Source organism: Oxyura jamaicensis, chromosome 1, assembly GCF_011077185.1.
Source record: "Oxyura jamaicensis isolate SHBP4307 breed ruddy duck chromosome 1, BPBGC_Ojam_1.0, whole genome shotgun sequence".
Classification (NCBI taxonomy): Eukaryota; Metazoa; Chordata; class Aves; order Anseriformes; family Anatidae; genus Oxyura; species Oxyura jamaicensis.
In genome coordinates this window covers 37,964,943-38,037,031 of record NC_048893.1, presented here as the reverse complement: position 1 = coordinate 38,037,031, position 72,089 = coordinate 37,964,943, and the positions used below count along the sequence as shown (strand labels likewise).

At 39.1% G+C, this 72,089-nt stretch overlaps 1 protein-coding gene across 2 annotated transcripts; it reads left to right on the top strand.

Moving 5' to 3' along the window:
• The first annotated feature begins 31,103 nt into the window (after nt 1-31,103).
• Nucleotides 31,104-64,979, top strand: TSPAN8 (tetraspanin 8). Of its 2 annotated transcripts, none has more exons than XM_035315196.1 (9): nt 31,104-31,379; nt 49,349-49,418; nt 53,262-53,324; nt 55,973-56,101; nt 56,739-56,813; nt 56,899-57,006; nt 60,144-60,293; nt 62,181-62,264; nt 64,676-64,979. In XM_035315196.1, the coding sequence occupies exons 2-9, from the start codon at nt 49,359-49,361 to the stop codon at nt 64,727-64,729; spliced, it is 723 nt and encodes a 240-aa protein (XP_035171087.1). In that variant the 5' UTR covers nt 31,104-31,379; nt 49,349-49,358; the 3' UTR covers nt 64,730-64,979. The 2 variants fall into 2 exon arrangements, with proteins under 2 accessions (XP_035171087.1, XP_035171086.1); XM_035315195.1 differs by lacking the exon at nt 31,104-31,379 and adding an exon at nt 49,121-49,139.
• Nucleotides 64,980-72,089: the final 7,110 nt, after the last annotated feature.

The window sequence follows — 72,089 nt, the reverse complement described above, 5'->3', positions numbered from 1 at the left end:
TAAAACTGACAGGCCTGTAGTTTCCCGGGTCAGTCCTCCGACCCTTCTTGTAGATGGGCGTCACATTTGCTAGCCGCCAGTCAACTGGGACCTCCCCCGATAGCCAGGGCTGTTGATAAATGATGGTAAGCGGCTTGGCCAGCTCCTCTGCCAGTTCTCTCAGTACCCTCGGGTGGATCCCATCCGGCCCCATCGACTTGTGCACATCCAAGTGCCGTACCAGGTCACCAACCATTTCTTCATGGATAGTGAGGGCCACATCTCTCTCCCTATCCCCTTCCACCAATTCAGGGTACTGGGTATCCAGAGAACAATCGGTATTGCCATTAAAGACTGAGGCGAAGAAGGCATTGAGCACCTCCACCTTTTCCTCATCACTTGTAACTAAGTTTCCCCCCGCACCCAGTAAAGGATGGAGATTCTCCTTAGTCCTCCTTTTCGTGTTGATGTATTTATAAAAACATTTTTTTGTTATCTTTAACAGCAGTAGCCAGATTGAGCTCCAGATGAGCTTTGGCTTTTCTAATTTTGTCCCTGCACAGCCTCGCGATATCCTTATAGTCCTCCCTAGTGGCCTGCCCACTTTTCCAAAGATTATAAACCCTCTTTTTTCTTCTGAGATCAAGATCCATTTTGTATGAGTGGAATATATAGAAAGTTGCTGTGAACTGATATTAAGACCAAAATAGCAAGAAACAGATGCCATGTAGAAAAAGAAATCTTTCCCTCAAAATTAAATCCTGTATACTTAACATGGTTGTAAAAGCTGTTTTACTGTATGGCACTGCAGCTTGAAAACATACCAGGCTGCTGCTATCTGAACTCCACTTCCTTATAAAGTGTGGCTGTAGGCTACCTCCATACAGGCAGACGCAGTTAAACCACTGGCCAAAACCAATCACAAGTAGAAGTCTCTGGAGACAGACAAAATGGAAAATGAGAGGAAGCCAAAACATAATTAACAGCATAAAAAGGCAAGCATTGGCTTGGAATATCTTTCACCATGCTGCCCAGAGTAGCCTAGAAATCTACACACCTTTGCTATTTGTTGCTCCAAAGGGGAATGGAAATGAGCTGAACCAGATAGCAGGGGTAGAGCCATGGAGAGTTTGCAGGTCTCCTTGCTGGTGGAAGAAAAAAAGCAAATTTCTCTGCCCACATGTTTGCCCAGCTGCTCATGAGGATATAGAGAAGGTAAAGGGTTAAGGCTGGGGCTGTCCTACTGCTCCCTGCAAGTAATGCTGTACATAGCAAAATGCTTGATCTGTGCCTAAAACCAATGCTTTTCACAGGCAAGCAGCATCAACTCAAGCAAAAGACATCATGGGTTACACAAAAATGGGGGAAATAAAAGGGCATGTGTAGAAAAAAAAGACTGTCACATAGAAATGTAAGGCATATGTTCTCCACTGGACAAGGACACATAGCTAACCCGCCAGCTTACTGTCATCCAAGTGCCTCAGTTTTGTCTTTGTCTGTGGTTTAACACTTATACATTTCTGTCTAAATACATTGCTTCCTATCACTAAGAAAAACAGTGGCAAACTATATTATTAGACAAATAAAATATGGTATTTATTTGGACACCAAACTGGAGCTGTAAGACATGGCAAGGGTGAGATCCTTCACTTGTAGAAATGTAATGCATGACTGAGGGACTCACTGTCTCTTATTCCAAGCAACTGAGTCATGAAAAACAACACAACCTTCCTGTGCGATTGAAGTGAGACACAACAAAGACTTGACTTCAGAATAACAGGTTTACTGGCATTATACGCTGTGAGAGTTGCACATTAGTGAGACAGTTCAAAAGCTGGCTATACTTTTGCATCAGTGCCCAAAAAGTACTTTGGAAATTATTTGCCATGTTAAATTTAAAACTACTAAGCAGTTTATTACTGTCAAAGTCATTCAACACAGACATCCTTGAATGTAACATAAAGCTCCCGAGGGATGTATTTATGGCAAAATACACACAAAGTGTTCATTTCTGAGCATCCCTGTAAACCATCTGCTGTGGGAACACTTCATGGAACTTTCCACTGTGCATTAGTTTCCTACCCCCTTGATGATTTCTTTTATGTCGTTATGGCTCAGTGGCTGTTAGGTGAGGAAAGTGGATACAATGCTGTTGCTCTAATTAGACTCTGGTGATCAGTCAATGGAAATTGCCTTGCTTTTCTTTCTCTGCTTCACTCAGTTTCCTGTTTGAGCTTGTAAGTCTTTTCTGTCAGCCTGTGTTCCATCTTTCCATGCACTTTAAAAGTTGAGGAAGGGGTGGGTATTAGTATCACCAAAACTGCCTGGGTATACAAAGTTTCCTATTTTATTTTTTTTTCCTTCTCTTCCTTTTCTTTCAGAAATACCACACTTTGCTAAGAAAACACTGGATAGTTTCTTTGTATTTGGCTAAATTCTGCTCTTCTTACTGAGGATAATCTGCACTAATGGTGATAAAATCTCACCCACTCTAAGATCCCTTGGCCAGGAATAATTTCCTCTACAGTAATCCTTAGGAGTGAGTGAGTATTTTGAGTTAGTTGCCATTGTGTGATCAAGACTCTACCAGATTAAACTGCTTTGCTGCTCAAAAGAGCTTAAATCTGGCTTTTAAATTATACTTGTAATTTTGCATATGCTCTTCTTCTTGTGCCAACTCTTGATACTCTTGATTCTTTTTTCTCCATCTTTCTTACTGAAGCCAATTCCAATTGAACATTTCAGAATAAGCCCTGGTCTTTTCAAACTTTATGTTTATACACACATGAATCACGGTGTATCAAATAGAGCAGCTGGACGTGACACCACAAACTGTGCACATCGGACTGAGGGTCAGACCAGGAGACCTGCTAGGCAGCATTTCTTTCAACAAATTTTATGCAACATTTTTCAATAGAGGAACCTGTGCTTATTCAATGTCTTTAAAAACATAAATGTAAGGGAGAGCTCTAAAAGAAATATTAAGCTCTTTTTTTTTTTTTTTTTCCTTCAAGTGACTTTAATGCTAAGTCCTGAGAGGATTAAGTGCTTTGGCAAAAGCAACTTCTACTGGCACAACTTTGTAAGTACAATCTGTAAAACAAGAAAACATTTCAAAAAATGAAGCATGGAGCTGATGTGTAGTGTTTGTAAATTATATGTGTCAAAGAAAAACCTGTCTAGCTGTATTTAATAGAATAAACACAGAGATAACTCAAAGAAGGATGTATGCAATTATTATTAATATTTTTTTCTAAATAAGGTTCCAGATTGTAATTCACAGAAGTGTATGAAGAAAACTATTGTAATTATTCCTGGAACTAACAAAAAGTGCTATTTTTTACTGTAAGTATTTCATTTGAAATCTTGAACAAGTCAACTTCAGCTGTTTGTTTTCAGCCACTGACTTCAAATTGTATTAGCAGGCCCAGCAGCAAACAATTTTTTCTAGCTTAACTACTTGAATGGTGAAGAGTAAACGTTTTATAGAAAACTTCTGCAAATTCTCATACAATAAACCTGATGTTGACTTACACTTAAAAATATTGAAAATAAAAGTGATGCTTGATTACTTACCTGATTATCAATTAAATAGAAGTTCCAATTTTTCACTTGAGACTACAGAGGAAACAAATAAAAACAATCAAATGATGAAAACATTAATGAAATTACTGAAATATTCAGGAGAACAAGCAAAACTTATCCAGTAAGTGGCTATTATAACTTATGTCTTCCTCTCTGATGGTTCCCCAAATGACTGCAAAGAAATTAAGTCTTATATAGTACTAGCTATTAACATTTTAAAAGTTAACCAGGGAAGGAAGCCACAGTCTCTGGTGGTCATCCACCATAATTTCACTGCAAAGTGCTTTTTGAGTTGTTAATGTTTCTAATCAAAATTTGCCAAGTGATGCTGTCTCATGCTTTTGGGAAGAATTTCCTTGTAAAACTTGCAAAACCACTTCATCTGTTATCTTTTACATCTCTCTTCAAAACTTGCACTTGCTGATGTCTGCAAAAAAGCAGACAGATGGTGTTGTGCTGTAACCATAACTGCTTAGCAGACAGATTTGTTTCACTTCTTACCACCCTCTGTAATATTTTCTAACCTTTGGTCATCTCTACCACTTCTGTCATTCTTTTGCACTAAGCTTTCTGGACGAGAGACTATCTTTCTGCTCAGTGATCTACAGCCATGGTCCCTGGCTACGGCTCTGACTTTCTAAGGTAATGCAAGTGAATTAACAATAACCTTTAGGCTTTCTGTACATTCTGTTCCCTCAGTAAACACCACCCTTTTCACATCCGCTAAATTTCTTATTTGTCTTTGCCAGTGATGCTTCAGGTGGTATACTGAAATAATATTTTATTTTTACCAAAAGATAAGTAAGTGAGATTTGCAAAGCATATAACAAGACTCAACTTCAAACACGTCAACCATGTCGCTGTTAGGAACTGTTCCAATATGAAGCTTCAGAGTATATGTACTATGCTAAACAGTGGTAACAGACATTTGGTTAATATTCAGTATGAACTTCAGGACTTTGCTGCCCTGGGGCCTTTCTACACTTAAAATCCATTAAAATCTTAGCATGTAAAAGTGTGTTGTTAATTCAGGCCCTTTACCCACCAGACCTTCAGCAATAGTCTCTGTGTAGGTATATTTTTCATTGGACGTGATGGATGAAAATATCAGGGACTTTTGGGTAACAAAGGAAAATAAATTTGTTAGGAAAATAACTCAGGACCAAATCACTGTAACTCTCATATCTGCTTCCGGAGCATAGGAACAAAATACACACAGTTTGCTTACTCCTTCAGAAAATGTATCTGAGAGTGCTGCATGGACGAAGTCTCTGGACTTCAGGAAACTTGAAAAGAATTTGATTTTTTCAAATATTTTTCATTGTAGGTCACCTGAGAGAGGAGTGAGGCAAGAGACCATCACACTTCATCTGTTGTTGAAGATTTTTTCTAAACTACCATTGTGAAGTTTTGTGGGCTTCTGCTCTCACCTCATAGGTGTCACACAAGCAATTAAACAGCCTGGAGCACTCTATACACTTCATAAAATATTTTTTTTTCTTCTTTCTTAGGTTAGAACACAGTCCTGGTCCCTAAAGTAGAATGAGGAAAAGCAAATACCTGAAATTATCCATCACGTGTTTATAAAACATTGAGGTGTACTTCCAGTTTCTTTCAACACTTGGAGAAAAAAAAAAAAAAAAATTAATCTCATAATAATGAAATCCTGAAGTGTGCCTCACAAGACTGATTAGTCTTCCTGATCATAAACCTCAACACTACAATTATGTCCTCAGGGAGGCGGTGAATGTCCTCATGCGGGGCAAAATTCCAAATATCATTCAGATGTAGTCAGATCTGATTAGCCTAGGTGAACGGTATACTCATTTTATATTTAGATTACAACACTAACAAAAAATGTATGAAAGCAACAGATTGAGAAGAAGATGCTGCAGGCAAGTTTTTCAGAAGGTAGTTGGTGTGTGCAAAACACACCTGAACCCTCACATATGTTATGTGTCTTTAAAATCAAGCATATGAAAACTTGCCATTAAGAAAAAGAATGTCCCCAAAAGTATATAAAACATTGAATACTGACTTTATTTTAGAGAATGGATCAATGCTTTTTCAAGCCTGATGAAAGCCTTGCAAGCCTTTGCAAGTGTCAGTGATCATTATAATTGATGGGAAAGAAATACTGAAAAAAGTGTTTGTACAGATTTTAATGTATAGATTTGAATTCACCATGAAGTGCACTAACATAAAAACAGTTCCCAAGGAGCTACAGAACAGCACAGAAAGGGGAATAATCTGGGAGAACCAGAGATGAGGGCTTTTTGTGTATGTGAGAGGCTTCTTTTCCCTATTCCTATCATAATTTGAGGAGATGTAGGGTTTTAAAAGATTAGCAAAGGAGAAAGTCTTGGTAAGGTACAATACAGAAAAAAAATGAATGGAAGTTTAATTGGGAAGTCAGGATCTAAAGATATCTTACACTGCTGACATCAGTAAGAAAATTCTGTGTTGCTTAATTGTTTTGTAATTATATTTCATTATGAATCTGGTACCAAGTCACACAATCCCATTTCTCGATGACTTCAAGAAATTTTTTATTTTTTATTTTTTTCTGGAAGGAAAAGGATGAAGACCAATATCATTGATATTGCTCAAGTTTTGAATGTTGCCAGTCATATTCTGCTGTTTTTACTTGTAAAAAATAGGTTCCTTTTTACTGTGGTTGACTTTGGTCTATCCTGTTTCTGCAGTATTAAAAAAGGGTGCAAAATGACTAACAGAAAATTGCTGCATATACACTTTGCAGCCTTTTTGTAAGTGTTCATATTTTTCTTTCATCTTATTATTCATCATCAGCATGTATTATTGCATAAGAATACCTGGAGTTCATCCAAATATATGTTCACATAAGGTAGGTTCACATAAGGTAAGACAAAATCTTCTGTAGTCTTAGCATTGAAGAGACAGCATGAATGAAGTATGACTCTGGAATATAAAGATATGGAAACTCTCCTGGGGGAAGGTGTAAGGTTAGACGACATATTGGTCATCCATGAAACTCTTGTAGAGCAACATTTAGAAACAGGCCACGGAGAAAAATGTGGGATTTCTTTACAGTGGGGAAAAGGTGAGGCAGATATCCATTACCAGAGCACAGGTACTTGAGCCAGAATCTATACACTGAGTGTACAGTCACTAAAAAGATAACTCTAAGGCTCTGAATCCAGAGATAAGCCCCTTGCTGCAAATCTCATTCTGTCTATGTTTTGCTGGGAACTTAGGCCTTTCTTGAGAACAATTCAAGAAAGTTCTGAACATTTAGTTCCTTAAAACATGTGGTGTATATAGGAAAGCCCATTCTGTTAGTGGCAATTTCTGTGCTGTGCTAATTGTTGTGGCGAATAAAATGATATAATGGTGTTGTGAATCAGGCCCATAGTTAACACGTAGTTAGCCTATTAGTGGCTTTAAACAAATTTCACATTTTTTTGTTAATATTTTTCTTGATTTTTACTTCTATGGATGGCAATCCATAGAAGGCAGCTAAAGGTCATTTTCATTATATTTCACATTTAAGAGCCTGCTCTTGCAGGAATTATGGCAACAGAAATATTGGCAAGTTCACAACAAATGCAGGATTGGGCAATAAGGGAATTAAAAAGATTTGTAAAAATCCAGTGACTAAGTGCCTATTTCACTGCCTGTTGTATCCTGTTATATCTAGAGAATGGAAAAAGGAAATTCCATATTGACTAGATTGAGCTGTACTTGCCATCTCAGTAATGAATCCATCATGCAATTCCTTCAAATGAAACCTCAGTCAAACTGCACAACTGTTTCTTTTTATTTTTACACTGTAAAAATTCAGAGCAGCAAGTGTCCAGGAAAATATATTCATTGGAAAGAAGCTACCAAAGTTCGTTCGTTTCACTGTCATCTGCAGCTTATTTCACACATCCCCCAAAAGCAAGCAGTCAAAAATGGAAACTGTATGGGTGGTTTATTACTCAGCACTGGGCTCCAAGCATGTCTTGATGCAATTGTCTTCCTGATATAAAACAGACTGATAATTTGTTTCCCAATTCCATAATTATCTGAATTCATCAAATGACAGAAAATATTAAAACATTTCAGATTGTGCATAACCGCCCACAGCCCCTGTATTTAAATTCTGGGTCTTGGTCCCCTTTTCCTGGTAATTGATATAGTCATTTAAAGCTTTGCAGGTGTAAGACAGTATAGTATGTGAGCAAAGAGATTCTGATTTGCACAAGCCCTTTTATGCTAAATCTCAATTATTGAAGATGTGACCTATATACTCAATTTTGCAATGAAGTCATTTTCAATGACTGGCATTGTCTAAAGCAGTTTTTCAATAAATGTTCAATACAATGATTTAAGCAGCAATATTTTCTCTAGGAAATAAAAAAGAAAAAAAGAAAAAATAAAAAAAGGCAATTTCTTTGCCTTACTCTCTTTTTAGAGAGAGGTGCCTACTCCTTTCCCATTTCAGTACAGTTCATATGAAGAGTGTTATAAATGAGGGTGCAGTTATTCTAGTCACACCACAGACCGATGGACAGGTTAATATTACAGTGCTATATTCATATGTTGTGTTATAATCAGAACAAGTTCCTTCTGACAGAAGAAAAAAGTATTAATGCCTTCATTGTTAAGTCATATTTTCTAACAATTTCTCAAAATTCAAAAAGAAAAAGAAAGATTCTGGATACATTAAGAGAAAAAGGCAAATAAATGATGGCAAGCAAAAAGAAAACAACACTTTATACTCCTTTTTTGCTACTTTCCAAAATAAATTTTATTTTAAGTGACTGTGGTTCATTCTACTAGAATATAGCTTTAGACTGGAGTTTTGCACTAACAATAGAAGTCAGGAGTCAATGAATGATTCCTCCATGTTGGGGATGAGAAAAGACATAGAGGATTGATTCCTACATTTATATAGACCTTTCTGGAGTTCTCTTGGTTCTGCATAGCTGTTCATCAATCAGTATTAGCAGTAAAGAGTGTCCCAGTCTTCTCAAAATATTGTCTAAGTATCATTTTCTTAGTAGGTCATTAATTTTCAGAGACTTGCTAGCTATCCTACACAGTAGGTGGGAAAAAATGTTGTGCTGCTTGGATGTAATGCCAACCATAACTAGCAATTCACAGCTATGATTTCTTGCCAAGTGATTATAACTTTTACTTCACTAGGGGAAAAAATAATTCTAAGAATGAATATTTCAATAGCATTTACCCATTACCAAATGATTCTTAAGTTTTATTTGGGAAAAGGAGCTAGGAGCCTTTCTTATAGGATGCAGATTTCCACTGGCTTTCTTGGGATTTCCAACCACACTAAAAATAGTTATCTGTATACCTATGTGAAAAAGTTCCTTTTAGGCATCCTACCTCTTTTCCTAGTAGGTTGCATTCTCTATCCAATTGAGACACCTTACAGTTGCATCATGGTGTTTATGAGACTGTTGGCTCCTTTTGGAGCCTTTTGTTGTGTCCTTTTCACTTTCATTCTGTAGAGTGCTACAAACTTTGGGCATTCCTGAAGGTAGGTGTTGCAATATTAAGTTAACCTACTCCTGAAAATGCCAGTACTTCTTAGTACTTCTTAGCAACTGTAGTGTTAGTATAATGGTGCTTGTCTCACTTTAGCATTGTTATCTTTCTCTGATCAAGGGTAACCTAGAACAGGATCATGAGGAATAGACTCAAATCTTCCATGGGAAAAAATGCTAATCAGGTTGTAGGGTATCTACTTTCCGTATGTAACTGCAGCTTCAATTACTGCTTAACCATGCAATGCCTTTGCAGTTCTTGTTACAAGAAGCCATTGTATTTTATTTCATTTTGGGAAGATACTTACCATTTTATTTATACTTTATTTCATTTTGGGGAAATATTTATTCAATGTGCATCAAAATGAGAAGCATTCCAAATGTGAGCAGTGCATTATTGAAAGATGGGACAGCAGAAATGTGAACGAGTAGAATACAACCAATTTTAAGACAAAGTAATGTTATCATTTCAGAGTCATGGACTGTTAACTTGCAGATGTAGTACTTTTATGTGTACTCTGGGCTCTGAGTAAGGCATTTGTAGGTGCAGCAGGCAGCCAGCAGTACCGCATAGTGCTGAGAAGTGAACAACACAGCACACATGGGGACTGATTTTATTTAGTACTTTCTCTGTTGAAAATGGTACAAAAATCTGGAGGTTGATCATGAAGTTTTATGATACCATACACTTAGGAGTTATTGCAAATATCCAGAAGGATCAAAATATCTTTCAAGAAGTATTAGATTACTTTGAGAATTATGCTGCTAGATGGAAATGGGTGAATGTTACAACCTAGGGATTTGGTAGCTGGAGACAACAGAGACTTTGAAAAATGCATATGTGCCAGCTTATAGACAAGAAGATTCGGGAAGGTTGCTTGATCACAGGAACACCACATAACACAGAAGCTTAAGATGATACAAGTGATTTTAGTGATGGGTCAGGTGAGCTATTTTTGAGAGAGTGAGACCATCCTTGGCACCCACTGAACAATTGTATTCATCTGTACTTGGGGATGAAGTGAAACAGAGTAGAACTGTTTGATCGATGTAGTATCTGAGTCTACCTTGTGAGAGAAATTAAAATAAACTCTCAGGAAGAAAACTGAAAATAAATGTCTTAGTTCAGATCACCCTGCATTCAGATCAAACTGGTAATTAGAAGAAATATTTTAGCCACTAGAAGTGCAAGGTGCTGGAACTGCCCTGCTAGCATGATAGCACAGGCAAGAGAAGAATAGCTTTGAAGATGGAGATTAATAAGCTTAATGAACAAGAGCTGTCTGGCATGAAAGGGATTAAGTGACCAAGGCGTTCCTGTCAGGGCCTGGAGGGCACCGACAGGACTGTGTGCCCCTGAGCAGCCTGGCCGAGACCCCAGCCCCACCTGTGGGCCCAGGTGCTCAGGGCTGGCTTAGGCTGGTATCCCAGGCCTCGTGGCAGCCATGTCGCTGCCAGCAATGCACACTGGGTCCGGTGGAGATGCCTGAACAGACCCCATGACCTTCCTTCACTGTCTCCAACGATGGCCAGGAGGTTGGTGGGGCTGTTATTGGCACTGCTGTAGCCCTGGTTGGTGGCTGCATGCCTGACTGGCCTGTACAGGGGCTGTCTGTAGCTACTGGCACATCCCAAAGTGGGGAGTCCCGCTCCAGCTGCTTCCTGGCAATTCCTTTCCAGTCCTTAGGCACACATTCCTTTAAGAAGGAAAAAATATAATAATTATGTAATCCAAGAACTGAAATAACCTGTGATAGTATTGATACAAGTCCTGATATCCTAATGAATATCATAATTGCGAAGTATTTGGTTGACAGTAATGCACTGGTTGTCTGTAATCTCCTCAGTGACTTCATGGTCTTTCTAAAGGGCATCAATTAAAAAGAAAGAAGAAGAAAAAATAATTTAAAAAAAAAGGCTATCACTCTGATCAGTATGTAAAACACTAAATAAGCTGTTAGTAATATCAGGTTCAAGTTTAGAAGATGCCCATTTTTGATGGTAATCCCAAGAATGGAAGATCAATAATAGTTTCATTGGTTATAGAACTGAAAATGTCTTTGAAGCTTAGAGCAATTGTTCTTGCTGGATCTTCCCAGCAAGAGAACCTAGACCCTGCATTTTTTTGAAAATCTTTTGAATGCTCATTTCTCTTGCGTTTTCATGAAGGCAATGTTTTTTCCTTTCCCTTCCACTCAGGGAATTAACTCTTTACCAGTGCTGTAATGGAAGACTGTGAAACAAACAGCTACACCATCTGAAACCCTTCATCAGATCCTGTGGCTGGCAACAGGCATCTCTCCTGCTGAGCTACAGAACATATCATCTACGCCTTGTGCGTGATTAAAAGCAAGAGCTATGTCCATTAGTATGCTTGCAAATGCCAGGGATGCTTCCCTTGCAATGTGTATTAGTAATCCCCTGGATTGCATTTTTTTTTTTTTTTTAATCTGGTCACAAGACATTGTACAAGGACTGGCTGGATTTTGTTTTAAAATTTTTAATGGACAAAATATCAGATCATCTGGTAATTTAAATGAATGTAGCTTTTGGAATGGGTTATGCCACTTGAGTGCCTGGCTCTGTCCCTCCTAATAACTCCTAACCTGACTTCACTTTGGTTTTCAAAACGTTCCTTCAGCCATTAGTGAAGCAAATATCCAACAGACATTTTTAAGAGTTGTGACTTATTAGTGCCTATGACTGTAGTAGACATTTGGATTAATCAACAGCTATATTTTGTTTCTAAGATGTAGCCTTTTTTGACTGTATCATGTATGAGTTCACACAACTTCCATTTCTTAAATCCTATTATGGTTTCGTTATTTGCTAATGTTATTAACTTGGAAGTTAATAAAAGATATTCACCTCCTAACATACAGTTATGCCAGACAAGTGCCATACTTGGTGAATTTTTCTGGCTGAGCTTTAAACCTCTGAAAACTAAGATTTATAAATAGAAGTGTTGACAAAGCCCTTAAAAACAGAACTGTAATAGAAATATACTAGCACTTTTATGAGAAGATTGAATAAAATTGTAGCTTTTCTCCAGATAAAAGAAAATCATGGAAGAAAGAAATCAAGGTCCTTTTATTGCATTATACATCTAGGGCCATATTTTCAGATGTATGGAATGCTTTAGCTAGAACTAGTTTGGGTAAAATCCTTACATCTGCTGTGTGATATAAAATAAATTTAAAATAACTATTTAAATATATAACCAGTGACAACCAGTGAATATAAAATAAGCAGTGAATTCAAGATGACCTGCAGAGGTGTTCCTGCTGCAAGGCAATTCTCTGCTTGCAGAAAGTTCATGGAGGTATGGAAGCATCTTTTGTGCATTGGTCACATTTTCATCCTTGAAATAAATGAAAGCCATTTGCCATATGTGAACAGTGACTGGGTGGGGGTCAAGAGAGCAGGCCAACACTGAGGTATGTTTGCTTAGCCTCTTTATTCAGTGGGAAAATAAAAAGACCTAATTCCAAATATAGGTTTCCTGGGATTAAGGAGGTCAAATTGATGTGGATTTTTTTATTTTATTTTATTATTTTTTTTTTCAGCCTTTCTCTACATTATCTCCAAATATAGATCAGCTAGAATGGAAAATCTAACTTTTAGTGCAAATGTATTCAGTACACAAAATTGGTATGTGCTTATATATTGGTAGGTTAACCACTTTGCATGCTGTACTGGGACTTTTAGCTGTATGTATGTACTCAAACAGCTATTTATATGCCTGGATTTCTCACATAATTTAGGGGTATGCAAACGCATACTGTTAGGTTCAAAATGTAAATCCATTTATATAAACATGTGCAGCCAATACCGATTTTTTTATATGTTTCAGTGCTGAAACCATGAATGAACCAGCTTGGATAAACAAAGTCCTTCTGATATTGTATAAGGTCAACAGGATTCTAGACAGAAAGCACTAGATTAAAATAAAGAAAGGAAATGTTTATGTTGGATGATCTTGAAAGTATATAATAGTAGGAATGCCAGTTTTTTCATTCCATAGTCACTGTGGACATCCCTTAATACTTTTTAATACCCCATCTTGTCCTATTTTTAAACAAACTGACCCTCCCATAAGTATTTCTTTAAACTGTTAATATGTGTTCTCGAATAAACACTTGCATTTATATGTAGACAGGCACCTGTAATCTGTCTACTAAGATAATTTTCTACTTGAATATATGAATGTTGTAGTTTTTTAAGAAACAGTATGAAAATAAAACTTCAAGTAGGCAAACTTGATGTCTGATGAACAAAGATAGTGTTTTTATGTACCGAGAATTTTTCTAATATCACTGCTATGACATGACTTGGATAGAAGAAATTTAGAAAGTGGCCTTACAGTCCTCATTCTATTCATTAAAACTTCAAAAGAAACTAGGAGGCATTTGGGATGAATGGCCAAGTTTACTCTAATGTTATTTGCCCTCAGGTGCCATGCATCAGTTGCCATTTTGCTGGCACAGATTGTGGTTTGGATTATCATTACCTTGTATTGTGTATATACCGGAATTGTAATTTGCAGATTTTTTTTTTTTTTTTTCTAGTAAGATTATCTTAAGAAACATATTGAAGAAATTTGTTATCTAGTGTGCTCCTACTCTCTTCTGTCTAGCAATTTCTTAGTTTTCATATATTGAAAGCATCTGTGGCATGTGTTTAAAGTGTAAGTGGTGGAAGAAGAGTCTGAATGAGGAAGTAAGACAGGGCATAGAGGATCCTAGGGAGAAAGCTAAGTTCCAGAAAGTCTAGTATGAAACCCATTTTGTTGTTGAAAGAACTGCAATTTGCATCTGAGAATGCTCACAAAGTTCCAAATGTTTGGATGTGGTACTCTTTCCGTAAACACTGGAGTGACATCGTACATAGCTCAGCCACATTTACTTCAGACTCCCGGCCTCTAGTGGTGCAGCCAGCATAACAGTCCAGAACACTCTCCTCATCATTCCCAATTCCTCGTCTTAAGGTTTATTTTGGGGCAGCAGCAGGCAAAGCCTTTCCTCCACCTCTCTCCAATTCAGGGTCACTGACCTCTTTGGACATTGGCAGACCAGGTTTGTCTTATTCTTCATGAGATCCTGAGTTTAACCTACATGTTGAGAGAAATAGCTGGTGATACTTCACTTTCAATAAGAGATTGAAGCTTTAGGGGCTATCTCCACCTTGTTGATCTGTTTGCTTAAATAGATTGCCAAAGCTTCAGGGATGGCAAGGTTGAGCTAGCTAGTTCCACTTGGGTCTCCCAACCAAAAAAAGGGTGGAGAATTCCAGACAGAGTGTGATTCAGGAAGGCCAAAAACCCTTTAAGACTCCACAGAAATTACCTGGTTTTCATCTTTTTAAGCCAATCCAGAAGAAACAGCACATAGAATCAAAGAATCAAGGAATGGTTTGGGTTAGAAGGGACCTTAAAGTCTACCCAGTTCCATCCCCCTGCCCTGGGCAGGGACACCTCCCACCAGACCAGGTTGCCCAAAGCCCCATCCAGCCTGGCCTTGAGCACCTCTAGGGATGGGGCATCCACAGCTGCTCTGGGTAGCCTGTGCCAGGGCTTCACCACCCTCAGAGTAAAGAATTTCTTTCTAATACTTATTCTAAGTCTACCACCTTTTAATTAAAAAATATTTTTGTTTGAAAGAGGTTGACATCCTTTTTGCCTTTGACCCAGGTATGAGAGAAATTTTAACCACCACTGGAGGTGGAAATTCTATGTACCTGATCTTAATTATCTGTTTTTAAGCAGAACCCCCATGGTTTTAAGTGGAAAGTTTTGGTTAAAACAGAGGTCAGGGTACCACTTGGGATGTTTTCCTTGTTTGCATCGTAAAGTGTAGTGATATTCTGCGCATTGACAATGTATGTTCAGGTAATATAACGTGTAGTTGCTGTGTGAAAAGAAAATCCTGGGAAGTAATTGTGTGTACTGATAGCAAGACTTCTTTGCATTTTAGGAATAAAATGCATTTAAAATTCATTAAAACTCACACGTGATGAGCCCTGCTTTCCTGGAAATGGGAAGTGGCTGAACATCTTTAGAGAATTAATTCCATTGTTGCTTTGCTTGTGCATGCAGCTTTTGCTTTACCTAATAAACCATCTTTATCTCAATCCATGAGTTCTTGCATTTTTATTCTTCTGTTTCTCTCTCCCATTCCACATGGGCAGAGTGAGACAGTGGCTGTGCTGTGTAGTACTTAGCTGCCTGACAGTGCTAAACCACAACAGATACCTATCAGAGTAATCCTAGGAACCATTTTGTTGTACCATAGATACCCTGGGCGGGAGTGCAGAAAATTTTTCTCCACTGCATTGTGAAGGGAGTAGTTAGGGATTACCTATTGGAAGTTTTCCTTATTCACATTTTAAGTGCCACAGGAGCCCATCTGCCTTGCTTCTGAATCCCTGGAAATCATATTACAAAATGTGGTTTGAGGACTCATCACAAATGTGCATTTGCAGATCTTAACTGGCCTTGTTTCTGTTCTGCTGCTCTAACTGTTTTTATTCCACTGATAGCAGAGAAAAATAATAAAGTGGATGAATTTCCTCTAACTAAATATAAACATATACAATAAAAATAATCATTTTTGGAACAAAAGGGAACCTTTGTAATAAACGGAGAGGAAAAAAAAAAAACACTTCTGGAGTGTGATTCACATCATTCCAAGGTAGGTGTCTAAACTTGTTTGGGTGAATCATGTCCTAAAAAAGCCCAATTTTCCACATAATGAGAGACTCTGGTGACAACTTCAGACACAGGCTTCTGCACTGAAAAATGTATATCCAAAGGGATTGGCTAGGGAAGGGATTTTCATCTCAGGAAATCCTAAGAAAATCAAAACTACCACGTAAGGCAGATCATCTAGCTTAGTACCCATAATACCTAAGACAACAGGAATCTTATTGAATCTTAAAGAACAATGGAAGACCAAGTCAAGTATTAAGTTATCTTTCCTCACTATACTCTCTCAGTTTCTGGCAGTGAGCAGGTTATGGTCTCCATGAGCCAGAAGTTTCTCCTGGATCATTGCTCATTGATATGCATGTGTCTGGACCAGTAAGTCAATGCACACCACTAACCCTCCCCATCATGCTTTCCTCTGAGGCTTCAGGATCCTTGTACAGGATTAAGAATGCCTTAATCTGTCCTTATATGGAACCTGTTTAAATCCAACTGTTCTGATACTTTTTTCATTATTTTCTCTATTTGTTATTATATCCTCTGGGAACCAGAACTACATGGTGCATTCAGCACATATCGGTATGCTTTCTTCTTAAGTATCTTCATAATATTTCTTAACATTCTAGCAGTCTTTTTGGTCACTACTGAGTATTACGCTATTTTTGCAGGTAGTTACGCACCATCACAACAGAACTGTTTTCCTTAATGCTAAGAATTAATAAGTGAATGAACGAGAAGGTACTGTTTCCATTGTGAATTGCATTATGCTTGTCAATACTAAACTTCATATTATGTTTTCTCTTTTAGACCTATAATACCCTGAAATTCTTCTGCAGTTCTTTTCACTTTTCTTTATTGTGGCTACTCGATTTTTTATTTTTTATTTTTATTTATTTATTTTTTTTTTATGTGATCTGCAAGTATTGCTGCCTTCTTGTTCATCCAGATTCTCTGCAAATTTGTTGAACGGGACAGATCAGAGCACAGCCTAGCATAGGACAACATTGATATCCTCCTATAAAAAGTAACCTATTAACCTCAATTTTGTTTTGTATACTTTAGTCAGTTTTAATCCTATAACAGCTGAGTTTCTTTAAGATTCTTTGATAGAGGATCTCACAAAAATCTATTAAATTTTGTGAAGACTTTGCCAATTAGAGATTAAAAGTGATTTTCAACACACAGAGAGAAAATGAACTGTGAAAAATACACTGTATTAGCAGAGAGCTGGTGTACTAGGTAGTGAAGCAAAAGCATGGAAGATCATTTTATAATAAATAAAAAAGATAGTCCTGTGGAAAAGGAAAAGAAAGGAAAAAAAGATAAATGGTTTCATCATACAATAAATTAGTTGAAATAGATTGCAATTATAGCACTTGGAAAGAGCAAGACTTGAAGGAGGAATCTTCCCTCTCTCTCTATTTCAAGCTTGCTGCTTTATATTCTGCCTGCTTCTAATGTGAAGCCATAGTGCACCATGGAAAGCATAAATATGGATTCCCTCAGAGGTTTGATGACATTTTGTTGGAAAACACAGATATGTTATTTTGCAGATTTGTGATCTGCAAGAATTCCATGTGTGCCAGTATATTCGGGACCATGCCATAGATCACATTTCAAAATTGCCAGTTCACTCTATTTATTTACCTGGGTTAATAGAGACAAAAGAATATTGAACTGCAATTAAACTGAACTTGGAAAAGGATTTATGAAACCTTGTTGACTGTGTTATCCAACACAATGCCATTTGTGTGAGAACAAAGATTTTTCATTTAGAATATGTTGAAACCCTTAGTGAAATCACCTCACAAATATTTTTCTCCTTGAACGGATAACATCTGACAGACACGAAAGCAATGCCTAACCCACTATTAACCATTACCAGGTTACCATTACAGTTAATTATCAAGGTATTACCCATAGTTCTCTGAAGACAATCGTTTTCTGGCTGTCACCCAGCCCTGCTGCAGTATGATCTCGCTGACTCCAGAAAGCTGACAAGAGCTTTATTTTCCTGCAGGGGATACCCTGTGAAGGAAGCCTGGTGAAGGATAATCATGCATTGTTGCTTCAGCTTTAGGAGACCGGTATGATTACATTATCTGGCAGCTCTTCTGATATCTACTTCAATGTCAGGGAAACTTCTGCATCAATATTCAAAATGTAACTCTGTATACTAATTGCTTTTTCTCCCTGTCAGTTACCTAACTTTAACAAGGAACTAATCTGAAACCTGTGCACTTGCTGAGAACTCATCAATAGATCATAAAAACCAGGTCACAGTTTGAAAAGTGGCAAATGTTTTCAGGGTTATGGAGAGAACTTAAACTCTTTTCTGTAGGAAGAAAAGTTTAGCATCTTTGTTAATGACCTGGATGAAGGGGCAGAGCACACCCTCAGCAAGGCTGCTGAATGAAGACACAGAGCTGTGAGAAGTGGCTGATATGCCAGTCTTTTTGGTCTTCTCTACAAGGATGGCCTGTCAATGATGCCAAGCATGGTTATGTGAGAGATGTGTTTCCTCTTCAGACTGCAAATATGGCCCTCCTCCTGAAATGGAAGATACTAGTATTACTGTGGCAGCAGCCCATTAAACTGCTGGAAAAAAAAAAAAAAAGCTTTGCTTCAATCCACAGTGACATAGCTTGATCAATAAAAATTAGAGTTTGAGGCCTTCAAAGAGGCAGCTCCTTGGTTGTTCACTGGCACATGGCTGGATCATGAAGAAAGCATGTCAGCAGCGTGAGGCTTTTATCACATACAACTTGAGAACAGTCCAGAAAATATCAACACTGATCACTCCAGACAGTAAAAGAAAACAAACAAAAACAAAACAAAACAAACAAATGAAAAAGAATTGATAAGGTTCTAATAACATTTCTGACTTACAGCAATAAGCTGTTTCTGATGCACATCCTGATATTTAAGCCCCCACATGTTCAAGGTGCATTTTCAATGACCTTGGAAAAGAGTTTTTACCTCTCTTCTTCTTTCATACTTTTGACATGTACTTTTCCATAAATATTTTAATAATATTCCAGCTTGTGATGCCAGAAAAAGAGAAGATCAGAAAGAAAAACATGTCATTACTCAGCAGTCTCATTGCTCAAACAGGCAGCATTCTGCATAAAGTACATTCAGTACTTTGCTCTCTGCAACACCAATTTGAAGCTTGCATAGCCCAGAACCCATATTGCATTCCAGGATTTGTATTTGGAGGTGGTGTCACCTCACAAAAGTGTCAAAAAAGTGTCGCATTGCAGTTGAAAAACCATCCAAATTAAAAGAACTCTAGAAGAAAACATCAGTGATAAGAAAGTGAAATTCCCTATCAGTGTCAAGGGCCAAGACAGAGCTGTTTTGCAACATCTGGCAGGGCTCAACAAAAAAAGTGTCACAGCGGTTTAGCACTTCCTATTTGTGGAGGAAAATTTATTAAACAGAGACTATAAATATGTGGGCTCATTAACTTAATTTTCTTCCCATCATATCTGCCATTGTCTACAGGAAATAGAAGGACACAGGTTTCACAGCTTTGGTGGTGACAAAGGACCCCTGTGTGAATTTTGTTGTTAGGCTGCTGAAGGGCCTCTTGGCACTTCACATTGGCTCATGGTTTGGGAATAGTGAGGGCCCAAAATCAAGCATGTGATAGAAGACTGCACACATCAGACCAAGTAGGCTAGGACAGATGTGCGTAAGCTCAGCTGGGGTTCAAGACTGACACCTCCTCACCAAAGTACACTGAGCAGCTTTATTGGGAGATCAGGACTGACTCAAAATGTACTGACAAAGGCATTCCTCTCAAAGTGTTTTTTTTTTTTTTTTTTTTTTTTTTTTTTTTTCTGTCTGCCACTTTTAATATTAAACTAGAGCACAGACACTCTCCCCATCCTCTTTGATATAATAATCTGCCTGATTGAGCCTTCAGCCTGGAGGTGTAGGTAATCTGGTTTCAGGCCCTCTTCATCCTGAGGACATGTGGGTTCAGGTCTCCCACTAGAATGCTGTGGGTGAGCATGGGTAAGTGATCTGTGTCCATTTTGTCAAATGAAATACAAAAAAGAAAATGGAACCAAGATCCATTGGGCCAGAGAAAAAGAAGGAGATCTTGGCAATTTCCTGAACCCTTGATCTTTACTTCCTGAGAACCATTTCTGTGTACTATATCAAGAAGTCACTGCATTAAATGAAATGAACTGAAACAAAACAAAACAAAACCCACCCTTTTCAGGGGCCTAACTCTTTTTGGATCTACCCATAGGTCATTTTGTTGTTAATTTTATGTCTCTGTATTGGTTTGACGACCCTGTTGTGAATTCCCTATGTTTTACTGTAGCGAGCATGGTGGCCTGTTACTATAGTTTTTCTTCTGAGAACAATGATGTGATTGAAATCTGTGCATGCACATTCAAAATGTGTGGCACACATTTTAACCTCACTTCCTGAAACAAAGGTATTATTTTTGCTTTGGCTCTCCCCGTAAGTTCACAAGGCGAGGGAAAGGGAAGAATAATGGAATTCTGGAGATCTGGCTCATGAGAGCCAGCTGTGTGCTGCGAGTGAAGCCCCCCTTTGGAGATATAATTTGGGGCCCTTAATTTTTTGTTAGGCAAAACTCCTTATTTTGTTAGGCAAAAATTCCCTTATTTTTTTGTTAGGCAAAACTCCCATTGACGTCAATGGGAATTTTCCTTCCATAAAAAATGGGGACTCAGGTTTGGCCCTGATTTTTTATCAGTTTGGGCCACTTCAAATTGTGCTGGTTTTCTAAACACCCATTGGTGGGCAGAAAGATCCTGGATCTGTATTCTACTTATGAAACCCTCAGGTTGGGATAAAAAGGTAAAAAAATAAGGAAAACCAATTCATCGGCCATTTTTTTCCCCCAGTATTCCCCAATGTATCCTATAAGAACACTTGGACCTCCTCAGATTCATAAACGTAGCAGGTATTTTGAGTTTAATCTTTCAAAAATGCATTCTAAATCAGACATCTGGTAATAGCTTGTAAATAGAAATGTTAATAAAAATGCATCATATTCAGGAATATTCACGATTTGAATAGCGTACTCCACCCCAAGCTTAGGAAAAGTAAATGCTATCCGTTTTCACATAATTTTTTTAGCCAAAGTCTTTTAAGCATATAACTTTACAGCTTTCATAAAAAGGGCATAAAAATGAAAAATGTGTTTTGCAATGAATCTGCCACTGATATGAGTGTTCAATTAAATGGACCATGTAAGAGAAGAGGAAAGATTTGCTACTGGGATATTGCCAATGATATCCTTTGACACTTCTATGGTCTCATGTGTTCCTGATCAAGCAACACAGAGCACTGGAAAATCCCAAACCAATAAGCCTGAAACCAGAACAGTCTGCATACATTTGATATGCAGTCAGAAGAGGCTGATTTGAGATTATTGGCACTGAACCTATGGCCTTTATATTAACTTACCTTAAACCATTTTTGCCCTTTTGTTGACACAGAACTTCACCAACTCTATTTATACCCTGGAAAACTGCATATTTCTGCTTAGACAACAGAATCAAACTATGTTTTTACTAGTGGCAGCCATTTGGAATTCTTTCCTACCACACGGTATCCTATTTCACTTTAAATCTTCTTTTCTGGACATGTACTAGATTCATATTTCTGCAAAATCTAGTTACCAAATTTGGTAATTTATCATTGATGTTATACAGTGAAATATGTAGCTGGTTTCAGTCCAGTTCCTCAGTTTGTGTATTTTGTTCCCATCAAAGAAATTTCAGTGCTCCTGATGCAATTCAGTGCAATTCCCAGTGTAAGATCCAGGTTGCCATGCATGCTCTACTACAGATCATCTCTGCTGTCTTGTCCTTGCTTTCCAACTTTGACCCCCAGATGCCCATCTTTCTGTGCACGTGGTTTGAGGAGAGAATATGAAGTACGAGTATGAGTATGAAATACAGACTGGTAGTTGATCCACTTTGGCCATTGTTTAAACTCTTGGTAGCTCATGGATGCTGAGATTGTCAGGGTTAATAGAGTTGCCACCAACCTTTGTCATCCATATTCCTTGGAGGAAGAAGGAAGGGAGGTTCCAGGGGAAAAAAGAGAGGACATCTTCTGGTGGCAGAAAACCTGCCTGCAATCTGTTCAGGGAACAAATCTGGAGTTCACAGGAGTCTCTGATGTCTTGGCATGGTACCATCTCCTCAACACCAGATGCTGGGAGGGTCATTGATTTTGGGAGACAACTCCTCTGCTGTTCTCTCACTAGAATAGAAATTACACATTCTGACTGAAGAAAGAAGAGGAAACCCTATGAAAAAAGTACAAAAATATTTCCATCATTCATTTTATCACATGCTCTTACACATGGAAAAATGCATTTAAAGAATAGTAAGAGATCTTGACAATATAAGTGCCAAAAACAGATTCTCACAGAGGCTTGCTTTCATGTAAAACTAAAAAGTGGAAGTACATCATGAATATATTCTTAACTTAACTTCCATAAAGCTGAGGTCTTCCTTTTCCAGTGCTATGAATCTGGCACTGCTCATAATAATTAAAGAGAAATTAAAAAAAAAAAAAAGAGAGAGAGAGAGAGAGAAAGAATTATTTTGCTATGGCCAAGGAATGCACAAACTACTGGAAGAAGAATTTTATAACTGCTTAACACAACATAACAAAGAGGTTATGCCAGTCTTCAGGATAAAAATTTCTCATGAGGAATTCAGCTTATTATTTGCTGTCTCATGTAATTACATTGTCATCTGTGTAGATGCTGCTTAGTTCTAAGTATAAAACTATTATCAGATTTATTTTTCATCTGCAAGAAATCCTGTTTCCACAGTTCAAGATTCTTCTGCCATGACTGAATTTGTTTTCTTGTGCATGAGGAAAGATATGTAGCTCATTTTTCAAACCAATGATGTGTGAAGGACTTGTCACTACTCTTCCAAACATGTCCAACAGATATATCTTGGTCCTTGTCGATAAAGAGTGCAGTTGTCTAAGACCTGACACGTTTCATGGCAACTCAGTCAAGTTCCATCTTTGGCTGCATTCACCACAGCATCCCTAGCAGGCACATCTGACTCCCTGCCCCGTGTATAGACAGCTGAGACCTACAGTAGAGAGAATGGGACAGATCTCAACCTCCAGGATAACTCCCATGGCATACTTTGTGATTACTAAATGCTTTACTCCTCAGAACAGGACAGCCTCGTCCATGCTCCTGGTGGGAAAATTTCCTGCCCTATGCTATCCTCTATATCATGCCTTCTGGGAGAGTATTAGTTGTCTCGTACAAACCTAGGAGGCATCTAACAATTTTATGTAACAGATGATCCTGGGAAATTGTTCAAACTGATGTCTTCAGTAGTGTAAACATTGTCTAAAATATCTAACATCCACCCCATTAAGCCTAGAACACCAAGGAGGGAGCTTGAATTTGTTTGCATGGGAAGCACACATTTTAGTGTGCTATGAGTTTTCATTGGTCTTTCTGACTTAAATTGGAATTTCGCTGAATATTGCCCACTTCATAAAATGAAAATAATATTGTCATTCAGTGGTAATTTGTGGACAGAGAAAAAATGCTAAAGACAAGTAATCACACCATTACAAAATAAGCTAAGGTCTGTGAAAATGTTGAATAAACATATCTATATAACTTTTAAAGTAAATGATGGACATCTCTCTGGACTGCTGAAACAACATTATCCCTCCATTATTTTTTTCCATAACTTTATTCCCTTGTCTAACCAGGAATAATTCAGTGCAGCTGAAATTCAGGAGCTGAAATGAAATGCAACTGGTATTAATCCCAGTAAAGTTACTTGCCTCATGCCAACCAATGACTTCAGTGCAATGAGTCATTTTAATTGCATCATAAGTGTCCAAAACACCTTCTGTTTTACTGACCTCTTGGAAAAGTGAAGGCTTCTTGTTGGGATAAGTCCTTTTTATTTCTTTTCTTGCTATGGAGTTAGCATGTATTTCTGTGAGACATATAGAGGACTGTAAAGAATGGAATTATCAAACTTGACAAAATTAACAGTGGTGTTCAGAATAAAGCAAGATGACTGGCAAACATAAAAAGTTTTATGATTCCTTTTCAGTCAAAGTAGTCAAATATACAGAAATAGCATTAAAATTTGAAAGAAAAAATAGTTATGTTTTGTGTATTACTATATGAACATCTTCAGAAATAAAAACTTGGCATTCTCACATCTGTTGAAGCAAAGAGAGAGTTCAGATCTGTATTTGCAACTGTATTTTTTCCTTAATTATTGCAGAGCTTTCACCTCTTGTATCATGAGCTTCTTTACAGAGAAAACAAGCAAACAATCCAATAATATAATCTGTACAATTTCATGGCTCTAATTTCCTTTCTTGTGAAGTGGTCAAAAAAAGTATGTTTATTCTGTTTTGGTTACAGAGCTTTTTGGCAAAAACTTCATTTTTGAATAATTTCCTTGACATTTGACTTAGCAGTGTAAAGGAGAATGAAGAAAGAGGAATTTCTACTTGGAATCTTTCCATTTGGTGCTACCATGTACCTGTGACAATCAGCAGCTATTCAAAACCTCCCTCAGATGCAGGCAGTTTTTAGTATTTGCATATTAATACATATTTTATTTTATTTTATTTTATTTTATTTTATTTTATTTTATTTATTACTAGGAATGTGGTTTGCTTTTGTGCAAGTTTGAGGTACCAGTTTGCAGTGCTTTTAAGAAATGTTGTTTGTTAAACAATCTAAAACTGTTCCTAAACTGTACAAAAACTAGGCTTTAGAAAATCAAAAGGTCACCTGATCTGAAGAAGATCATCTTTACAAGATCAGGACAAAAGACTTACTGGACTTCCTTCTCAGCAGAAGATAATGTTTCAGGAATCATCAGACAGGAAAAAAACACGCTTGACAATTAAAATTCCTGCAATATATCTCTGCATCACATTAACTTCCACATTAGTCCAGCATAATTTGTGTGAGGTGTAGGCCCATGCACAGTTAAAAGAGTTTTCTACATCAGTGTTTTCTTTACTTGTCAGGAGAGTTGTTGAAAAAAAAAGTACCTGATAATAGTGGGAAGTGGGAAGAAATTCATAATGAGTTTGCATATAAACACTGTATGCTGAGACTGAAAGACTGTGGTCCTGTTTTTAAGCCCATTAAAATTAACTGGAGTAGTTCTGACCACGACAACGAGGGCAATTCGCATACAGATTTGGGCTCAGTGAACAAGTTTGCATAAAACAAGAGCAAACCTGAAACCTTGTGAAAACAAAACAAAACAAAAGCTTTAACTGAACCAAACCTTTTCCTGAGGGTTGGAAAAAATTTGATTAATTGTTTAATTTTCACATTCCTCGTCTTTTCCATTTTCAACTGGGAGAAAAAGTGGACAAGAGAGTAGTTTGTGGTATTTTTACTGGCCTGACTGAAGTTGAAGAGGTATTAGAGGTAAACTCATGAGAAAGTTTGGCCTTGCAAGATTTCTGATTAATTTCCAGAACCAAGAGATTCAGATACATTTTGATAGACTTTGAATAAACATCCAGCCTTTTTCATGCTTGTCTGAACCAAAGATCCAAATATTTTGATACTCCCCCATCCCTCTCCTTGATGAGCACACGTGTATACTGTGTGCACATTTGCATGTGTTGCTTGGAAATCTTGGGAAAACACATGGACATTTAGGTTCTTGTCAGAGGAGTTTCTGGGCTGAAGTGTGAATTCATTACTGGAAATATAAACTGATATAAAACATAAGTGCTAAGTACTTCAGAAAGTACATTATGAAAAATATTTGAGCTATACGCAGTCTTCAGGCTCATTAGGAAGTGAGAAAGGGATGGCATGGAAAAAATTAACTTGTCAACATAGCCATATATAATTTTCAAAGAGCACAATGTGAACACAAGATGTTGCACTGACCACTCAAATAAATCAGAAAGCCGTGAATTGTTTTAGAGATTTATTGATTTAATTACCGATCATAACACAAAGTGTTTGTTCTAAAGTAATCCTATAAAAAAAAGGAAAAACATGATGTATTTATGCAGCACTTGGACAGAAAAGCAGATCCTTTGAAACTGGTGAGTTATAGTCTGCATGTGAATCACGCGTTTACTATGCAAAGCTTTAAAAAAGTTTCTCTAGAGTACAGCAGTGTCAGCATGGCATGTTAAATGATACGGAGATTCCAGTGAAGATCTTTTTGACCTTGGAATAGCTGAAGATTTCTCTATGATTTTAATCATCACTGAAACCTGAAGCAGTAAAAGAGCACAGTGACGAGGAAGATGAATTAGAATGGGAAAACCACTGGTGTTTTTCAGCCCTGCACACAGACAGCACCAAAAAATAACCCTGCAAAACTTGTACTGAGATGGAGGGAGTCTGAAAAAAATTACCTGATGCTACTATCCAAATATTTGCCAGAATTTCAACATTTTAACCCCCCGATCAGAAAAACTCATAAGCACAAGCTGGTCTCCTGAGGCTACTCATATGCCGAGCCCTTATGCATGTGCTTAAGGGCTCCCCTGGGGCAGGTCTGTGGAACTGTGGAAGCCACTATACTGGTGAAACACTGTGAAACAGGAGAAAAAAAAAAAAAAAAAAAAAAAGGTATGATTTTGGATAAGGAGCAAAGAAGCACATAGCGCAACACAGTGGAAGAGAAGTCATTATGATTAAATTCACTGTCTTCTGATGGATCCCTATGTTTAAGACAGATTTGCCTCCTCAGGACATACTACTGAAAAACCCTGGTTGGGTTGTCCAAAGAACTCACAAAGCACATACAAACGAGGTCTTTTTACAATAACAGCACAACATGGTTTACACATATATTTATACAATACTTGCTATCCAGAAATTTCAGAGGTTTTATATTTCAGGGACTTGGTTCCTCCAGAATGGATTTAAACTTGGATGGAGTAAACTACTGTGTGCTTTCTGTGAGCAGTCAGGGTACAAGGCCCAGTGAAAGGTGACAGTGTAGATGCAAGTGTTTTATAAAAAAAGTATAACCTCCTATAAGGGATGGGGAAAGACCACAGCCTCAAGGATTCCTGTCTATTTGACTTTTGGTCCATGTTCTACACATAGGGCAATGACATTAAATATAAATGGTTGTGATTTCTTAGAGGCAAAATTTAATTTTTTTGGCTGTCTGCTGGAAAAATTAACCTCTAAACGAAACCCCTGGCATTTAATTCAGGTCTAATTTTTATTGGTCCTTAAAGAATAAAAGTTAGTAACATCTAAAATAGTGTAACATACATCTCCCTCAGAGCTGAAATAAACAGAAATTTTAATGATCTATAAAGTTTTATGAGTGACTGAACTTTAGTCAGCCGTGTTTCAGCAGGATTTCTAGAAACATCAAAAGAATAAAAAATCCAAATATAACACCATTCTACTTTGGTGGCTAAGAGTTAATTAAGTTTAAACCTCTTCCATACTCTGTCATTTAACTCCATATCACAACTCTTATTACACTAAGGTTCATTGCCAAGAATTCATAGTAGTGGAAGAAGCAGATGAAAAATGGTCAGAAAGACCACATTTTTGTTAAGCAAAACAGTTCAGGTACAAGAGTTTGGCCACTGTGAAAAAAGGGGAGGTGGCCAAAACTACTTGAGTATAACAGCCTCCCCATATTCTGCAATTATCCAACAATGAGTCTTGTCATTAATATCCATTAGGCTGTCTCAAAGTCCTGGGCTATTCAGTACCACAACCCCTCCCAGGGTGCATCAAGCCAACAGCCTAGAGAGGTTCCCAAGACCCAAGCAGGCAGAATAATAATGATAGCTGAGAGTAAACACCTTTGTTCAGTAAAATTAATCATTGCAATGCTAGAGTCTGTGACCAGGTCATTACCTTAAAGGCAGGTCCTGATTGTGACATCTGAGCAACCATAATGGAAAAGCCCCTATGCACAGAGCAGGAAGAAGTTCTTTTATGACTTATAACTAGGCCAAGGGAGCAAGACCTTATGAGTGACAAGCTGAGCTGGAACTGGCCACATAGCCATGAGCAGGAATAACATCATGGCTATGGGATGCTACCACTACCCAAGGGTGGCATTCACTGAATGGTGGAAGAAAAGAGGAGAGAAAGTGGATCGCATAGTGTGAGACAGAAAAAGAGACAAAACAACATGAGACTTGCCCTTTGCTGGATGGAGACAAAGTTATGTAGAATCATAGAATCACAGAATGGCTTGGGTTGAAAGAGACCTTAAAGCCCACCCAGTTCCAACCCCCTGCCATGGGCAGGGACACCTCCCACCAGACCAGGTTGCCCAAAGCCCCATCCAGCCTGGCCTTGAGCACCTCCAGGGATGGGGCATCCACAGCTGCTCTGGGCAGGCTGTGCCAGTGCCTCACCACCCTCTGAGTAAGAATTTCTTCATAACATCTAATCTGAATCTACCCTCTTTTAGTTTAAAGACATTACTCCTTGTAAATATGGAAACCCTTGCTCCACGTTTGGGCATAAGCAGTGCTGACAACCCACAGTCTCTTCTGCACCCATTACTAGGCTTGAGGCCACAAAGACATACCTGCAAATCTGTGGAGGAAGGGGTCATCTTGTGTCTATAAGGTACCTAAATTATTAATGATTTCCAAGACAGGTGAGGCATCTAAATGTAAGTTGGGCACACAATAGCTTTTGTAGACCTGACCCCCTATCCCTACAAAAATAAAGTTATTTACTATTCTCTTGTTATAATTCCACAGAATGATTCCTTGCAGTCACTCTGCCATTTCTATGAGCAATAAGGGTTTCTCTGTTCTGTGCAGATCAGAGGCAAGTAGCAAAGCATACAATTGCTTTCCATGTCAGTCACAGTGGATGAACACAGTGGGAGTCAGATGAAAGGGTGAGGCATGTGTAAAGTGAATTGGGCTTAGCAGGTATGCTAAAATCACAGGTTTGCATTTGCTTGGCCAGTGCAGGAGAGGAATTACAGAATTTATTTGTCTGTCCTCAGACAGAGAAGCCTGCAGGGAAACTGGGAGAATTTAAATTAAAGATTCTCCATAGTAGTTTTCCTTATGCATAGGGGACAGGCAGATGAAAGCACAGAGGTGGCTTTCTTTTCTTCTCAGGAAAAAATAGGCATGCTGATTGAGGAGGTTGCCTTTATCACAGGAAGGAGCTGACAGCCTGATAGGCCAATGTATTTGACAGGTTGGGTGAGGCTAAATGTGAAGGGTCTAAGAGGCAAAAAAAATATGCCTGTGCTTGAAAATGAGAAGCCACTGTAAGGACAGAAGGAGAGTGGTGATGCAGCCAAAGCAACTGGCCAGGAACGTGGTTCTAATCTCTGTGTTTTGAATGGAAGTGAAGGCAGCAGTAGGGCTGGAATATGGCTGGAGACCAGATTGTTACAGACAAAGCGCAAAAATGATGGGATCCTGCTACGAGCCTTAGCAGGCTGCTGAGAGGAAGGATGAATCTGTGAGCTATTATGTAGGAGGAAGCAAGTAGACTTGGATCATGCAGTGACTGAAAGAGGGAGTAAAGTCTAAAATGTTCCCTGATCATAGGCTGGGGAAAGTGTGAGGTTAAGGGCAGTGGAAAAATCAGGGAAGGTGGACAGAAAATTCTGTTTTAGCCATTACTGGCTGTCAGAGATGTGGAAGTGGTAGAATAAGAATTATATTGAGAAAGAGGTAGTGAGAGAAATTTGTGAGTCTTTTGCAGAGACTCATTTTTAGGAGAAAGGCACCTACAGATAGGAGAGAGCTATAAGATATTTCAAGAGCTCTTTCTGTCTCTCTGTCCCTCTTCTTTTAATGTCCATGCAGCTGAAAAATCATGGGCATCACCAGTAGCAAATCTTCCTTGCTTTACTTACTAAAAGAATCATTTAATCAATTTTGTTATGTTTATCACGCTTCTACAACTGGTTGTACAGTGAGTGCAGAACCAATCACCTCTGCTCCAGATGCTCCAGATGCTGATGGGGGATACTGCCAATAGCAGACATAATAAAGCTCATGAGTTTTATGAAATAGGAGAAGAGTTTCAGTGCAGTTGCAAGAGTCATATCAAAATGTGGCAATCTACTGGATGCACAATGAGAACAGTCTTCTGTGGGATTGATATAAAAGTACTCTGGATATATAACAAGACACTTGGTATTATTAGAGTAGTGGCTTCTTTAATTTTCACAGTGACATAATCCTGTGCTTTTCTGTCTGGTGAACAATGAGTTACCAAATTGACAGACCAGGAAAGATCTGATGGACACATCATTCATATCAAAACCACCAGCTTTGCATCCAGGTTCAGCTCTTCTGAACCTCCTGGCCACTCTTCTCTCATTCTTGTTGATGGTCATGATGCCCTCCCTGCCAGCCTCAAGAGGAGAGGGGCAGTAAGGACTTCTGTGCATTTTTTTCACTCTCTCCTTTAATCCCAGAATAGCAGGCTCATTCTCTGTGGCTACACATCAGGGTGAGTTGGCTTTCAGACTTGCTCCAGGACACATCTCCCAACAGGTTTTAAGTCTTTCAAACAGTATCAACAACATTCTCACAGATTTCTGCTGAGAAACAGAGACCAAAAGCCAAGGAAATTATTTGAAGAGGTATTAGTAACTTCTTTTTCCTACTAAATTTCAAGCCAGTATCTAAACTCCAGGGTGATGGCTGAGGTGATGAGAGTAATAAACAGAACATCTTACTGATCATTTTGGCTGAAGAGAGAAAGAAAAGTAGCAAGCATTTCTATACTTGAAATAATTATTAACAGTTTTTATTCGGAAGAGACCAAACTTGTTTAGCCTCTTTCATAATAAACATGTCTGGTGGGGTGGAGAGAAAGGAGGGAAAATCGCGCGTATTCTTTATACAGTCTGGTTGGATGGCTGGCAAGTGCACCTGTAGGGCATATGTGAATGTATAAACCCACACATGTTCACTTAAAAGGACACCGTCAGCTTGCTACAGAGCTTTTGTTTGCTCTTTAATCTGCATTATTTTAATACCCTTCTTAGAAGCTTAAAAAGCATTATTTATTTCCCTATTGATTTCCTTCTTCTCTTCCCCCTTGTCAAACCCTTTCTGTGCGTGTTTGTTTTGCTTTGTTTTGAGTGGAGATAAAATTAACACAGCTGGTCTCATTTAACGGCCCAAACATCTTCCACTTGCACCATGCATTACCAGGCCAGGGCTAGCAAGGGTGAGAGCGTCAGGGGACAGCGAGCAGTGGCACGCCGTGCAAGCACCCGTTAGTGAGGCTCTGCTTAGACTGGCCTTTGATGGGACACCAAGGCAACAGATGGTTGGGAGGACATCCTCCTGCATGTGAGTACAGGCACATCACAGCGGTTCTCACTGCTGTTGCGTTTTGTGAGGTTCGCAGTGATGCAGAACACCAGGAGGAGCCCTGGGGGCAGAGGCTGCCCATCCTTGCCTTCGCAGCAGGCACATCAGGAGAAGCAGCCTCCTGGAAGGCACCTGGTGAAAGCCCCCTGCTCTCTTCCATCCACAAAAGTAGGGGAAAGAAGGGTGCAGAGAGGAGCTTGACAGCAAATCTGTGATGGTGGAGAGCTGTTGTGAGTACTGAGCTTCTCAAGTAGATTGCACTGGGGAGAAAAAAAAAGCAGAGAGGTGGGGAGAAGAGGAGGTTCGTGGTCAGTCCACAATGCTATATTTCTGCTGGGGGGCTTCAGCTGCCTTTGGAGGGCTGGAAGTGTTCACTGCGCCCCACTGACTGCCTTTAGGATCTGTTCCAGAACAGATGAATTTTGACTCCTGTTTTTAAAGGTTTGTTCAAGTTAGGAGGCCAGAGGGAAAGCAATAGATGTTCAACCATCAAATCCTATTTCTGTCTTCAGCCTTGCAGGCTCTGTCAGAATCTAACAATTCTGAGGTTCCATGTAGAAAAAAGTATTTTGTGATATCATCAGAGTTTCGCTCAAAAGGAAGGGTAGTTGACTATCACTGACTGAATGGAAGTGAGCAGGGCTGGCACTGGCATGGTGCTGTTGTTACTTCTCCTTGATGCTGTGGTGGGACCAGCTTGCAAACGAACTCTAGCAAGCAGAAAGCAAAGGAAAGTCTCATTAAAGAAAGCGCAGGGCTAAAGCTTACAAAATAAGCTGTACACAAACCCCATATCTGGTGTTTCATCTGTTTCAAGAATTCAGAGGATTTCTCTCCTTTTGGAATGTGACCCTTCAAAGGGTGCCACAATGGAACAGAATCTGATCTCAGCAATAGCCACGGCTACAAAAGCAGTATGAAATAACAGGGTGAAAACAGAAATTCACACCCAGCCCATTACTGGATTAAATGTTTTCGGTTCTCGGACAGTGCTCAGCTATTCTCCAGTTCTTTGGCTATCTGAGACGCATCATACATCAGGGCCAAGCGATCACTGTAAATCGCCTAGATGAAAAGACATCCTCACGGGGAGGTCAGGCTCCCCCACCTGTGCTGGTGGGATGCCATTGCAGGGCTTCCTTCTGCCACCTTCTGCCTCCTGGCAGTACTGCGGGCCGGGGAGCGAGCCCGGCAGTTCTCTGCTCGGCTCCAGGACCTTGGCTTTTGTCCAGCGGCAGAAGACCTGATTCAAGTCACACACTGGGAAATGACTGAAAATAACTTGTTTACAATAGTAATTCATATTTATTTAAGTTATGGACTAAAATGCTTATATAGGCATGCCTGCCCAAACATCTGCTGTTGGAGCACACACATGAAGACAGAGAATAGTTGAAGGAAAAAAGAGACTATTTTCTCCCAGAGGGTTTTCCACTCTGACCTTGTCTTTCTAGCTGCATAACCCCTCCTGCTGAGGCTCTGCAGGAGCTTTGTTCACCCCAATGAGCAAAGCCACCCAGCATCCCTGCCAAGACCTCTGCAGTTTGCATCCTTCAGGACGAGCAAGAAGCACACAGAGAAGGAAGCAAGAAATGATCTGCTCCACAGTGAGACCGGATGGATGTGCACTCCCCTGGGCGCTCAAGTGTTTTGCTTCCTCCTAACAAAAAGGACTCAGCTACCATATAACATTGCCATGCATACCTCAAGGGATTGTTGGTTTTCTGACAGGCCTGGCTTCAGTCTTCACTTCAATTTGCTCTGAGCGGTTAGCAGTGATACTGAAAACTGCCTTGTGCCTGGGGTTTAGATAGGGCCTGTCTCCTTGGGTGTCTGTAGCACAATTACACACGGCAATGGTTACCATCCCTGATCAGTCTGAATGGGGTAAAAACTGTGAGGGTCCCTCATTTGTGTCCCTCTTTCAGACTCCCAGGGTGGAGCATAGCACATATTCAAGAAAGGGGCATTCTGTTAAATGGACACTTCCAAGGAGAACAGGGCTGTGTATCTGGCAGCTAGCCCTATGTGTTGTCTGAAGGGTCTCCTGCTCTGCTACTGCTGCTACTGCATTTAACCTCAGCCAAATGGCCTTCTAGATGCCTGCCCTCACCCCACTACATGCAAGACCCTGCAGTTGCTGGGTTGGGCTATGAATATTTGGGCAGACTTTGCAGATGTCAGTGTGGCATTATGTCCTTCCAGCTGTGTGCATCCATCATGCTGCCAGCTATCTCACAGCATCCAGGTCTGCCTTGGCATTTGGCCACACTTATTTCCATATTAGTTTGCAAGTAACATTTTCTGGTTTTGAGAAAACTCCAGCTACAAGCCATACATACACATATATTCTGTGAGGCATTTGCTGCTGGCATTTGGACAGCAAAAACAATGACAGCTACCAATTTTTGTTGCTGCTCTTTGGGCCTAAGCTACAGTACTACATGAGAAGGTGGAAGGAGTTCAGCTATTTTCCGCTTTTCATAAGAAGTTAGTTTATAGTTGCTCATATGTTTTCCTTCATCTCATTTTAGCCTTGGATGCATCTCTTTCTTGTCTCTATTTACAAATGTTGTCCCAGAAGTATAAGGTTAAAACAGTGGTCACCTCATCCACCTCTGTCTTGGACTTGTGGACATAGAAGTCCCTTTCCTGCCAATTTCTATGAACAACTGCATCTAAAAGCTCATATGATAGCTTTGCTGGCAAAATGCTGTTTCTCATTTCCCTTCTTTTGTTACATTTTTGTCCCTGCACAAAATAATTAATATTTTCTGTTCTGCTTTCTCTTACCTTCCACTCATCTTTATTTCATTTCTGACGTTGTAAATTTGTTTTGGAATAGAAAGGCCTTTCTCTTAGCTCTTTCCAGCAACCCTGTGTGTTACATTTTATGAATGATTGTGACTTTTACAGAGCCCTGCCTGTTCATGTGTGCAATTTTGCAGTGTTAAGGTTTTCAATAAAATTCCTCTTACCATGGAAGTTTAGTTAAGTAAAAAATTTACTTTTTTTTTTTTTTTTTTTTTTTTTCTAGTTCTGCTTGGGGTTACTTTTATGTGTTGTTAAACATGTCTAATTAAAATTGGCACAATCATTTTGCCATAAAAGTGGAGACAATACCAGCTAAGTAATCCTTGCCTAAGATCTCAAAACACAAAGAATGTTTCTTGTGGTTGTACTGTAACTTTTCTTAAGAGAAAACAACTTAGTCCACCAAATCTTTTTGGATGTTCTTAACCTGTAAGGTTTGTTTCCTTGCTCCTGAATAGAAATATTTACTACATCAATTGTTTTCTATTTTTGTGTGGTTAAGGGGAATCTGTGTGCAGTCCTGAGCAAGGAGCAGGGCTCAATGTGCCTGGCTGCAGAGGGCAATGAAATTTTCCAGGCAAAACACAGGGCACAGAGCTGGTCACTGGGGGCTCAGCAGGGCTCCAGAAGAGCACAGGTGCAGGAGACTTTCTGGGGCCAAAGTCTGAAGTAATGTAAATATTGCTGCCAGCACTAGAGAAATGTTAATTATATCTTTCAAGGAGTAAGAAATACAGAGGTTTGGGTAACCAACAGTTGAAAAGCCACCAAGAAGTGAGTTAAAAACTGGTGGAGCTATAAAGAATCATGATAAACCTGTTTGATTTATAATATCTAGGAAAATATTAACTTAATAAAACTTGCTAAAATGTTCTGTATCAGTTGTACCATAGTAAAGAAGCTGGGAACCTGCTGAGAAAAAGAGTGAGAATTTTGTACTGTTTTATTAGCCACCATGTTCCTTTTCCTTCCTGTTTGTTCCACAGCTGTGTGCATTACAGCACATGCTGTATTTTTGCTTAATCAGTAAGGTACCAGTCACCGCAAGTTACACATCATCACACACAGGCTCTTATCATCTCTCAAGGTGTGTTTGTAGATAATGTGTAATGTAAATGTGGGTGAAATCTCCATCATTACATGAGCTCTACATGCCAGTAATTGTTATCAATGAAAATTATTTATTAACAGAACAAGGGAAGGGAGAGGCTGGGTGCAGTTTCAAAGGAGGGTTTCCAGTGCTGAACCTTTGTTACATGACTCACAAACTGAGGGGTCTGAATGTGTATCTATGGGTGTGCTTTGTTGCCTCAACTATGAGGTTATTCAGAAGCATTTTAATTCACCTCTCTTTGGTCTCTGTTGCTAACATTTTCTTCAGCAGTACTGCCCATGTTTAGCCCCCGTCCTCTTAAGTAGCTCGCATTATTCTTCTTTCCCCCGGTGTGCCTGGTAGTTTCTTAGTCATCGATTCTCTGCCTTGTTTCTGTTTTCCTGTTCTTTTTCCTGCTCCAGATGCTGGAGCAGAGCATCTGGCTTGGAGCAGTGTCAGGGCTGCAAACACCAGCGTGGAGCACTGCAGTGCTCCTGCAGCCAGGGTTGCTCTTGCTTGGCCATGCCCTGAAAGGCTTTCTATAACCCCAGCTGGTGCCAGACTAGTTATGCCACTTTGGTGAAAGAAGAGGATTCCTCTGTGCACAGAGGACACCCTTTTTGCTATTTAGCTACTTTTAAGTTTTCTCATGAAACCTGCAATAGCACCCAAGCAAGCCTAATGTGGTTAAGTATTCAGCCCAATGATCTCACATCCTCCACAGCAGTTGAAGACTCATAAACACATTTTATGTCTGTATTGGTATGCTGTCATAATTTGGGAGACACATTGCCTGGGAACACAATTGTTGGATATGAAAGCCTAGTTAGATGCTGAGGGATCTCAGCCAGATGTAACATTCCAGTAATCAAAATTAAGTTATTGCAGGAACAAATAGAAAGTAGTGAAAGGTTAACTTTATGTAGCTGTTGTTATTTCTTTTTCTTAAAACCATAATTCATTTTTGTCTTCAAAAGCATGGACTAAGAGAAGACAACGATGTCTGTTGTGGCAGGAGAAGAAGAAATCCAAGGAATTGTAGAGTCAGTAGAGCTAGCTGGGGAAGAAATTTCATATAAATCATTAAATTATAAAGCATATCTGATTAGAGCTGTACATGTATAAAGCATGACCCCCCAAGAAAAGGGGATAACCAAATTGTAGAATCAATTGGTGGAGATGTCCACAGATGGATGTAGATGGTATGGTGGAGAACAGGCTTCACAGAAAACTTAGAATGTGCAGATACCTACTGCACAAGATGATTTAAAGGCTGTTCTTCTAGACAAATTAATCTAGGGCAGTATGTCTATAAGAAAAAATGTACAGGAACAGGGAGTCAACTCAAAGACACAAGTAATTAAGGGATGAGTTTTCTGTGCTGTGACATGAAAAAGAGGAATGGAGAGAATGTGGGAAAGAAGGAAATTGGGAATAATAACCAGCTTCAAAAAAGACAGGAGGAAGAATAGAGTGGCAACCACTGTCTGGGGAAGAAGAGAAAAAATACACATGGAGAAAAAAAGAGTAGTCAGGATAATATGGATCTTAAAGAGTGAAGTTCAAAACCAGCATCTGGAAGTGACTAGTCTATATATCTGGGACTTCTGTTTACAAAGGTCTGTTGTTTTGAATGGCTCTGTAGTAGTGAAATATTTGCTGTCTGACTGAAAAAAGGGTGTGAGTGGAGGACTCAGTGGGGTCAAATAATCTTGGCAGGCACAAAGGAGATCCACCCACCTCTCTGAAGAGTAAGATCCTAGCTGGAACAGATTGAAAGTCAGTTTGCTGGGCAAAGGCAAATACTTAACGGTGAAAACTCAGGGATCTTCTGTTTCTTTCACATATTCTACAACCAGTTTAAAGCAACATGCATAAAGGTAGTTGAATCCCACAGTTAATCCAGTGGTGAGTAACCTAATACAGAGTTAGTCTTATTTTCCTAATAGCCATCTGGATCCTGCTTTCTTATCTCTTCAAGGGTCTAGCTTCAAGATGAGTGGATAATATTTGCACACCCTACCTTCCTTCATACACTCCCTGTCCACTGACGGTGGGGATTTTTCCCTCTGTTCAAGGCTGAGATGTGGTTAGACAGGTCTTCTACTTCTCAGAAAAGTACTTTAGATAATATGTAGAAAATTACCATCATTGGCCTTGTCCTGAAAGAAGTGAAATATGTTTGATAAAACAACCACTTCTGTAGACTGTCGAAATACAATAGCTCTTCTCTATCATACCTCTGTAAAGCATGTAACAGGATGCCACATAGGGTGTTATCAGTTAAACCAGTGAAAATGGAGACGGATGAAAAGTGGTCTATGTTGGGCAATGAGCTGCTTACAATAAAGTTGTTATTGGGTAGTGGAATGTAGGAACAGAGCAGGAGCACCAAAGGAGCAGAGTTGGGACAATACATGTTTCACTTGCAGTAGGAAATATTGGGGACCACTGATAGGACTGAATTGGTGACACAAAGGTTTGAGAGATGATCAAGATATGAATGATCAAGATACAGAAAAAAAATGAATGCGATAGATTAGAGTGGGATACATTTCTGCAAAACAAAGTTTCCTATATTTATCTAGGACAAGGACAAGAAAAAAGCTTCTGTTATAAACCAGAAAGTAATCAGTTAAAATCAACAGAGGATGGGAACTTGGGCATATTATTTGCCAGGATAAGTATGTACTACCAGTGTGTTGTGATACAGCCAAGAAGGACAAATACGGACAGGAGGGCAATTACCTGTAGACAGAAGAGTGGCTATTTTTCAAACATCATCTGGAACTCCATGTCCTACATGGGGCTCCAATATTCAAGAAGACTGAACTCAAACAGGTGCACAGAAACGTTGTGAGGTTCAACAGGGTAATGGCAAGCATCTTGTCTGAAGAAACTAGAAGAATATGGTATCTTTTTAGCAAAGCAGTCTTTCATTTCATAAAGATGTTATGGAAAGAAAACAACTATTTAAGCTAAAAGAGAGGGTTCTCAGAAAAGACAGAAATAAATTGCATAAATGTAAACTGCCCATGTGCAAATTCAGACTGGAAATTTGAACAACTTTTCTAACCAGTATTGCAGAGGAAGTAAAAACCCAAACTGCTAAAATGGAAGTTGATAAAAAAGGATATAATGTGATGTGTGCAATAACAAGAGACTAGTTTCTGTAACTCAGGAGGACTTGCTGAACTTAAGGCCCAGTTTTTAAAATTAGATACATTTCTATAGTTCAGCATAATCAGCATACCTATGGCAGTGAATTACTGTCTATCTAAATGAGACTGGATTCATGTGTTCAGGTGAGGAAAAAGCATTAAGATCATCAATTCTGAATTCTAATGCAATGCAGCCCATAGAAACGCACTCACTCATTTTTGCTTCAGGCCCAAGCTTCTCTTTGATCTATACCACATCTTTTCAGAAAGGTATCCAGATTTAATTTAGAAGCTTGAAGTGAAGTAGAATCCACCACACTGAACTGCAACATCTATTGAAACTGCGGTGCAGATGGGATTTGAGAGAATAGCTTTTGACCTGCGTGATTTTTTTATTTTTTATTTTTATTTTTTTGCCATTGTTGACAGGCTTTATGAGGAAATACATCAGACAGATCATTGTGGAAGATATTAAACTTCCTACATCTATTCTGGTCTGATGAATTCCTTTTCAATAGCCTCAGGAGGGTTTAGTAGCCCATGGTACATTTTTTTCTGCTGTTGAGTCCAACTTTGAAATCAGTAAAGTGATTTCAATTTACAGCAGGAGAGAATTTGATCCTTTATGAGTATGATTAACGGACTTTCTGGGATGAGCAAATATTTTCTAAGTAATCCAACAGGTTGGAAAACAGCTATATATTTTACCTCTGGGTAAAACCAGCAGACTTTATCTTATGGCATACTGCTAGGGTAGTATTTCCTTTAATATTAGCTTCCTAAATCTGGTTCATACCCTAAGCTAATGCTTTAAGTTCTGTCTGTACTTAGAAAAGAGAGATAAAAACTTGCCAATGATAAGCCACCTCACCTGTTTTATATACTTGGGATGGATCTCCTTCCGGTTAGAAAAATAACTCAAATTACAGACCTATCTTTCAGGTGGCTGAAATTAAGTGAAAGGAATCCAATGTATCAACTGTGGAAAAGAATTATCCTCTTTATAGGGAATCCTAAGAGGCTCTCATGGAATAAATTTGGAGTAGTGGACTAATAAGACAAGATAAAACAAAACTGCAGTACTTATGCAAACATGGATCTGATTTCCGTGTGATGGGGAAAAAGGACAGGAGAGGAAACCACTAAGATCTGGGAATAAATTTAAGACTCCTTATAAAGAGCTACAAACCTTAAAAATCTAGTATGGACATGAACATAAGCATAACTAGATAGTCATTAGATTCATTCTTTTCTTACAACATTTCTGTTTGGTGCAATATTTCATTGACATTCCTTCCAGAGACCACAGACACCCTGAACCACAGTCCCGTGCAACCAGCTGTGTGCATCCAGGAGGATGCTACCATTATATGTGACATCTTTTGACAAGGAGCTTACTGCCTGCAGCACTGTGGTTATTTCTTATTTCCAGTACCCAAAGACTCTTTAAAGTGCAATGGTGCCAGACTTTGAACTAAATCTCTGACTAATTAAAATCCTTGTCCAAAGGACTCCTTTTATGCATAGGCAGCATATACCTTTTACAAAGATAGCTTGAATATGTTTAATCTGTAGTGTGGCACATGAGAATAAAGACGGTGTGTCCAAACTCCGCTCTTAAGCTTCAGCAATCAGCACAGCCATCTGGAGGTCAAGTATTTTTAGTGGTCTGACTTGGATTAGAGTATGAACCTCATGCACATGAATCATCACAAGGATTAATGAAGTGTATAAAGTGTGTGTGCTTGCTAATCTCATCTATGGATACGACAAAGGAAGAAATATGTCATTTTGAGATGGCAAATGGTTTAACAAAGAAAAGACACAAAGCCTAACCATATGCTGATGAGGATCCTACAGCTTACACCTTTTATTATCTTAACAGTTACGAACTACAGCAATTGTGCTCTAAGGAGAAATCGTGTGAAAATGATCATGTTTCACTTTTAGCTGTGAAGTTTTCGCTCTTCTTCCTTTTAGCTTCCCTACCTCTGTTTCTATTAATTATATAGAGTCAATTTAAATTAAAACTAGAGATTTATCACTTTCATTGATTTTAATTCACACTTCCTCTAAGTTCTTTTAGCTCTTGCCATGGGTATAAACATGGTTGCTCAAGACTTGGCTTTGGCCTGACCAAATACTTTCTCAGGGGCAAGTATTTGTCATAGCAATTCTGATAACAAAATAAGTTTCCTAACTTAAATTTGGCCTAAGTTGCTACATCAGTTTTTTGTTGTTGTTGTTGTTTGTTTGTTTGTTTTTTAACTAAAAGGTTAACAGGGACCTCTGCCATTCTAGCTATCCATGCAGGGCAGATATTCTGAGGCACAGCAGTTCCATACATATTATCTTCCTTGGCCCTGCAGAGCAGATTTTCAAAGTTTCAGAGTCAGCTCTAAGAACAACTGTGTGCAGAGCTTTGGATTCCTTCATGGACAGAGGCAATCGAAGATTTCTTCAGAAGCTCACCCCTTCTGGTCTTGCACTGTTTGACACAGAAAGAGCCAAGGGGATCAGTGAGCAAGTGAGGAAGCACATCAGGGTCTCAGAAAGGCTGGGGTGGTCTCTCAGAACTTCTGCAGATACAAAAGCCCCTGGTTTGTTCCAGTATGTATCTTTATTTCAATCTCAGTAAAGGACTATTTTGGACAATTCTTGTAGCATTAAATAAGAGAATAATCTTTTTGTAACAGCCAACGGTTATCTACTGCTGTGATATAGTAACTTCATGTGCTTGTCTGTTCGGAAGGAGGTAATCCCAGCTGAAAAAAGGGAACTATTTTTACAGTAGTGGTTAACATTTGGAGCTTAGTGCTGGATGGTACCAAGATTCCTCTGAAAGCAGCTCAGCACTCTCAGCTCTGATTACAGTCTTGGGAGGCCAGCATGGGCTTCTTGGCTTTTTCGAGGACTGGTCTCTTTACAGCATCTTTCTTCAATGGCTTCAGTAGGAAATTAGTTTTTGGTACAAATGTGAATTGCACATGTGCGAGTTACAAATCTGGATTGTTGCCAGTAGGTAAAGTCACTAACTCTGCTATTTGGTAGTTACTATAGAGTTTTCAGTAATACTCTTCAATTCTCTTCCTGTCCTCTCAGCTACAGAAAAAAAAAAAAAAAAAAAGGAAAGAAAAGAGCCTTTTATGTATATAGGGGATAAATGAATAGCACTTGTGGGACAAAGATGAGTGGGAATGAAAATAGGAGGGTTTTCTTTGCAAATGTTTATAGTCTGCAAATGATAGAATTTTCATATTCAAGCTTTGTAAAAAACAGCACTCAGGGGCAGAAATGAAAGGATTGTGTATGAGGGGATTAAACTAAAAAAGCAATGCAACAATCTGAAGCAGAAGAAACTCCAGTGTCCACAGAGCACTGCAGACCAGCAAAGTTTAATGTCAGTAGGATTGTGAAAGTCAGTGAGCAGATGAGGCTCGATGGAAATGTCTCTCTAGACTGTAAAAAGACTACACACATCTGGTAGAATAGTCCCAGAGGGTCTCTGAGTCTCAGTGGGATGTGAAGCCTGTAGCTCACTTGTTGTGTAGTGTTATTTTGATAGCATTACTCTGTCTACAGCAACCATAGAAAAATAAAGAAGCTCCCATTCAACTTTCAGAGCATGGATGTTTTACCCAAAAAGGGGACTTAAGGAATTAATAATGTTGAAAGCTAACGCTTGCTTACTTACGTTTGTTTGTTAATTTTTGTATGTGTTTACTTACTTTGCCAAACAGAGGTATGCCTCAGTGAAAGTGGGGATTGAGTGTCATATTATCCTGGAATAGAGGAAATACACTTGTCAAAATAAAATATCAAATCTGCATTTTTTGAGCAAAATTTCATGACAGATGTTATGTACTTCCTATGTACTAATTCTAAACATAACTGGTGACCACATGGTCTGCCTGCCCGTATTATGTAGAGTCTTCATGTAAGACATTTAGAAACTTCAAAATGATTTTAAGCATATTTACAGTTGTAACACTTGCAGGACAAAGATGAGTATATAGTATTGCTATAGCATTTATATAGTATCACTAAATTCGCATAACTGATGTCTATAACATAACAAGAGAAAAATATAGCTTTTAGTTTCTAACCTATCAGTATCTGGTTTTTGGATCACAAAACATCTGTATACTTGTCTGGCCCTCATATCATTTGGGACTATGACTCTTCCCATCCACGACAGCAGGGAAAATTCAGAGAGGCAGTGTCACATTTTTCTGGCAGGTTTATTCCTTTTCCCTTGTAAAGATCAGGGCAGGGAGAAAGGTTAGACATATAGTTTCTAATCTGTACTGACAGTGACTTGCCTTATAAACAACTTCTGATTTACATGAGCATAAACAAAATCAGAATCAAGTTCCTGGTGTTTAGACCTGAATATAAAATATGCATGTCCTTTTCCAGGAGAAACACTCATGGATACACTCCCCCACCCTGCTAGAAAAAGAAGGTGATACCCTAAATATGCATCTGAAGCCTTTTGATTCTTCTTTGGCAAAGGCTGTTCTCTCTATTTTTAAGGCATCTTTCTTCACAGTGATCAGTACTTAATCGCACAGGTAGTTTCAAGATATACTGAAAATGCCAGTGGTCAGAAATACCACTTCTTGTGTTAGTGACAACTCCCATGTGTTGGGACCTGCCTATATAATACAAACCTTCAAAAATCATATTCAGTATAGGTTCCTTAGCAAGGATTTCTTTAACAAAGTTAAGTTTGATAATACACTTGCAGGCTAGATAGTGAAACCCTTACTGACACCACTTAGCTTGTTAATCCATGATGAACTCATTTTGAAACCAACAAAATATTTAAAACCCAGTGACATTTAGCTGAAATAAATTCTGACCACGCCCTGGGAAATAGGAAATCCCTGACATGAGCCTTACATAAAAGAACAGCTTAGTTCATGAAGCATGTAAACGAGCAAAAAGGATGTAAAACAGCCAAGAAAGCTAGTGGTGAATGAAAAGGCCTGGGGAGGGGGGAGGTGGTAAGAGAAATGTGTGGGTTAGATAAGTGAGTTTTTTTGTACTTAAAGTCTACTCTTATTTTAATATGAGCCAAATATCAATGAAAGCTTAGAAATATGCATTTCAGAGAGTTTTCAGATGAAAGACTTAGGAGAAAACTGGCAGCATAAGGGAAAAGGAGGCTGCATCCTTTGGGAGGAGAGCGGATCAGAGGCAGACCTGTTGCACGAGGTTTGTTTTCTGGTGGAAGAGCTGTTGCTTTAGGGGAAGTGAGAGTGTTCAAGATACTAGACCCTGCTAAAGCAGGAACATATGAGTGATGCTGGCACCAGGCCACAGAGTGCCTGGATAGGAGTCCAACACTGGAGCTGGCTGGGGATTTTCTGATGAAACTGTTTTGTCAGAACAGAAACCTTTTTGTGGAGACATATCCCCATTTAAACTCCCTCTCCTCACCAGGGACAACATTTCCAATGCTAACATGAAAAGTCTGGTCACAGGGAGGGAGTGATGCAGCCTTGACCCCTTGGCCAACACACTCACATGGAGTCCTGGTTCAGAGAGCACCTTCTGGGGTGAGGAGTATTTTATCTCCATGCTACCTTTCACCGGGACACACGCAGAAGGGAGATCATCAGGTTAACCTAGCTACATATTTCCTAGATCAGAGCTGTGACCAGCATGGACCACATCAGGATTTTCTTGCTCCTGAGTGTACAGACATGGGTTGGACATCCAGGTTTGCTTTGATGGTCAGGCTACTGCTTCTTCTGAGCTGTGCTGCTCAGCAACTCATGTTGGGATGTATCATTTATATAAACTCTTTACAGTGTTATTGGCTGGAGTGCGGAGGAACATAGTCATCATGAAAATAGAGGTTATGCTGTTAGTGACTATGAGCACTAACCACTTAAAAGTGAAAGGCAGAGTTCTAACAGGTCAGAAACCAGTTCCTACTGTGCCACTAACAGAAGCCCAGCTCACTCATATACAGCCTTGGAAAACAAGGAGCTCCAGATCCTGCTCTGGGCTGCAACTTGTTTATCCTCAAAGTAGCTCAGCGTGCAGTAGGAGGAGGAGAAGAGTGGGGAGAAGAAAGGAACACTGGTACTGAAGGAGCCGAGTGGACTGCTTTCCAGGTGGGTTCTAGCTCACTCTAAGCTGGAACTGGGGTAGTTGTGGGTATGCGCTGCTGAGCTGCTGTGGGTCTGGCCTGTTTTCATGCCTATTATAGGATAACATAAATCATTCCCTAGCAGTTCCTAGTCATCTGCAGAAGCTGTGAAGACACCCTAGACAGCTGACTCAACCAGCTACATACACGCCTAACATGGGCTGAAAATATTCTCATATCTTTTTCTTTATCATGTGGTTAACTGTAGGATCAGTCTTGGTCTCAACCACAGTTATCTAACACATCACAGCCAAAAAAAAAAAAAAAAAAAAAAAAGTTGCAAAAAAAGTATCTCCTTACAGTTTTGTCCATCACAAGTCAGCTACTGAAAATCATGAGAATGGTGTAAGATTCATACGATTAAGCACAATTCTGTTGTCTTGTTTATTCTAATTTTTCTTCAGCATATGGACTTTCCAGGCATATTTCTGTTAGTCTTTCCACCCTTACCCTTCATATCAAGGCTGTTTTAAAATGAGGGCCAGGAATTGTAATTTTTTTGACTCTGTGAGCTGAGTATATACTCACTGTCCAAGTCATCACTACATATATTCCAACATAAAATAATTCTCCATATATATGACCTGTTAAGGTGCTGTAGCATTTTGCTAAGAGTCAGACATAAGACTATACTTAGTTTTATAACTGAGATATTACTGGCTGTTAAGGTATTGCAGTAAGATCTCTTATTTGCTATAGCTGAACTCAAGATGTGAGGCATAGAAGACTGACTGCCACCTCAGTCAGACACAGTGTTACAAATACCTCCAAGGAAAAAAACAGAAGCTCCAGTTTCCCATTGTTTGCCTTACCATTTTGACTGCAAAATTCTTCTTTAGGCAGTGTTCCCCAATTAGAAATGCTCTCAAGACTCATGACGTGAAGAGCTGTTTCACTTTGCGTGGGAGAGCAACGCATTGTGAAGGAACTTTGCATCTCAGGACAGCAGGCAAGGTTGCAAGAGATAAGTTATCCCTTCTGCTGAAGGACGAGTGCTTCAACAGCCTGAGATCAGACTCTGCACAGTCTCCATAGACTGTCCCTGCTGATTCAGGGGATACAGAGATCAACTGATCTATTTCAGGCTGCAATCTCCACATTGCAATCGGTTCTCACCCACCTTTCCTGATCTCTTCTGTCACCCTGATGAACAGGAATTCCAGCAGTAAACACACTTTTATCATTCACTGTCCACATCCCACTGTTCAAAGAGCTTGCTGCTGTCACTTATAAACTGTTTCTTCAAGTCTGGACCTTACGTGATAACTGGCTTCATGGTGAATCACCTGATACGGGCTTTGGTCACCCAGCCTGATCATGGAGGGGCACCTCACAAGGGAAGTGAAGGCTGCAAAAAAAAAGATGAAAAAGGCAGAATTTTTTAGGTTGGAGAGAAGGAGGAAAGACACATAGCAGAACGGGATGCTCACATCTGCATATGTTTTGCCTATCATTTTTGAGAAGAAAACAGGCTTTCATATGTAAACCCAGAGAGCTGTGAGGATGATATTGCAGGAAAAGAAACATGCAGAAGAGAGCTTGGAGAGGTGTGTGAGGCCTGGGTAAGCTGTTTGGGGAATGCTATGCCCATGAAGAATGGCTCACAGCGAGGAAGAGCTCAGAGGAGAATGATGAAAGCATTATAAAGCCAGCTGTAACTGCTAGTGAAATCTCAAAGGAGAGGTGACTTACTCTGGGTCCGTGACAGATATACTGTCATTTTTTTTTCCACCAGAATATCCCTGCCTGCTCCCTTGCATGACGCAGGGGGCAAAGTCTGTGCATTGTCACAGCTCCCTGGTGGTGGCTAGGAGCTTCATGCACTGCATCAGAGGCTCCCACCCTGTGCTGCACCCAGGCTGCGCGCCAACAGTGCCACGAGGAGGGGCAGAAGGGACAGGGGCTCCCAGCTGCTTTGCCCCCCAGCAACTTGTGCCACGGGCTGTGATGCCAGGATGGCATATCCAATTGTCTCAGCAGCTAGCGGAGAGGTAGCAGGAACAGCTTTGTATATGCAGTCAAATACTGGTAAAGATTTACAGGCAACATTTCTCCTGCCTTTGCTGTCATTCACCAATCTCTGCAAGTACCTGCATAAGCTTGCGGGACAGGCAACTCATCTTGTAGGCACAACTGCAAACATGAACCATGCCACAGTCCCCCTTCTTCTCCAAGACATATAGAAAAGCACTATGCTGCCAGGAAATAAGAAACAGTCACTTGTACAGAACATTTAACTTGAAAACTTGTCACTTGATGGGAACTGGTTGTATGCCTTTAATGTTAGATGACTTTTTTTACTTCAAATACCATTAAATATAGATATGAAACATGTAGGAATTGTGGTAATTTCAGATACTGGGTTTCTATTTGGCAGCCACCCTGGGAACACACTAGGATATATATTTAATTTTGATATTATTTCCTATTTCCCATCTTAGGAAAGGAGCAAACACTAGTCCTCAGAAGGTCTATTTTTGCTTTTTCCAAAGAGATCAGTAAAAACGTAACAAGTAGATGTATTCTTTATAGTTTAGGAGGCAATGTGATCTTACCAAATCTTGCTTGTGGTTAATGGTCAGTAAACATATTTAAAAAATAAAAAATATCCTAGCAGTTCTAGGAAATTACTTCAGCATCTACAGCCATAAGTATAAAAATGTAATGAAAACAGTTTTCAGGCCAATATTGTGTCTATTCTCACTTGTTTAAATTTCCTAGACTGAACCGGACCCTCTGCTGTGCTGGTTCTGCACCTCCTGATGGATGCTGGGGAGAAGCAATGTGAGGGTCCCTGTCCTAGGCAGCCTGGGTCCTCCAGTACTACTCTGGGTGCCCCTCCGTGGCGGTGCTGGTGCTGGTCCCTGCCCAGCCCTAAATCCAGGGGTGCTGTGAAGTGATGCAGGGAGGCAGACAGCAAGTGGGCCGCTTGCAGACGCCAAGTCTTTGCAGATCAGCTCTTTATGCAGGGCCAGTCGGTGGATGCTCTTGCTTCCCCTCTATAGCACTGCAATCCTTCCACCATTTATCTCCAAAATCTATTACTGAATGCCTGGGTTAAGCATTTCACAGAACACAATGCAACAACTCAAGACTTCTTTAATGAGCATCTACTGTGTGTGACAACTTAGAGCTGTGTAGTTTTGGGTACAAAATGTTGTTCCTGAACTCTGCCTACAAAAACCCTGGTTTACTACAACTGCATGGTCTGGCTGCAGACTTATCTGTTCAAGTCCTGTGTCATCTGTGATTCTCTTATTACCTTTCATGGCCCTTTACATACAATTTTATATGGCCCTTTAAACTCTTCTCGTGATTCATCTGTGGCTATGGCATCTCTCCATAAAGACACCCACGTTTCTCAACTTACTTATTTGTTGAGTGCTTTAGATCTAAACCATACCACACAGTTGTTTCTCCCAGTCCTTACAAAATCTGTATTTCATGAGTGCAATTATTTTTAGGAACATTCTCAAATTCAGAGTGGATGTGGATATTGTGAAATAAACTAGTCAGACAGCTGATCTCCTAGGGTTAGAAAAAAGCATATTACTCAAAAAGGAGCCCAGAAAGTTGAAGGCAGGTATAAAGTCAGTTCTTAAAAGTGGGAATGTTTGCATCTGTTTTAATAGAATTAGGGAAAGCAACTGGAGGAATTCCAACATCACACCTTCACTAAAAGTTGGGTTAGAGAGCAACCAAAGGAAAATAGCTTGTAGTGTGGATACTTTTTTTTTTTTTTTTTTTTTTTTTTTGTGTGTGTGTGTGTGTGTGTGTGGATCCTAGAAAATCCAGTCTCTAAGTCTCTAAGTCACATATTTTTGTCACCATCTACAGGTGTGTTATATACTAACATTTTCCTTTATTTTTTTGTCAAATACAGACAGCAACATTGAAGAATGAGAGCCAACAGTAAAAGGATAAAAACTGGGATTGGGCCAAGGGGTTTAATAAATCACATCTGTCCAGCAAGTCCTTAATCTCTCCTGTTTAAATCCTTTGTGCTCACCTGCAAAATAAAGCTTCTTTTTTATAATGAACCCAGGGGAACCTGTGTCTGACCCTCATCCCTCCAAGAACTAGTCTATCAGGCTTCTCCAGAAAACAGGCTGATAGAAAAGACAGAGCAGTGATACCTTTATATTCCCCTCACAATTTCTAGTTTGAGGAGCACAAAAGAAAACAAACAAGACATAAAACTAATGAAACAGGTTTATTGCCTTGCCTTCTGGGACAAATGGAGCTCCCGTTGCCAGGAGGCATCCTGAATCTCACGCCAGAGCTGTGGTTGCTGTGCTGGGGCTCAGAGCACCTTAGGAAATCTGCATGGCAGGGTGTTTTGTGCACCACGGTGCTCAGGTTCCTGGGGTGCTGGTTTGGTGAGGAAGAGATAACACAGACAGCAAGAGGGAGAAAATGGCTGCAGATTCCTTACCCTTCTGCTGTGGGGACAAAACAAACTTATTCCTTTTTTTCTGTCCAGATGTCTGCAGTGGGACTGCAAACATCACTGAGTGAATTTTAGCAATGATCTGAGGACAATGAAAGAGTAAATCCTGTACCTTAAAAACATTAAGAAACGCATTCATTTCCATGTCATAAAGGAAGCACATCTGTAAAACTTCCCTTCCCCTTGAAACTATTGCTCTTGCTGCACCATCTATTTACTCACAGGGTGTAGGACGAGACTAACAGCACCATTAAAAGGTACACCTCACAAAGACGCAAGGAGAGTCTGGAGACTCAGTGATAACACCTGGTATTGCTTCCCCAGTGCTCTAGTTAATATTTACCTGTGGTAAACTGTTTAAATAACTGTAGATGCCTGGGTCACAATTTTTGCTTTTAGTAGCAGAGTGCAGTGTATTTGATGCGGTCTGAGACATTTCCTGAAGAAAAAGGAACAATCACTCTATTGAGGTCAAACCCTTAAGAAAGGTTCTTCTGCAATTTTCATTTTTGCCTCAGCTTCTTGAAAATGGCGGGTGTAAGCAACTGCATGAAGTACTCCATGTTCGTCTTCAACTTCTTATTTTGGGTAAGTTGGTGTTTAAATTGTTATTAGTGACGCGTGAAATGTGTTCAACATTATCCAAATGCTGTAGTTGAAGAAATTGTAAATAAAATAGAGCATAAATGGAACCAGAGTATGGTTCTAAACCAGGGAGAGGAGAATGTTTAATTTTTGCCCTTCCTTTGTATTTTTTTCTTACAAAAAAAGCCTTCCCTCCATATTGAAAAGTAGAACAGATGGGTCTCCATTTCCCTGCCTGCAATGTGCTCCTTATGTCAAGGGAAATCACTCATTTCAATCAGAAGATAACAGACTCTAACTTATCCTAATGTGCATTGTTCTCGTGTTTTTTTGTTTGTTTGTTTGTTTGTTTTTTTTTTGTATCCTGTTTGCATCCAAACTGCATAATCCTGAAAGTGTAATTGCAACAGAAGATAGGAAAATACACTTGTATTTTTAGCCATCTAATTGATAAATCGTTTTCATATACTTCTTTGTGGTTCTTAGCTTTATGCTCAGTGTCATAATTAGTTTCTGATGGTTGACTGTACATTTTTGGAAAATGGTATGGGCTGGCATTGCTGCCGAGAGCTGTACTGAAATGATCAGCTTTCTCCAGCATACATAGGAAGGTCGTTCCTGCCCTATGCCCAGCACAGGAGAGCAGGCAGCTTTCTGAGAGTAACTTGAACCCTATTTGCCTATTTGTCACATCTCGGCTAGTTTGCAAGGTTCAGGTCTTGGAAGCTCTGAAAAGTTTCGAGTTAAAGATAATTTCTGTAATGGTTCAGCCTCACTGTCAGCTTTCCTACCATAATTTTGTCAAGTTCACCAGAGGTTCGCTGAAACTGGATGCAAAACTACTAACCCCAGTACGTCTGTTGCCTCAGATGACATTTTCTGAGTGAAAAGGTGATAGAATTCAAATAAGATCACAAACAGTAGCCGTAGAAATTTTGTGGCTAGCCAAAATGAGAAGAATTAACAAAATTCTTTGATCTCTTGTGGACCTCACAAAGAAACTCCTAACAGGCCAGTAGCAGTCAGGACAGGCCCCCACTTTTCTTCCTCCACATCAACCAAGGCAGATTGAAAATATATGGCAGCCTAAGCCTCCAGGGACTGCATGGGTTTCTGGGGAGAAGACCCAGGATGTGATCCTGGAGGAGTCCTGAGAGTTCAGGAAAAAAGCAACATGGAACAAACTTCCCAAGACCGTGTTAATGCTAAAGGCAGGAAAATCTGCACCCTGTTCTGGGGAAGAAAATGCTGAGAGCATTTGCTGTGCATATGGCAGCCTTGATGATACAGAGGAGGACACAAATGCAGTTATACTGACTTATTTTAAAGAAAGGGGCTTAGTACTACCAAGATGGGGAAGAAGAGGTGTGGTGCAAGCAGCAGTACACACAGGTGGAGTACAGTGAATCTGAATTATTTGAGTAACACTCCTGTTTCTAATCCCTGGAAATCATTAAATTACTGAGGTAAAGAACAGGGAGAAGTAATGTCTTCACAGCTGCTGCTTCCACTCCCTGGTGCACAAGGCAGTTTGGCAGGTGGAAAGTTAAACTGATAGTAGGGAATAAAGGTGACTTTCATCTCAACTAGACAACAGCAACGGCTGTATGTTTATCTGGAGTCCTTTTGTTTTAACCCCTATGCAGTCTGGATTGCCCCCATCAGGGCCTCAGGAACAGGTTTTTAGTCTTCTTATGCCTTTTTCTTAGCAGCTTTTACAGCATATCCTTGAGTATCTAAATCCTGGAACAGGCTAAGCCAGATCTGCAAAGTGGCTTTTACTTCGCTCTTCTTGGCCCCATGTGTTGTGTGCCCCCAGGAATTCACAGCCCTGGCACTGGGCTCTGGAGCACCCACAGAGCTTTGCATCTTCCAGTCCGGTGAAAGAAAGCTAGATTTTATTTTAAGGAAAACTAACAGTTAGGATGGAGTACTGCAACAAGCATGCGGTGTTCTATTTTGACTCTTAGGGAACAGAACTTTTGATTTGTAATTTCCATTATTTTCTTTGTGTTTTCCTGTACACTTTGTATACGATGAAAATAAACAGAAACGAAACATTAAAATTTTACTGAAATGGAGTGTTTTTATGAATCTAAACCAATTTTATTTTCTATAGTTAAAATATATACACCATAGTGGAAACTTCAATATAAAATGATATGCTTTGGTTTTTTGAATGGAGGAAATAAATATTGTAGCATCCCTATCTGATTGGTAAGTTCCTGTACATTCAGATTTACTTATTTCTACTACTGTGCTGTATTTTTTTGGGAGGTCCTATATAATGAATAAGGCAGTGGGCCAAATTCTTTTTGGATTTGCAGCAATAGCTGCTTCAGTGGAACTTTTCACATTAGCAAGCCCACGTTGTCTGGTGCATAGCCACATGGTTCACACAGTGGTGCTGAACAAGACCCAAATACAGAGTCATATGATACCATCAGTTTCTAGGCAGATTCAGTGGTATTCAAATGATTTCAGTGGGGAGTTCTAGTTAAATTTGATAACATGATATAGCTGTCATCGATTGTACAACTTTCTTTTTCATGTGTAAAACGTACTTATAGGAGCTTTACTTAGAACAGAAAAATGTGTGGTACTCATGTCTGAGGGCTGGCTGTGTTCCATATTAAATAATCTGCTAAAGTCGTTACGGTCTTTGATGATGAATATTATATGAAACCTTTTTGCAGGAAAGTATTTTTGAGGAAAAAAAACTTAAACATGTAAAAATAGCTCTTTTAATTTTAAAAGGTCCCAGTTTTCATGGGAAGCTCATAACCACATTTTAGAGCCATTTCTGACTTGACCATTAAAGGCATACAGGAAGATCATTCCGAATCTGACCAGACTTTGATCCTCAGTGATTTCTCTTTCCTACCAGTCCTCTCAAGTGGCTCACATAATTACATATGATTAGCCTCTAAAGTTACCTGTCTCCCATACCTGGTAATAAAGAGAAATTCTGTGTGAGAATCATCACAAACAAGGTAAGGAACACAGTAGCTGGAGCATAGTGGAACAGTACCTCAAAGACCAACAAAACTGGAGAACAACTGGTGATTAAGGAATATGTCTAGATCTGGGATTCATCCACCCTGACTTCAACATCTTAAAGCAAATCATTCTGGATTTCTTTTTAAGTTGGTAGTGTCAATGGGTCATTTAACTCATCTGAGGATATGTGTCCCTGACAGGTCAGAGGAGCTAGACTTGGATGATTATCTTTCATGTGCACAAGATGGATAAAGTTGTCTTCTATAAAAATATAATGGAAATAATAACTACCACAATGTGCACTTTCCAGGAGGAATATTCTAATAGCTTGGGATGGCCAAATATTATTGCAACAAAGAAAGCAGGAAGAGTTTATTTAGAACTTTTCCTAATAGTTTTACCATAGAGAATATTTCTAAAGATATATGTCCTGAAAAATTCTAGAAATAACAGTTGTACCAACATCCCTTATCAAATCTTTCATTTCTATTACAGAGGAAACAATGTTCTTTACAGTCATGTTATGTACATACTATAGCAATTTATAGTCGTCTCTCATCTGACAGAATTTCTGTGTACTTACAACCATATGTATAAATCATCAAGGAAATGATGATTCCTCTGGGGTAGAAACATCAGGGCTTTGGTGCATAACTGAAGGTTTAACTATCCTTATGAAGTTTCCTGGATATGAATCAATATTCTGTGCTCTAGCAATTCATCTTGCTTTCATTTTGCCAAAGAAATTATTTCTGAATTTTGGCCAGCATCTGGTGCTATTTGGATGCTGAACCTTAATCTAAAATTGTTGATCTTTCTAAATATTCTTTATTTGTTTTCCCACAGGTGTGTGGTTCAGTTATTTTGGGAGTCTCTATATGGATACGTGTTAGCAAAGATGCTCAGAAGGTAAATGCATGCAATAATATCAGTCCCATATAAAATGCAGAAGCTACTATATAGACTTTAATTTCCCAACTTAATTTCTGCAAATGTGTTCTGCTTTCATTGGGGTGGTTTGTGTGGGTAAAAATGAAAGTATTTTATGACATTTAAGATTAAACATGATGGTGCGGGTAGTCAGATAAAGTGATCGATGTAAGCACAGATGTGTAATGACAAGAAGTGTCTTCCAGTGTTACAAATATAAGTTCTTGCAGATGCACAGTGATTTCTTTTTAAAATGTGGGTCTCTTTTTCCTCTAATGAAAACTAATGATGGTTTTGTTATTGATTTCAGTGCTAGAGAGAATAATGAGGAGCTATGAGCCTCTTAGGTTTTTCAATGTCCTTCCCCATTAGAATAGCATAGTCGTATATATTTCTAGAATTACTTCTATGTATTTTTAGGAAATATTTTTACTTTTCTCACTATCTTCATAACATAATACTTATTTTCTCAATAATTGTAACTTTGAAAGGGAGCAAGATTTTTTCTGTTCTATTTTCAGTGGCTTCCTAAAAATGTCTTGCCCTTTTTCAGTCATGGAATTATTTTTAGAGAACAACAGATCTTTACTCAGGATTTAAACATAATGTAAATAGCCTTCATGGAGGGGAGAAGAAAAATCCCTGAGTTCCCCTCCTGGATTTTATCTGGGTTATTAAATTACTTCAGATTTTATGACTTCCCTTTTCTGCAAAGCTACAGAAAATACAATCTTGATGAGCTCTTGATCTTGCATAAATGCACCCGTGGATGGTCCTGTTGGTGCAAAGGCTCTTTGGCCTTGTGGGCCTTGCCAGCCTTTTGACAGTTGTGCTCTCAGTGGCACTAATATCTTATTTACAGCATGTTTTCCATTCCAATAAAGAAGTGAAGCTGATTCTACCATTCTTCTAGAAGGTGCTGTGCAATCTTTATATGTTGATGTTTTGTTTTGCTAACAGGAAGAGCGATATGACTCTGAGGTTTAGGCAGTACATTTCTTTTGCAGAATTTGAACCACATAAATGTAAATGAATTTGAAAATTTAATTTGTATACTTTAGTCTCCAAAATAGATTTCTGGCTGTAGAAGTGAAAAAATGATCAAGCGTTAAATAGAAGTATTTTTTCCAGCTCTCAGATTGAGCCTTTAGGTTAGATTAAGCTGCAAAACTTCTGATCACTCCTCTGCTTCTCTACCATAATCCATCAGTAAAGGAAAATACTTTTTAATTCAGTATATCTAGAACTAAAAGGATGTTGGAAAAAAAGAAGATAGCTTTATATATTGCTTCTATTTGGCTGATGATGCTGTTGCCCTTAGCCAGTCCCAGATGTCTCATGTTTGACAGTGGATGGATGTAAAAGAACTCAGTTCACAGTGACATTGTGATGTGGAGTAAATTAGCTCATTATGGAGAGTTTTTCCATGTCCTGCTGTGGAAGAGGAAGAATTACATGTTTCACTCCTCAATCAACATTTTACAGAAGCTAAAGTTACCATGCTTGCTAGGTGACCATCTCTAGTATCATGGCTCAGATAGTGCAATGGAGCTTGGAAAACCATAACCATCATTATTATTTTTTTTTTTTGGAAAGCTTGCCTATTCAGAAAAACACACTTAAGTGTGTCCCAAGCTGGCTTCCTGAAGTGACTCTTGTTACTCCACAAAAACTGTGAATTAAGAATTGGGACCAAAATTGAAAGTATTTTCTTACTTTTTTTTGCCTCTATGCAGGCAAAGATCCCATTCAAATCCAATGTACATTTTGCCTGAGTAGTAATTGAAGAGACCATAAGTATTTGGGTGTAGATGAACAAAGCTTTCTAAGAATAAATACCAGGAGTTTCAGTCCTACTTTGAAGGGGAAAGAACAACATATTCCTAAAATTATACTTGTCTATATACCTTTGTAATTTCCATCAGAAGATAAACGTGACAACTTCCAGACGTTTTTGCTAATCTTGGCACCAGCCACATTGGAAAATATTCTTTGAACATTTCTCTCTATTTTGGCCCTTGGCTTTAGTCCTTCTGTGGGAACTGAATAATTTGATATTTAATAATAATGAGGTATATGAACTGTTTAGTTGGATGTCCCACACATCAAAACACAGTCCTCATCTCTGATGGCATTATTAGAAATCATGCCCAAAAATAAAGAAAAAGAAAGCTGCTTTGGAAAATATATCTTTCTTCACTATATCCAGCATCACTCAGAAACGTGTTCTCTTAGGAACAGCCACAGAATACTTTCATGGACTTCTAATGACAGACAGAGGTTTTGTTTCTTTAACATTTGGTTTACGTAAGAGAGATTTTGAGATTATTTTGTTACTTCCAGCAAAAAGCAAATATTTGTCAACTGAAAATGTTTATTTACTATGTAAAGTTGGCTTTCATCCTGTGCAGAGACGAAGACTGTGAAGAGACAGGTTCCACCAGCCCCTCCAACAAAATGTTTAAGAAGGGATGTTAGCAGTTTGTTGATTCAAGGAACAGAATTTCTCCATGGTTGCACAACAGTGTATTTATCAGTTATTAAATCATTTTCTTGTTTGGGGAGATACTGATGTTTTTCAGGGGTGTTTCTTGCAGCTGAAATATTTTTTTCCCCTCCCTTTTCAGGAGTTGGGCATAGACAACAGCCTGTTTGCAGGGGTTGATCTGCTGATAGCTGTGGGCTCCATCATTATGGTCCTTGGGTTTCTGGGGTGCTGTGGTGCCATCAAGGAAAGCCGGTGCATGCTGCTCTTGGTAGGAAAAACAAAACAAAACAAAACAAAACACATTTGTCTACCTTTAACAGACCACAGATACAACTGATGTATAAAGTCACTGGTGGTATCAGATGATGATACCATTTTTATTTAATCAAATGCTTATTTATGAGCATGTGTTGTCATTGCTTACCCCACACTTGAGTCCTTTCTGAATTGAAGTGGAAAAGAAACGATGGGTGGTCTCATCAAAGAGAAGACAGGGCCAAGAGAGCTCTGACCATGTCACTAACTTTTCACCTACACAACTAAAACTGATGTTCACTCCACCAGTCACCCCCCTCTATCTATCCCATTTCATCTCATAAATTCCCAGTTGCTCCCTCTGCTAGTCCTCCCAGAATGTCCTCCTTGTCCTCCTACCCAACATCTCTCACCTACACACTGCCCATCATATCACTGCTCCAGAGTGTGCCTTGTTTTGATGACTAGATGATACTAAGGCAGACACTCTGTCCTAAGCCTCCCTTTTCTCATTCCCAAAGAAGGAAAAATTGGAACTGACTGGAACTTCAGTTCATTCTATGAAGCTTATGAAAGAAATCACTTTAAAGAAATGATAGCAACTTGGTAAAAAAATGTTATAATTTTCTCTCCCTTTTGCTTCTTCCTAGTTTTTTATTGGACTGCTGCTGATCTTGATCCTTCAGGTCACAGGAGGTATTTTAGGAGCGGTATACAGATCTCAGGTACAGTATTATTCTGTATTGTCATTCAAGTCTTTCCAAAGATTTGTTTCTCCACTGAAAACTAATAAAATATTTGCACTTGCAGATTGAAACATCCCTTAACACGACTTTAATGGAGAGTGTTGATTTATTGCAAAGCAATACAGAACAAGCAAAACGATTTCAAGAGACCTTCCAGAAGTTTCAGATAGAGGTAATTAAGATATAACAAAGGGTGGGGGTTATTGCTATCTATTCTATCTCTAGCATTTGTCTATGCTTCATTTTATGGCTACTCTGTCATAGATTTGAATTTCACTCCCTGGGGATGGGAAAGGGTCTGACTTAAACACAAATTAAAATGCTGCACAGCGGTTTCTGCCCCCTTGATGCAGCATGGGCTTTCCATGATGATTTCTTTGTGCAAAAGAGAAGATTCTCTTCCTGAGAGAAATGGAGCAAAGACACACAGCATGCAAGTAAATCTACTGATGTGGATTTAATTGTGTCTGAAAAAGTACCTTTCTCTATACATACAGAGGAATACATTTTCAATGACCCTATATAGGATTTTCTGAAAGTTTCTTTCTAGAAGAAATAGATTAGTAGCTGTCTAGATCTGTAAGTCTTAAACTCCATAAGTTTGCATCAGTGATTACAAGTTCCTCAGCGTGCTTGCAGAAATTATAAATTTCTTATAAGAATCAACACAACCAAAACAAAGGTCCCCTTATTCTGTGATATGATTACAAGAGATTATCAATTCCTTCTTTGAGGCCATATGCTCATTACACTGGCAAGTAATACTGTAGAGCTCACAGGGTGTGCAGACCATGCCTATAGGATTTAAAAGCTGTGTAATTGGTATTTGGCTTTAAAAACTCTGCATGTCTTTGTATTTGCTCTTTATGGTTTTTATATTTTCTTATTTTGTCATTCTAGCAGACTGTGGTTCACTAGAGACATTCGTGCATATGTCTGAGGAAGTATACTTCAAAGACTTGTAATTCTCTGTGGGGTGTGGTAGGATTTATGGATTCAAGTAGCTCTTAGGACCCAAGAAGTCAGGTTTGCATCTCGGTCATAAATCTACTGCCATGAGACTGTTGTTTGATGCTAGGGTTATCAGTCTTCCACAGCTTTGGTTATGCTAGTGCAAGTTATGCATTCTATAAAGTATAGATTTTTTTCTAGCCATGGTTACCTAAAAGGTACAATTTGCCTCATCTATTTGGAGCAAGGTGTTGTTGCCTGGGTAGGTTGGAGTGCTGGTTTTATTCCCCTATTCCAGATTCTATCTGGCCCCTCTTCAGCCACATTAACTTATTTAAGAATTATTTAAAGATTTAAAGGTTTCTGTCTCAAGTTGCGAATAAAATATAAAACCATGCTCTTTTTCTTCTTGAAAGCAGTGAAAAAGTTTTCAGTCTCCAAAGCCCAGATCATCTTCATTTACAGGAAGTGGCCTCTGCTTGAGTTTGGATTGGTGATGGCCAGTTCTTCTATTGCCTGAAAAGCCCCAGCAGCATTTCTTGACCTCCAGAAGATCTTCCTTCCCCACTTGAGCTACCATGTTTCTATTTCCTCTCAGTAGGATATGGAAGATAGAGTTACTTGGCACCTACAGAAATTAGCCTTCTTTTAAAACAAATGAAATAGGGAATGCTTAGGTGTTGACACAATGCCAGCCTTTTTTACAAGACTTTTATTGACGATATTTCTAAACTAAGGGTGATATAAAAATCTGCAAACTCTGATAATCCCCACTATCCCTTTCTTTCCTCATCTGAGGTCATCCCTTCACAGGTCCTCACTGAATTATTATGTCAGAGCTGGATGGCTCCTGCTCCATAGGAGGGCTCTAGTCCCTCTCCAGGGCAAAGCTGTCTTTGCATCTGGCTGGACACCTGGGGCCTAGAAGCCTGCCCTATTACTGTGGGGATGGTTTCCCTTTACAGATGTCCCCCAAAATTGAGACTGACTGTTACATAAGTGCTTTGATGAGAAGGCTTCCTTCTCCTTCGTTGCAACTTTCCCTTTTGAAGGGAAGGTGCTCCTTCAGTGTGTCCCAGCTGAGAACTGTCCAGTGCCCTTTCAGCAAGAAGATTGGATAAGGAAGACTTCAGGAGTGTATTTCATTTAGAATACTGTGTTACTATGAAATCATTTTACTGTGTAAGAGCAGGGAAAGAAATGCAATAAAAAAGAATTTTGTTTTCCCTGTACTTATATATTTTCTGACTTCTCCTACCTGCAAGGTGCCAGAAGGTAGACACATAGTACCACCCTGATTCTGGACATCACACAGAGAACAAATTTCACCATTTATGGTGTGTGTACCTGCCATGCTCCCAGTAGCACCTGTGCCTATAGACTGACACAGAGTGTCTGCTGCTGTTTTTAGGGTAGGCTTAAAGAATTCTTATATCTTTAAAGGCTGCCGGTGTGAAAGGAAAGGAACTGAGAAGCAATATTTAGGTAGTTTATATTACTTCTACTTTTACTTCTCCATTCCGCCTCCGGCTATGTCCTATGCTTCTAAGCCAAATTAATTCTTCTGATATAATAAGCAGCTCCTTGGAGGGATGATTGAAAAGTGAGCAAAATTAAACAAACAAACAAAAAAAAAACACAATTACTCTATTAATTTTTAAATAGACTAGGATTTATTATGTCCCACAGCCTTTGTTTTTTTACAAAATAACATGAGCATTTCCAGCTGCTTTTTAAAAAAGGGAAGATGCAAACCCAAGTCTGCACCCCTGAGCTTTAGTGGCTTGAATAAAGTGGAACCTGAAGTGAAACTGCACCTGGCTTAGGTTTCACAAACCCCAAATGAACCCCTGGCCTTCTCAGTCCATTTCTAATTTAAAGGGCTAATCATCATTCAAGGTGGTTGTTTTTCTAGATTTCACAGTTTTATGTTCCTGAATTTTATTTTTTCAGCCTGGCTTTTCAATATGTGATTAACTGTAGATGTTACTTACCACATGCAGGTATAAGACACAGAAAGAAGACTTGATTTTGAAAACCCACAAAACCCAACATTGCTCCATGCTGTATTCTGGCACTGACAATTACTAGCTTTACAGTATATTAATAGTTTTTAAGTGCTACATATTGAAAATTGTCTCTCTTTTTAAATTATTTTTATTTTTTACCTTGTGCACTCACAGTGTTATAACTTGTATTGAAATATAAAAGGCATTTGAGACAGGTATCAATCTGGGAAAATTTCCACATGGGAAAGGATGAAAGGAAATTGTTGTTCCTCTTGGCTTACCCTTGCTCACTCCCCTAACAGCAATTCACTGTTTTTTCTTCATCTTCCTGTTTCCTCTTTTCTTGCAGAACAAGTGCTGTGGTTTGGTGAATGGACTTGCAGATTGGGGAAACAAGATTAATACAGATATTGGTGGCAGTAAAATCTGTGAGTGTGAACCAAAGGGCGAAGAAGCAAACCTCTGCGTCTATTCTAATAAGATACTTGTTTATAAAAGGGTAAGAAAAATATAATGTCCCACTCTTCTTTCCAAAAACAAGTTTTAACACAGAGCTGTCTTTAGTTGCTGGCATAGTCAGCAGTTCAGTCTCTTTCCAAAATGACAAAGTTTTGCCTTCTCTTCATTAGCCAGCATTGCCACCACACCAACAGTGGCGAAAATACAGTGCATACATGAAATATGCATCTGCTTCCTCTTCCTGGGATGTCTCTGTTGTAGCTGTGCACTCCATTATCTCCCAGTGTGCATGGTAACTACAGGTGAAAACTGCCGTTACGGCTTTGGGGTCAGAGTATGCCTCTGGGTCAGAGCAGCACGCCAGCTACTCTTTGGCTCTCCCATGGAAGATGAAGCTCCTGCCAGAGTTCATTTTGGTGGTAGACATGTTGACTCAGAGGCTTCCACAGGGCTAAGAGATAATGAAAAGCAAGCGCATTAAATACAAGACCCTTGAGTTTTTCTAGTCCTTTACTAGAAGAAAAACACGGTCATTTTACAGGATCTACTGGTAAGGCACGTCATATGTGGTAGGCTTCCTGGAAGCATACTTAAAGTGTAATTTGCAACAACTCAGGCCTTTTGAAAAGCTTGTGGTAATTAATATAGTAGTAAGGCAAAAGTGCCTAGTGAATGGTTACAAAAAAGCGTACTCAAAAAATGATGGATTGGCAGCAGAAATCTCGTTTATTTCACAATTTATCTGTTTTCTTATGTGGAAATTTAACTCCATACATACCAAGAAAAATATGAAAAAAGTAGTGGAAAACTCAGACAAAATACCTGCATTTTTAGAATGCTAGTGGTATGATGTTTGCCAATCTGCATCTAGTACAAAGCAAATATCCCAAACTGATTGTATACTTTCCTAAATGCACAGCTTCTTAGCCAGGTCCTTTCTGAATGCAAATTTCCTCCCTGTGTAGTCCCACAGAAGCAAATACTGTTTTAAAGCAAGGGAACAGTCTGGGTAAGTAGAGGATGCCAGAACCCAATCTGGAAGTAAGATGTATGCAGAGGCTTTTTTGGCCACATTTTTGTCTCTTTGGCTGCAGGCAAACCCTCAAAGGATATATGAGAAACCATCAGTGAAATTACTGCAGGTGCAAGTTATCGCTCACATGAATGCACAGATTTCATGGTGGTGTTAGATGCTAGTAAAGACATTCAACTCTTGTGATCCAGGAAAAATGGTTTGAAATTTAGTGCAGTTCTGAGTCAGCTTAAATGAGAGGTTTTCAGAAGGACTGGAAGGAAAAGACCCATGTGTTTATTGTGGGGGAGGAAATATGGTGAAGGCATATAACTACACATTATATTTGGGGGGAATTAAGTTGTAGTGTTGGAACAGTATTGTGGTTTTGATGGATTTAAGCTGTACTTGGCTTTCCCTACAGTTTGCAAAAGGAATATTGTTGATGCCTGGAGAAGATGTAGGCGTTATAAGAACAGATGTATGCACTTATTAAAAAGGAGAGTAGCTCTGCATAGAACTTCAGATGTGATCACTCACTTCCTCCCAGTCCCAGGCCAAGACCACCAATCATTTGTCAAAATTAATACTTAAGTTTGGTTTTATATCCAAATATTGTTAGTTGAGACTGATTCTAATAATAGGCTTTGAGGTCTCAAACCCAAAGATCAGATTAGTGGGAAAATGAATTAAATTCATCTTTATATTTGCGAAGGCAAAGGCTAGATATCTGTCTTAGGGCCCAAGATACGTATAAATGTGTTCTTTGTGTCTGTTAGCAACAAACCAGAGAAAATTCAAATAGCCTTTCTTTTACATGGAGAGTAAGAGAGAAAATATTTTAGAGGATGTGTTTCTTAAAAACTTAGGATAATTTTGCTTACCTATAATTATTCATTTTGTCTTGTTTTTCAGGGTTGTAAAGAAGTGATCATCAAATACCTTCAAGACCATATGCTCATAATTATGGGGATTGCATTTGGACTGGCAGTTATTGAGGTACCAGTATACACCATTAAAATATTTAGTGGCTAACAAGCCATACGTTCTACTTACATATACACTGGGAGTGGAATTAAAACACCTGGCTTGCTCTATTAACAGACAAGGGAGAACCACCTCTAACCTTAGCTAAAATCTCACTGTTATTTCCTATCAACAGCATACAGCTGCCAAGCTGAGGAATTCAGGTGGGTCCAGACCACCCTGTTGCCTGTATAAGCATATCACATGGCACTTTTTCTGCAAAGATTTAACAGGTCTGGGGCCAGGCTGGGACTTGACAGTGAGCCCAGTGGATGGAGGGCTGTGCAGACTCCCAGACCCAGACAAACAAGAGGCAGAGTAGAAGTCCTTCTCCTCTTCTTAGCTGGAGGAAAAAGTCAAATCATAAAACTTTGTAGTCCCTAAAATGCATATTCTTATCGTGGGGAAATTATGATTCAAAATTGCTAATCAGAGTGAATAATTTAACCATCAAGATGGTGTCTGAATGTGCCTGAGTACACACCTGTGCTCCTCCATATACTCCAGTGTGTGAAAAAAGCAGAGCATGTGAGCCCTTTATTTTAATTGCTTCATCATACGCTGAAGATTATCATGCAAAATTTTCTCCAAAGAGAGGAGAAAAAACAGTGAGGTGATCCAGTCAGCTACTTGATGAATGATAGGCTTTGATTAGGAGAAAATGACAAAGAAGCTGGGGATTTCATCATGTTGCTTTCTTTGGTCATTTTCATTCTTTTTACTATTCCTATGTGGTTTTCCTCCTTCCCTGCCCCCCCCCCCCCCCCCCCCCAGATGAATGTTTGAGGGAAAAGCAGAATGACGAAGACTGCTGTGCAGAGTTCAGTCTGTTATTCCTAATGAAAACTTCTTAACATCCTTGGCAGAGGACTGTTCCTCGTGGTATAAGAGCGGGCTAGAGCCCCAGCTCAGAAGTACACTTCCAGGAAAATAATTGTAAGCAGGGAACAGTTAGGCAGCTGCAGCACTGTGAGATGACAGGCCACTTCTTACTCAGCATGGGCTTCACATTACATAAGGTGCTATACATGGGAGGTCAGGTCTCTTGCCTATATGTAGAGTTAATGGGGAAAACCAATGAAATATATCAATAATTAAAGAAAGTCCCTTACGAATATAATAAAGTGTACAATTTCATATCTATCCAGAAAGTAAGTTGTAAGTCACTTTGCTCTAGTTATTGTAGTTGTGTTTGTTGTAGCCTTTAGTTCATTGGCCATCATTGTTACCTTTTCTCCAGCTGGCATTTTCTGTGGCAGTTGCCTCTCTCAATCATAAAAATATTTGAAAACAAAATGAGTAAACAATATGAGGATAACAGCCTCAGCTGGTACAAATTGTCAGCTGGCAATTTACACTTGCTAAAGATTTAGCCTTTCCAAAGATATTAACATATTGTGACATCTCAAGTAACTGCAAATGAAAAGCCACATGCTTAACTCTCTCTCTCTTCTGGAAAACCCCAGATAAAAAGGCCAGGACAAGGAAAAGTACTCTTTCGTAGCCTTCCTCCTCTGCCTGCTCCATCATGCCACTTGTGGGCTGTAAATATTTTCAGCTCAATTTGTTAGTGGAAATGATGCTGAGAAAAGAAGGCCCAGTTTCACTTGGGCACAGGTGAAAATATGGGCATGGTACATCAGGGAAGCCAAATCAGCTTCTTCCAGCTGTGAGGCCATCCCCTTGCCTTACCTGTACCCACATGTTCTGTACACTCCACAACATCTATTCCTTAAACTAATGAAGCTTCCTTAAATAAATGAATTCATGGCTTCATAAATGTCCTTTGAATACTTTATACTTTTGGGTAACACCTTCACAGACCGGTTAATTTTAAATCCAGAAGGAAGCTTACTGATCTTCTGATCTCGTCAGCTGTCTGTTTCACCCACTAATTCCCACCACAGGAGGTGATCCTACCAAATGTTATATCTCAAGCAATAAGTTATTTTGTGGACTCAGAGTTTCTATCTCAATCCTATTACAATCCTATTCCATTTTTCTTAGAAAATAAAAGATTGAATTTTTGTCTGAGTTTCTTGAACTTTTGCTTCATTTGCTTCTTCATTGCAGCTAAGAACTGCATTTTAAAATCCTAGAGTTACAGCATTCCCCATACACACAGGCAATCCATCTTTTAAACAAATTAAAGTATTCCATCGTATTTGCAATCTTACCTGTGGTACATACCAATTTCATTAAAATGGCAATATACTAAAGTCATGTTCTTTAAAGAATTACATTGGAAAAGATCTTCTGCATAGCAGATTTAGCCTGCTTGTAAGTCCAGGACATTTGCAAACAAAATGTTCCCACTGTGTATCAGTTGTATCTTGGGATTTCCAGGACTGCCAAGTAATACCAGAAATGTTTTTGTTTTCCAGATTCTTGGTTTGGGGTTTTCTATGAGCCTCTACTGCCAGATCCAGAGAAAATGAAACTGTGGAAGTGTCAGAACAATGTCAACGGCCAAATCAAAACCTTTGTAGATAGATGGATATTTGGTTTGGCACCTTCAGATAAATATACGCATGTCCCAGGCAGCTGTTCTGATGAAAACAGCACCTCCTGTGCACACAGATACTTCACAATTTGCAAAATGACCTCCTTATACTTTGTCGGATTTAATGATGTGAATGTGAATTTTATTTGCAATAAACGTCTTTGTTTGTGTTTCTGATTAGTTTATTTTGTCTGAAGATAACATTTAAGTGATGTTGAGGTTTGAGCTCACCCCGCAGAGTGTCCACATGGCTGTCATGCCACTCGAAGCAGAGTCATCACAAACAGCCGCGTATGGTCTTGTGTGGGCTGGCTGCTATGGGGAATCACAAGCCTCAGGCAGCTTCGCTTGTGGGGCAGGGTTTTTTAATTACTAGTGGCATGGGTGAGTTTGACACTGGGTTTGATATATATGGTAAGGTCTCTGTTACTAGTGAAAGGCACAGGGACTAGCTTTCTTCCAACTAGAAAACCCTATTTGGGGGTTCCATTTAGGGAGACTTATTCTGGCAGCTGAAATCGTCACTTATAAGTCCAAAGGAAGTTTAGATTGCATATGGGAGTTGGATTCAGTGGCATGTGTTCTGAAAATATGCATGTCATGTGCAAGATGAATGTCAGGTGTTCAAGGTGAGGTTGGATGGGGCCTTGGACAACCTGACCCAGTGGGTGGCATCCCTGCCTATGGCAGGAGGATTGGAATTAGGTGACATTTAAGGTCCCTTCCAACCCAAGCCGTTCTATGATTCTATGAAATCCAAAGCCATGTGAGACAGGACTAGCACAGAAATTGTGCCCGTGAGATTTACCCAGGGTGGTCAAGACAAGCAGCAGGCTGGCAACAGGAGGCATGGCTGGTCACACTATGACAGAAATATAAAACATGCCTGCCCTTAGCACTTTACCAGTGCTTGCAGGTGTCAGGGCTCTGAGGCACTGCCAGCTCAGGACCCAGGACCCCACGTCACCCCTGGGGCTGTCAGCCCCTGCCCCAGCAACACTGCAGCAGAGCCTGGCTCCAGCTCTCCCCAGCCCAGCCCAGTCACAAGCTCCATGAAGCTGGGCCTACCTATGGGCCTACATTCCCAGTAAAGATAGGATTTTAAAAGATTGAGTGGAGACCTTTGCCCATGCCTGATACTGCCCAGACTGGGTACAGGTACAACTCACCTGCAGCAAGTTTCTGTCCCATCACACCCAGCTTTCCCTCTATCACTGAGGCCAAGATGTGAGTGCTGTTTTCAGACATTTATGCCCCCCAGGAAGCCATCTATCTACTAGGCAGTTCTGGCACTTGCTGCTGAACCTCAGAAACTGTGCCAGAAGAATTCAAACTTTGTTGGATCAGAGAAAAAGCATGACTCCATAACCCAGCTCTACTCTCCTGGAAGGAGAAATTCTGGCTCCTTCTTCCTCCTTCTCCCCAGACTACTTTTTTTTTTTTTTTTTTTTTTTTTTTTTTTCTGTGCATGTCCTACCCATAATTTGAAATCCTGGGAACTGAGCCTGAATCATACAGATCATGGGATGGTAACTTGGGTTATTAATAGAGAAAAATTTTAGAGCAGAATGGCAAAACAAAGAATTAATCTTCCTCATCCTCCTCCTTCCTATGAGAAGGAATGCTCTCCTCTTTGAACACAAGACAATAGAGCCTTCCACAGAGAGGATCTCAGAGGTGTGTATGCTTAATGGGTGGACATGAAGGGGAAATTATAGCTCACATTTGCTCCTAGAAGTAGCTAGTTTCAGTCTTCTGTAAACTGAGTCCTACTGCTATGGATTTGAGATAGGCATTAACACAAAGTTGGCACAACTGATTCAAGACAGTGTGTGCTGACTTGAACACCAATCTTGTCCTATATGCTACTTTGCGGGAAACCTGTATAAAAGCAAGGTGTTAAGACATCTAAGTTTTTATTGTTTACAGCCCTTTTTGGATACAGTTCATAAAATATCCTCTTGCATCAAAATAGGGATCCATTGGACTCTTTCTGGTTGAAACTATGTTGCCATTCAAATCAACAGCAAAAAAAAGTTAATTGTATTCAGTAATGAAGTTTGACACAAGAGTTTCACTTAGAGCTAAAGTGAATAGCTCTCAGCCTCTGTTTATTTAGGCAACTTATTTAGGCAATTGTCTTTATTTCATAATGCTCTGAGGAATAAAACTGAAGTACAATGATTATATGCTGCCATGACTGTTCAAATGGGATTGAATTGATGAAGTCATTCAGGATATTACCAACTTGTTGATAAAGTGAGTTTGCCTCTAAAATGTGCCAGTTGCTTGTGATGTTACAGAACTGTTTTACTTGTAATGTTCTGTATTCTCCTGAAGTTTTCTCCAACATTTTTTCAATGGAATCAGCAAAATATAAGCATAAAACAAAGAGGAATCTGTCAGGATGGGATTCATCTGGCTATATGCAGAACTATACAGAGCAGAAATTCATGTCTGAACTACCTGTTTGACTCCCCTTTAATCTTCTTTGATTATAATCAAAGAAGAAAAAATAAATAAATCCAGGTTTTGAGACATCTCATTCTTAAGTAGATGTCCAAAGAGGTTAGATGGGTCACTTGCATTGCAGATGTGTAACATTGGAGTGAATGAATCCCACTCAACAAGACTGAACTCATTACAAATAATAGAAGCAGTCAGTGGTCAGTCAGGAAAGTGTATTAATACAATATTCCATGAGGATGCAATGACTATTCATTGATTCACTGACCTTTTTGCTCAGTCATAATCCAGCCTGTAGGAAATTAATTTTGTTTACTCTCTGGGCTGGTAGGATGAGATTCATCTTCTGTGCTAGAATGTCCTTCTCAGAGCCACTAGTCTATAGCAGAGATTCCAGCACCACTCCTTCATGGAGTCTTCTTGATTTCCTTATCAGAGAACATATTGTGTTAGCAATTGACTCTAAATAACAATGGGATGTTTTTCTAAACCCACAACCACTTTTTAATCATGTTGTCTGGAATCACTAAAATAGATTTTGACAATGAAGCATGGAACAATAAAATCATTAGGGTTTTCATTTGTGGGGCATAAAAGAGTGGTCTTTTTCTTTTTTTCCTTTCCTTTTCCTTTTCCTTTTCCTTTTCCTTTTCCTTTTCCTTTTCCTTTTCCTTTTCTTTTTCTTTTCCTTTTTCTTTTTCTTTCCCTTTTTCTTTTCCTTTTTCTTTTCCTTTTTCTTTTTCTTACTGTCTTTTATCCAAGGTTATGTTCCTCTCAATGTTACTCAATAAAATCAAGCATACAGGGGAAAGACACATGGCCAAGACTTCAGCATTTTGGAATAGCAAAGGGGAAAAAAAAAATATTATAATCTTAAATAGTATAAGAAAAGAATAGTAGGCAGAAAGACAATGCAACCCTATTTTTTTTTCTAAGGAAGCGGGATCCCAAATTAGAACCATGTCTATTTAACACAAAATGCGTATTCAACATGTGAAAGCCAAACAACTATTTAATGGCAAAGGCTAAGACACTGCACCTGGGTCAAACTATCTCCAAGTAATTATTTATTACATCATTTAGGGGATTTTAGGGGAATGTGTTGTTCTCAGAAGGTATTGCAGTTGGGGAAAAAATACAGCATGAATAGAAAAAAGAAGTTATAGTTTATGGTAAAATGTGAGTCAGTAAAGCAATGTCAGGAATGCTATAAACAATGAAGGGAGTGTTAGTGAGTCCATTTCTGGAAACATAAAATGAAGAAAAAGAGGCAGATAAACAAAATAAATCTGATTTTGAAAAAGGGTAGAAGAATGAAGCAAAACAGGGCAGGTTCACTTGAAATAAAGAAGAATAAAGATATTCAGTTTATCAAGATCCAAAGGTTTGTTGCACTTAACTCAGTGTTGGGGAATTTGGCCCTGATCCACCTTTGTATCATGGCTGTCACGTTGAAAGCCAGTTCAACCTGTTCTTCATGCAACATGAAATATTCTCCAAATTTGGCTGGCTGTCATAGCCCCTAAGAAGCCTGTGTCACCAGAGCAAAACTGGTAGTCAAAGGGTGATGCAAGAGACATCTCTGCCAGCTGCATGGCCCCCAGAGATACCTGGATAATTAGCCCAAGAAGCAGAAACCATTGGCTTTGCCTCTGGAAAGGACATGAGGGCACAGGAGATCTGGTCCAAGAGTATGTTTAGAAACATAATTAAATGAGGCAGTGTGTTTTTTTTTTTTTTTTAGATAGGGAATTATCATTTTAAATTCTGAAATGGGATGGAAACCACAAAACTAAAATCCAGTTCTTCGACACTTCTCTAAGACTTATCCTAAATGCTTAGCCAAAGGTTTTTTGAAATGGGAGAAAACTCAGCCTATCTAGGCTGATTTAGACTGGATTCAACCTTCCCCTTTAGAAGATATTTGACTTTGAGCTGTTTAGCTGGCCAGTTATAAAACAAATCCTTACTCCTTCTTTGGGGCCAGAACCAAAACCTACCCGTGTAAGCGTTCAGGCTGTGGAAGCCACCTGAACTCCACACCTCCAGAAGGGAACAGAGCTGTGTGATCTGGGAAGTGTTACATTAGGACACTATTCAGGGACTAAACAGAGGCTTGGATATCATCTGGCTTTAACCATGGCAATTTGATTATTCTTGATAATTATATAACTATATATCAAGAGAACTGGCAGCTTTTCTCCCTGCCCCTGTCAATAGCAATACTCTCATCCTTTCACTGAAGGACTCTCTTTTTGTGCAGTGGTTTGGACTAAATTGCTTTTTGTTCTGTTCAAGTCTTTCTTTTTTGAACTGAAAGCTGAACCTTGATGTATTTTGCAAAATGCTGAGCCTGCTCAGGTTTCTTGGGGAGGCAGAGGGGTGATGTCATTCACCACTTGATAGGACTGAATCCTTTATCTATCTGAACTTGGACATGGGGGAGGAATGGGAAAATCATGCCTATCCCTTTCTTTCTCAAATCCACTTACAAATTCTTTCTCCTTGTAGAGAATAATAAGTCTCCACAGCAATATCTCCTTACCACTAGATTTTATAAACTTTGCAGAAGCAGTCCAGAATTCTTTAAAAGACAGGAACAAGGGAAGTGGAAAAGGGATGAAAGAATAAAAGGCAAGAGAGGTCCTTGGGCAGTAAGAGAGATAAGAGATATCTAATAATCTTCCGTCTCTGTCTGTAAGGAGATCAAATTCAGTGAGTACAATTCATCAGAGTATTTTCAGTTACTTCATCTACATAAACCTGTGCAGTTTTTGAAAAGACAGTTAGGCCCATTTCTTTCATGAATATCAAACTAAGCTGTGGTAATGAACTTGCACACACAAGGGCATGGATGAAACCGGTGAGAAAAGCAAGCACCAAATACAGACAAACCAAAGTGCTCTCTCAGACAGCTTCATAAAACTGTCTCAAGGCATTTTAGTATACCAGTTACACACTGAAAAGTCTGTGATCTTGCTAATGTAAAGGGGTTAATTAGTAGAGTGGATTCCAGGGATTGTATTAAAAGGCCCAAAGTGTCAGTAGTTTCACATCTGGTATTAAATGAATGTAATGTGTTTCTAAGCTGTTTCAAACTGTGCTTTTGTGGTGCTTGGTATCTAAAAGATTTGCCAGATCAGCCAAACCCAAGTTGATATATGAATACTGACTATTTTGTTGCTATATTGCATTTTCTTGATAAAGTTTCAGCTGAACATATTACTTCACTGTAATACAAATGTTTCCTAAACTCCATTTCATTATGTTCATGAATTAAAGCAGCAGCTGCATTCTGAATCATTAAATCTATCATTACTCAATGTGACATGAATTTCTTTATTATTACAGTTAATTCAGACCAGGAAAGATCTTCTGAAGATTTGATTCTACTTGGGATGAGAAAAGAATTGACTGCACTTACCATTGTCTCCATAAAAAAATAAATTAAAATAAAATAAAATCCTTTTTAATGTCTTGTTTTTTAATCCAAAAATGTTTGTCAAGCATATTTTTAACTAAGTCTTAGTATCTGTATCATTTATTAGTAACATATTAAGGGTAACAAATACTAGGAAGTGGAGCCATGGAAATGAATGTTGACTGTTCATCAGGACATCCATTACTTATTTCTGTTCCCTGACTGGAGTAGTGTCTACTACTGCGAATACTGTTGAGATCCTCTGGCAATGGATTAAAATAGACTCTTTAAAGAAAAGCAGTGACTGAGGAATGTGATTAATGAAGAGAATTAATATAGTAATGATGTGAATGGGGATGGGAATGAATATATCAAAGAAATATACTGGCATGACATTACAGCAAAGGAGGGGAATTACAACCACTTCTCCCATTGCAGTAGCAAAGAACTTGGGATCTCACTGTCTTGATACCTAGGCTATTGCATTTACACGTGTATCTGAAGGCAAGGAATCAGAGGGGGTGAGCAGTAAGGATCATGTGGTAACAAGGCTCAGAACATCAGAAAAGAAAGTGAATGAGAATGACATACCCAATTGCAACTGGGAGAGGAATTTAGGGGGGCAGAATATGAACTATGTGAATTGGTATGCAATCACAGCAATAAGACAATGTTTACCACCCAGCCTGATGGGGAGCATGATGGACCATTGGATCCTCTTGCAAACTGATCAAAACTGGACTGTTTGTCAGCACAAGTGAGGAATTACAGACTACTGAACACAACAGAGTGTGCCGAACAGAGAAGGAAACGGGGGCTTGTTTTATAGTGGTTAGATTCCAAAAATGTCCTCTGCTCCAAGAGACATTCCAGATTCTGAAGGAGTTTGTCACATTAAGTACAGGAAATTGTCTGTCAGATACGGTTTTAGATACTGTGATCGTGGTACAAAGGATCCAGATGTGCTATCTCTGACACACTTAATACCATGACATAAATGATTACGATGAATTACCTTCTCCCCATGATTTAATATTCTGCTCTCATTCTACACATGGACTCCTATGGTTACCTGGAAGACTTTTGGCTATCACCTTCTATTGTATTACTATCTCCCAGTCTTTCAGTCAGTGGAAAAAAATGTTTTGAATTAATAGAATAAAGAAGCCATTCTGGAATAAAACACATTTAAGTTGTTTAGACATAATTTTTTAAATATATAGACAAAGAAATATGCAAACCTTTCTGAGAAAAAAAAAGAAGTGCTATGTATGCAGAAAATTGTGGACAAAGACTTCAAGAGCAGTTTTTCAGAGTTGAAACTGGCTCTTTTTCAAATATTCTCAAAATACTTTTCTTTCTTTCTTTCTTTCTTTTTTTTTTTTTTTTTTTTGGATGGCAGCAACCA

Coding starts and splice junctions, on each gene's coding strand:
- TSPAN8 (XM_035315196.1), top strand. CDS start 49,359: ATGGCGGGTGTAAGCAACTGCATGAAGTACTCCATGTTCGTCTTCAAC. Junction 56,102..56,738: donor GCCGGTGCATGCTGCTCTTG/GTAGGAAAAACA, acceptor GCTTCTTCCTAG/TTTTTTATTGGACTGCTGCT. Junction 62,265..64,675: donor TTGGACTGGCAGTTATTGAG/GTACCAGTATAC, acceptor TTTGTTTTCCAG/ATTCTTGGTTTGGGGTTTTC.